General features: G+C 34.4%; 1 protein-coding gene across 1 annotated transcript; it reads left to right on the forward strand.

Annotated features, from left to right (window-relative positions):
- The first annotated feature begins 20,632 nt into the window (after nt 1-20,632).
- On the forward strand, nt 20,633-32,198 carry LOC139851663 (protein REDUCED CHLOROPLAST COVERAGE 1). The gene is made up of 25 exons (XM_071840760.1): nt 20,633-20,783; nt 21,643-21,739; nt 21,866-21,927; nt 22,838-22,930; nt 23,111-23,183; nt 23,291-23,599; nt 23,867-23,934; nt 24,336-24,467; nt 24,661-24,702; nt 24,956-25,480; nt 25,563-25,720; nt 25,806-26,319; nt 26,406-26,468; nt 26,552-26,653; nt 26,740-27,042; nt 27,128-27,220; nt 27,312-27,413; nt 27,500-27,604; nt 27,720-27,853; nt 27,996-28,179; nt 28,279-28,410; nt 28,638-28,750; nt 29,101-29,191; nt 29,288-31,263; nt 31,941-32,198. Exons 2-24 carry the CDS (start codon nt 21,679-21,681, stop codon nt 31,133-31,135), a joined length of 5,307 nt encoding a protein of 1,768 aa, XP_071696861.1. The 5' UTR covers nt 20,633-20,783; nt 21,643-21,678; the 3' UTR covers nt 31,136-31,263; nt 31,941-32,198.
- Nucleotides 32,199-72,089: the final 39,891 nt, after the last annotated feature.

Below are 72,089 nucleotides of genomic sequence, written 5' to 3' on the forward strand. Positions count from 1 at the left end.
GTTTTAACGTTCGTGAATCGCCGGTCAACTTGGGTGGTCAATTGTCTATATGAAACATATTTCAATTAATCAAGTCTTAACAAGTTTAATTTCTTAACATGTTGGAAACATTTAATCATGTAAATATCAATCTCAATTAATATATATAAACATGGAAAAGTTCGGGTCACTACAGTACTTACCCGTTAAATAAATTTCGTCCCGAAATTTTAAGCTGTTGAAGGTGTTGACGAATCTTCTGGAAATAGATGCGGGTATTTCTTCTTCATCTAATCTTAACGCTCCCAGGTGAACTCGGGTCCTCTACGAGCATTCCATCGAACCTTAACAATTGGTATCTTGTTTTGCTTAAGTCTTTTAACCTCACGATCCATTATTTCGACGGGTTCTTCGATGAATTGGAGTTTTTCGTTGATTTGGATTTCATCTAACGGAATAGTGAGATCTTCTTTAGCAAAACATTTCTTCAAATTCGAGATATGGAAAGTGTTATGTACAGCCGCGAGTTGTTGAGGTAACTCAAGTCGGTAAGCTACTGGTCCGACACGATCAATAATCTTGAATGGTCCAATATACCTTAGATTTAATTTCCCTCGTTTACCAAATCGAACAACGCCTTTCCAAGGTGCAACTTTAAGCATGACCATCTCTCCAATTTCAAATTCTATATCTTTTCTTTTAATGTCAGCGTAGCTCTTTTGTCGACTTTGGGCGGTTTTCAACCGTTGTTGAATTTGGATGATCTTTTCGGTAGTTTCTTGTATAATCTCCGGACCCGTAATCTGTCTATCCCCCACTTCACTCCAACAAATCAGAGACCTGCACTTTCTACCATAAAGTGCTTCAAACGGCACCATCTCAATGCTTGAATGGTAGCTGTTGTTGTAGGAAAATTCTGCTAATGGTAGATGTCGATCCCAACTGTTTCCGAAATCAATAACACATGCTCGTAGCATGTCTTCAAGCGTTTGTATCGTCCTTTCGCTCCGCCCATCAGTTTGTGGATGATAGGCAGTACTCATGTCTAGACGAGTTCCTAATGCTTGCTGTAATGTCTGCCAGAATCTTGAAATAAATCTGCCATCCCTATCAGAGATAATAGAGATTGGTATTCCATGTCTGGAGATGACTTCCTTCAAATACAGTCGTGCTAACTTCTCCATCTTGTCATCTTCTCTTATTGACAGGAAATGTGCTGATTTGGTGAGACGATCAACTATTACCCAAATAATATCAAAACCACTTGCAGTCCTTGGCAATTTAGTGATGAAATCCATGGTAATGTTTTCCCATTTCCATTCCGGGGTTTCGAGTTGTTGAAGTAGACCTGATGGTTTCTGATGCTCAGCTTTGACCTTAGAACACGTCAAACATTATCCTACGTATTTAGCAACATCGGCTTTCATACCCGGCCACCAAAAATATTTCCTGAGATCCTTGTACATCTTCCCCGTTCCAGGATGTATTGAGTATCTGGTTTTATGAGCTTCTCTAAGTACCATTTCTCTCATATCTCCAAATTCTGGTACCCAAATCCTTTCAGCCCTATACCGGGTTCCGTCTTCTCGAATATTAAGATGTTTCTCCGATCCTTTGGGTATTTCATCCTTTAAATTTCCCTCTTTTAAAACTCCTTGTTGCGCCTCCTTTATTTGAGTAGTAAGGTTATTATGAATCATTATATTCATAGATTTTACTCGAATGGGTTCTCTGTCCTTCCTGCTCAAGGCATCGGCTACCACATTTGCCTTCCCCGGGTGGTAACGAATCTCAAAGTCGTAATCATTCAATAATTCAATCCACCTACGCTGCTTCATATTCAGTTGTTTCTGATTAAATATGTGTTGAAGACTTTTGTGGTCGGTATATATAATACTTTTGACCCCATATAAGTAGTGCCTCCAAGTCTTTAATGCAAAAACAACCGCGCCTAATTCCAAATCATGCGTCGTATAATTTTGTTCGTGAATCTTCAATTGTCTAGACGCATAAGCAATCACCTTCGTTCGTTGCATTAATACACAACCGAGACCTTGCTTTGATGCGTCACAATAAATCACAAAATCATCATTCCCTTCAGGCAATGACAATATAGGTGCCGTAGTTAGCTTTTTCTTCAATAACTGAAACGCTTTCTCTTGTTCATCATTCCATTCAAATTTCTTCCCTTTATGCGTTAATGCAGTCAAGGGTTTTGCTATTCTGGAAAAGTCTTGGATGAACCTTCTGTAGTAACCAGCTAGTCCTAAAAACTGGCGTATGTGTTTCGGAGTTTTCGGGGTTTCCCACTTTTCAACAGTTTCTATCTTTGTCGGATCCACCTTAATACCTTCTTTGTTCACTATGTGACCGAGGAATTGAACTTCTTCCAACCAAAATGCACACTTTGAAAACTTAGCGTACAATTCTTCCTTCCTCAATACTTCTAACACCTTTCTCAAATGTTCACCGTGTTCTTGGTCATTCTTTGAGTAAATAAGTATGTCATCAATGAAAACAATGACAAACTTGTCAAGGTATGGTCCACACACTCGGTTCATAAGGTCCATGAACACAGCTGGTGCATTAGTTAAACCAAACGGCATGACCATAAACTCGTAATGACCGTAACGTGTTCTGAAAGTAGTCTTTGGAATATCATCTTCTTTCAACCGCATTTGATGATACCCGGAACGTAAGTCAATCTTTGAATAAACAGACGAGCCTTGTAGTTGATCAAATAAGTCATCGATTCTCGGTAGTGGGTAGCGGTTCTTGATGGTAAGTTTGTTCAACTCTCGGTAGTCGATACACAATCTGAATGTACCATCTTTCTTCTTGACAAACAAAACAGGAGCTCCCCACGGTGATGTGCTTGGTCAAATGAAACCACGCTCTAAAAGTTCTTGTAATTGGCTTTGCAGTTCTTTCATCTCGCTGGGTGCGAGTTTGTAAGGAGCACGAGCTATTGGTACAGCTCCTGGTACAAGATCTATTTGAAATTCAACGGATCGCTGTGGGGGTAATCCCGGTAATTCTTTCGGAAATACATCGGGAAATTCTTTTGCAATGGGAACATCATTGATGCTCTTTTCTTCAGTTTGTACTTTCTCGACGTGTGCTAGAACAGCATAGCAACTTTTTCTTATTAGTTTTTGTGCCTTCAAATTACTAATAATATGTAGCTTCGTGTTGCCCTTTTCTCCGTACACCATTAAGGGTTTTCCTTTTTCTCGTATAATGCGAATTGCATTTTTGTAACAAACGATCTCTGCTTTCACTTCTTTCAACCAGTCCATACCGATTATCACATCAAAACTCCCTAACTCTACTGGTATCAAATCAATCTTAAATGTTTCGCTAACCAGTTTAATTTCTCGATTCCGACATATATTATCTGCTGAAATTAATTTACCATTTGCTAATTCGAGTAAAAATTTACTATCCAAAGGCGTCAATGGACAACTTAATTTAGCACAAAAATCTCTACTCATATAGCTTCTATCCGCACCCGAATCAAATAAAACGTAAGCAGATTTATTGTCAATAAGAAACGTACCCGTAACAAGCTCCGGGTCTTCCTGTGCCTCTGCCGCATTAATATTGAAAACTCTTCCGCAGCCTTTTCCATTCGTGTTCTCCTGGTTCGGGCAATTTCTAATAATGTAGCCCGGTTTTCCACATTTATAACAAACTACATTGGCATAACTTGCTCCGACACTACTTGCTCCGCCATTACTCGTTCTGACACCATTTGTTCCTTTCGTTCTATTAACCCCTGGTCCGTAGACCTCACACTTCGCCGCGCTATGACCATTTCTTTTACACTTGTTGCAAAATTTGGTGCAGAACCCCGAGTGATACTTTTCACACCTTTGGCATAGCTGCTTCTGATTGTTGTTGTTATTGCGATTATTATTGTTGTTGGGATGATTGTTGTAGTTGCTGTTGTTGTTGTTGTTATTGTTGTTGGGCCGTTTGTTGTAGTTGCGATTGATGTTGCGATTGTTGGGATAATTGTTGCGATTATTGTTGTAATTGCTGTTGTTGTTGTATTGGTGATTCTTATCACCGTTTTTCTCCCACTTTCTTTTGACTTGCTTCACATTGGCCTCTTCAGCAGTCTGTTCTTTAATTCTTTCTTCAATCTGGTTCACTAGTTTGTGAGCCATTCTACATGCCTGTTGTATGGAGGCAGGCTCGTGTGAACTTATATCTTCTTGGATTCTTTCCGGTAATCCTTTCACAAACGCGTCGATCTTCTCTTCCTCATCTTCGAATGCTCCCGGACACAATAGGCACAATTCTGTGAATCGTCTTTTGTACGTGGTAATATCAAATCCTTGGGTTCGTAAGCCTCTAAGTTCTGTCTTGAGCTTATTGACCTCGGTTCTGGGACGGTACTTCTCGTTCATCAAGTGCTTGAATGCTGACCACGGTAGTGCGTACGCATCATCTTGTCCCACTTGCTCTAGATAGGTATTCCACCATGTTAACGCAGAACCTGTGAAGGTATGCGTAGCGTACTTCACTTTGTCCTCTTCAGTACACTTACTTATGGCAAACACCGATTTGACCTTCTCGGTCCACCGTTTCAATCCGATCGGTCCTTCGGTTCCATCAAATTCCAAAGGTTTGCAGGCAGTGAATTCTTTGTAGGTGCATCCTACACGATTTCCTGTACTGCCAGATCCAAGGTTATTGTTGGTATGTAGCGCAGCCTGTACTGCAGCTATGTTTGAAGCTAGAAAAGTACGGAATTCATCTTCATTCATATTCACGGTGTGTCGAGTAGTCGGTGCCATTTCCTTCAAAATAGTCAAATGGAACAAGTTAATCATACAGAATATTAAGAGTAGTTAATAGTATTTCGTAGCATAATATGAACTCATTTATAAAAGTTTTTTCTTCATATTAGCGTTTTATAAGTTTAAATTCGAGTAGTACCTACCCGTTAAGTTCATACTTAGTAGCTAATATACAATTCAACTACTACAATTCTATATGAAAAACTGATTGTAATAATATTTCGCGTTCAAACTTTTATACAATATTTTAAAAACTTACAATACCGCTTATTTTACATAAAGCATGAAATATAGCACACAATAACTTTGATACAAGATAGTTGTGAAGATAATTCTAGCTAGTACACAAGTCGTTCAGCAAAGGCAATAAAGACACGTAATTCATACGTCCAGAAACAAGTCATGCATTCTGGTTTTACTAGGACTACTTCCCATCCTTGGTCTTGTGGAACATAACCGTTATGGTCGTTGATAAGACATCGTGTTGTAACGTCGTCAAAGGGACGAGGGTTACGTAATGACCAACAGTCTCGTAATAACCTAAAAACCTCATTTCTTACCCCAATTACCGACTCCGTCACTTGTGGGAACATTTTGTTTAATAGTTGTAGCCCGATGTTCTTGTTCTCACTTTGGTGAGAAGCGAACATTACTAACCCGTAAGCATAACATGCTTCTTTATGTTGCATGTTAGCCGCTTTTTCTAAATCACGAAGTCCTATATTCGGATATACTGAGTCAAAATAATTTCTTAACCCGTTGCGTAAAATAGCATTTGGGTTCCCCGCAATATATGCGTCAAAGTAAACACATCGTAACTTATGGATTTCCCAATGTGATATCCCCCATCTTTCGAACGAAAGCCTTTTATAAACCAAGGCATTCTTGGAACGTTCTTCGAATGTCTTACAAACTGATCTCTCCTTAAATAGTTGTGCCGAGGAATTCTGACCGACTCTAGACAAGATTTCATCAATCATGTCTCCGGGTAGGTCTCTTAAAATATTGGGTTGTCTATCCATTTTGTGTTTTTATACTGTAAAATAGACAAGAGTTAGATTCATAAAAAAAATACTTATTAATACAAGCAATTTTTACATATATCATAAAGCATAAGCACACTACATTACATATATTACACCACACGAATATAACTATCTTATTCCGACTCGCTCGTTTCTTCTTGTTCGGTTTTGGTTCGTTTTGCCAAGTTTCTAGGGATATATGATGTTCCCCTAATACGAGCCGTCGTTGTCCACATTGGTTTAGAAAAACCTGGTGGTTTAGAGGTTCCCGGGTCATTGTTACAACTTAAGGACTTCGGGGGTTGACGATACATATAAAGTTCATCGGGGTTGGAATTAGATTTCTCTATTTTTATGCCCTTTCCCTTATTATTTTCTTTTGCCTTTTTAAATTCAGTTGGGGTAATTTCTATAACATCATCGGAATTCTCGTCGGAATCCGATTCATCGGAGAATTGGTAATCCTCCCAATATTTTACTTCCTTGGCGGAAACACCATTGACCATAATTAACCTTGGTCGGTTGGTTGAGGATTCTCTTTTACTTAACCGTTTTATTATTTCCCCCACCGGTTCTATTTCTTCTTCCGGTTCCGATTCTTCTTCCGGTTCCGATTCTTCTTTCGGTTCCGACTCTTCTTCCGGTTCCTCTTCGGGAACTTGTGAATCAGTCCACGAATCATTCCAATTTACATTTGACTCTTCATTATTATTAGGTGAGTCAATGGGACTTGTTCTAGAGGTAGACATCTATCACATAATATCAAACACGCTACGCATACCTTCACAGGTTCTGCGTTAACATGGTGGAATACCTATCTAGAGCAAGTGGGACAAGATGATGCGTATGCACTACCGTGGTCAGCATTCAAGCACTTGATGAACGAGAAGTACCGTCCCAGAACCGAGGTCAATAAGCTCAAGACAGAACTTAGAGGGTTACGAACCCAAGGATTTGATATTACCACGTATAAAAGATGATTCACAGAATTGTGCCTATTGTGTCCGGGAGCGTTCGAAGATGAGGAAGAGAAGATCGACGCGTTTGTGAAAGGATTACCGGAAAGAATCCAAGAAGATATAAGTTCACACGAGCCCGCCTCCATACAACAGGCATGTAGAATGGCTCACAAACTAGTGAACCAGATTGAGGAAAGAATTAAAGAACAGACGGCTGAAGATGAAATGTCCGGTTCTTATTGATTAAAAACGTTCCATATTAATTGATTTCGTTGCGAGGTTTTGACCTCTATATGAGACGTTTTTCAAAGACTGCATTCATTTTTAAAACAAACCATAACCTTTATTTCATAAATAAAGGTTTAAAAAGCTTTATGTAGATTATCAAATAATGATAATCTAAAATATCATGTTTACACACGACCATTACATAATGGTTTACAATACAAATATGTTACATCGAAATCAGTTTCTTGAATGCAGTTTTTACACAATATCATACAAACATGGACTCCAAATCTTGTCCTTATTTTAGTATGCAACAGCGGAAGCTCTTAGTATTCACCTGAGAATAAACATGCTTTAAACGTCAACAAAAATGTTGGTGAGTTATAGGTTTAACCTATATATATCAAATCGTAACAATAGACCACAAGATTTTATATTTCAATACACATCCCATACATAGAGATAAAAATCATTCATATGGTGAACACCTGGTAACCGACATTAACAAGATGCATATATATAAGAATATCCCCATCATTTCGGGACACCCTTCGGATATGATATAAATTTCGAAGTACTAAAGCATCCAGTACTTTGGATGGAGTTTGTTAGGCCCAATAGATCTATCTTTAGGATTCGCGTCAATTAGGGTGTCTGTTCCCTAATTCTTAGATTACCAGACTTAATAAAAAGGGGCATATTAGATTTCGATAATTCAACCATAGAATGTAGTTTCACGTACTTGTGTCTATTTTGTAAATCATTTATAAAACCTGCATGTATTCTCATCCCAAAAATATTAGATTTTAAAAGTGGGACTATAACTCACTTTCACAGATTTTTACTTCGTCGGGAAGTAAGACTTGGCCACTGGTTGATTCACGAACCTATAACAATATATACATATATATCAAAGTATGTTTAAAATATATTTACAACACTTTTAATATATTTTGATGTTTTAAGTTTATTAAGTCAGCTGTCCTCGTTAGTAATCTACAACTAGTTGTCCACAGTTAGATGTATAGAAATAAATAGATAAATATTATCTTGAATCAATCCACGACCCAGTGTATACGTATCTCAGTATTGATCACAACTCAAACTATATATATTTTGGAATCAACCTCAACCCTGTATAGCTAACTCCAACATTCACATATAGAGTGTCTACGGTTGTTCCGAAATATATATAGATGTGTCGACATGATAGGTCGAAACATTGTATACGTGTCTATGGTATCTCAAGATTACATAATATACAATACAAGTTGATTAAGTTATGGTTGGAATAGATTTGTTACCAATTTTCACGTAGCTAAAATGAGAAAAATTATCCAATCTTGTTTTACCCATAACTTCTTCATTTTAAATCCATTTTGAGTGAATCAAATTGCTATAGTTTCATATTGAACTCTATTTTATGAATCTAAACAGAAAAAGTATAGGTTTATAGTCAGAAAAATAAGTTACAAGTCGTTTTTGTAAAGGTAGTCATTTCAGTCGAAAGAACGACGTCTAGATGACCATTTTAGAAAACATACTTCCACTTTGAGTTTAACCATAATTTTTGGATATAGTTTCATGTTCATAATAAAAATCATTTTTTCAGAATAACAACTTTTAAATCAAAGTTTATCATAGTTTTTAATTAACTAACCCAAAACAGCCCGCGGTGTTACTACGACGGCGTAAATCCGGTTTTACGGTGTTTTTCGTGTTTTCAGGTTTTAAATCGTTAAGTTAGCATATCATATAGATATAGAACATGTGTGTAGTTAATTTTAAAAGTCAAGTTAGAAGGATTAACTTTTGTTTGCGAACAAGTTTAGAATTAACTAAACTATGTTCTAGTGATTACGAGTTTAAACCTTCGAATAAGATAGTTTTATATATATGAATCGAATGATGTTATGAACATCATTACTACCTCAAGTTTAGTAGGTAAACCTACTGGAAGTGACAAGAAATGATCTAGCTTCAAAGGATCTTGGATGGCTTGAAAGTTCTTGAAGTAGGATCATGACACAAAAACAAGTTCAAGTAAGATTTTTACTCGAATTAAGATAGTTTATAGTTATAGAAATTGAATCAAAGTTTGAATATGAATATTACCTTGAATAAGAAAGATAACCTACTGTATATAACAAAGGTTTCTTGATCTTAGATGATTACTTGGAATGGATTAGAAAGCTTGGAAGTAAATTAGTAAACTTGAAGGGATTTTTGAAGTGTTCTTGAAGTGTTCTTCCTATGATGATTATAGCTTGATTCTTGAAGTGATTTTTGATGAAGATGATGATTAACTATTGAAAAAATACGTTCATAATAGTGTGTGTGTGTTGAGAGAGAATTAGAAAGAGAATTGGAAGTGAAATGGAGTGAATGATGAGTGGTAATTGGTGAGTGGTGAGTGGGGTTAAAAGGAGTTCTAGTTAGTTGACTAGCTCATGGTAGAAGTTAAAATTGATTAGTAATACATGACATAATCAAGAGTGGAATCCCATGCTAGTTCCTATTGGTATATACTCATAGTAAGTACGTTTTGAAGCTGTGTATAATACGGGTAAGAATACGACTAGAATTCTTGATGAAAGAAAAGAATGGAAAAGTAACTGTAACCATTTTCGTTAAGTATGAGTGTTTTGATATATGTCTTAAAGTCTTCCAAAAGTATTTTAATACATCTAAATACACTACATGTATATACATTTTAACTGAGTCGTTAAGTCATCGTTAGTCGTTACATGTAAGTGTTGTTTTGAAACCTTTAAGTTAACGATCTCAAATAATGTTGTTAACCCATTGTTTATTATATCTAATGAGATGTTAAATTATTATATTATCATGATATTATGATATATTAATATATCTTAATATGATATATATACATTTAAATGTCGTTACAACGATAATCGTTACATATATGTCTCGTTTCGAAATCCTTAAGTTAGTAGTCTTGTTTATATGTATATAACTCATTGTTAATATACTTATGGAGATACTTACTTATCATAATCTCATGTTAACCATATGTATATCCATATATATATCGTCATGTCGTTTATACAAGTTTTAACGTTCGTGAATCGCCGGTCAACTTGGGTGGTCAATTGTCTATATGAAACATATTTCAATTAATCAAGTCTTAACAAGTTTGATTGCTTAACATGTTGGAAACATTTAATCATGTAAATATCAATCTCAATTAATATATATATAAACATGGAAAAGTTCGGGTCACTACACTAACAATCTCCCATTTAGTGTTAAATGTGAAGAATACAATGTAATCCTATTGTGTAATCTTGAGAGGTCCAAATGTAGCTTTCCATCTCGTACCTACTGGATCAGAAAATTCAACTTGATTATCTGAAATCTTCTTTGAAGGTTTCCAGGTACCCCATGCCTTTCTTGGATCTCCCTCATGTAATAGATATTCATCCATTTCTTTGACCACGAAGAATCTCAAATTGTCTTGTATGAACTCGGAGCTTTAGACGATCTCTGATATGTTTAATGAATTCCCCGAGACCCATTTTCTTATCAATATCATCAAACTTGCTTTGACGGAACTTGAGATACTTCAGTGCAGCCTTGAGTGTTCCATCTGAATATTTGTTAAGCTCATTTGTTCTGATGAACACCTTTTCCTTTTGAGAATTAACAAACACAAACCCTTCGGGTTCGATCAATGTTTGAAACATCCATATATTCTCCAGTCCCTCTAGAGATTGATTCAGACAAGTTATCCGAATCTTTTTCCTATTAGCTTCGAGACCGATTTGAAAGTCTTCACGTCTTATCAGTTCTATTGTCTCCATCATGTATCTCTTCACAGCTTCCAAAGCTTGAGATTTTGCATAAGGTCGATTTGTGAGAATACTGAGGTAGTTGTAGATGTGAATGATGTCAAGCATGTCCAAATTTTGAAAATCAGCTTCTGTAAACTTGTACTCCTTCTCATCTTATCTTAGAACGTGGAACTGACTGATAACGTCTTTCTTTACACTGATCTCTACTCCCACTCGAGTAATATCCAACACTTCTGACAAGCGATACTTTCATTATAACCACAAATTATCTTCATTTCTGTTGATATGTGTAACAACCCAAACCAACCCGCGAACAAATCACGTGAAAATACAAAATAAAATAAAAAATTGCTGCACAGTGAACTGGCGCGGCGCGCCAGGATGGCCGCGCGGCGCGCCATTCGGGTCTGTCCGGAAAGTCTCAAAATGCGAAAAAGATTGACTAGTTCCCGACACTTTTAGACGAAACGCTTTTTACCATAACTCCAAATATGTAAAACTAACCTGTTTCAAATATAAAATCAATGTTTTACAAGCGGGGCCCACATCGGCCGTTTTACGAGTTTAATACAATTTACGAGGTTCGACCACCAAAAAGTTTAAGTTCCAAACTACACAATGAGCATGGCGTTTGGGATTAAACTACCCAACTATCGGTCAAACTCCAAGAGCTACTAAAGCCAAAAGCGTCCCCTAGCATCAAGCGGGATCTCTAGTCCAAAACGATACCCTTACCCTTGTCCAAAACCGAACCTATAAAAATAGTAAACAACGAGAGGGTAAGCAAAGCTTAGTGAATGCAATAATTATACGAATACATATATAATTATACCTACTTGCATATACTTACACACCAAACCGCAAACACGCTAGCATACACATTTAGCTTATCGTCACAATAACAAGCTATAAATCTCCAATACCACAAGCTAGCATAACAACCACATATGAATATAACTCGAATAATATAATACGCTTACAACACAAATAACCATGGTTAACCAATAGTACAAGGGAACGGCGCTCGCGAAAACGCCATCGGTGTTCATAACATCCGTTAGGGCACTTAACACCTCGCACCACTAACCCCTAGGGTGGCACCTTAACACCTCGGCACATCACCCTGAGTGGCATCTTAACACCTCGATGCATCACTCATTATTTTTACGGAGTGGTGTCTTAACACCTCGACACTACACTCCTAGGTGGCATCTTAACACCTCGATGCTACACCCGAGTGGCATCTTAACACCTCGATGCTACACTCTTCACGTGAAACGTGGTGTCTTAACACCTCGACACTACACATTTCACGCTACAACAAATAGATACATTATATACCTACACATATAATTATTCCACTCACCTTGTCGCCTTGAAGAATGCTACCGAATAATCTGCAACTCGTCAATGGAAAGTACCTATTCCATTATCACAAATTCAACAAAACTCTTAGATTGGATTTACAAACCAACCCAATTTGACACTTAGTGCAAATTTGACCCAAATGCACTTCCAAGTACAAACCGCGCCCAAAATTAACCAATAATCACTAACACAAGTGAGAATGGTCTTAATACGCCAATTAAACCCAATCATAGGTGTTAAACACCTATCTTTCCCATAAAGACACTTAAACCCTAATTTGACCCATAAGAAGTCAATAACACGCCATTAGCAAATTTTGACACCAAAACATATTTAACTCGGTTTTATACTTCAACTTAATCCATTTTAAGTTTATAAACCTTACTAAATCGACAATTGGGTCATAACCGTCACCAAACCCTAATTTTGACCCATAGTCAAAATTAGTCAACCAAATAACCCTAAATGGGTTCCAATACTTTCATAATCACTAAACCTAGTGATTAAACCCAAATTCAAGTTCTAAACATAACCAATTTGTTCACCAACCCAAAATCCACCAACACTAACAATAAACCCGATTACTAGCATCACTAAACCCACTTCATGAGTCTAAATGGGTTTATCAACAAATCAAGTTCAAACCCTAACTTTGAATAGCAAAATCAACAATGAAATTCGGAGTTAGAACTTACCAATACCGCCAAAATGATGCCGTTGACGAGTAGAACAACTTTAATGCTTGAGGTTTGACCCGAAACAACCTCCTTCTTCTCCAAATGGAGTTCTCTCTCACTAGAACTCAATCTCTCTCTAGGGTTTGAGGATGGGAGTGTTTGTGTGGGTGAGAAATGAGCTCCAATGGAGTTCTAGGTCAGTCTTGATGACCCCAAACCGACCCTAATTGAAAAGACCAAAGTACCCCTCATTTAAACCTTTTAAAAAGGCTGAAAATTGCCTCTGCAGCAATCGGCGGGCCGCGCCAGAAGGTGGAGCGCCGCTCCAAATAACTGGAAATTGTGGTCGAGCCCAAAACAGGTTTCAGCAACTTGTTTTGGCCATAACTTTTCGACCGTAACTCCGTTTTCGATGAATCAAATATCATTGGAAACGTAATAAGATATTCTATCCAATGGTAAGGCTTTGAAACATCAACTCAAACTTTATTTGGGGTTGAAAAGATACGTACACACCTTGTCACTTCGGGCAACGTCCAGTTTCCTTCGACGTTCGAGCAAGCAACACGTACACTTCATACACGCATCGTACACCATAAATACATTATGTACAATAAATATTTGGGACTCTCCCCCACTTAAACTCGATCACGTCCTCGTGATCTTCTCCACTTAACCAATTCGGAACTACTCAACGGTCCTCAATTATAAGTCCCAATCCGACTTTTCTAAGCAATTCTTCCCAATGAATCGCCTTTAACAACTAAAATCGTCACCCGCGATTTTATCGAAACTAAAATCCGAGCACTAAAACCTGCTCAATCCCCCATACATCAGGAAAACTCAACCGATCTCGTACCGAGATATCAACCCTATAGTGTACCCTTTCCAAGTACAATGCTAAAAACAACCAAATATCGACCTAAGGTCAACAACCCAAACGATGTAGACCAAGTAAAGACGAATGCTTACGGATAACACTTACCATCTAACACCCTTAGTAGTGCGCAAACATAGCTAATACGCAACTACCCAATTACGTGAGCAAAATACGGCTATTACATCACTAATCACACAACATGGTCCTTACGACCGAACCATCAGAGCTTAAAACAACCAGTGGTTCTCAAGTCCAACAACGCGAAGGTTAGTTCACACGAAACCCATGGTGTACAAAAACGGCTATCGTGATATATCCGTAGTGTGCAAAAACGGCTATTGCAACACTACCAACCATATGTGAGCGAAACACGGCTATCGCATCACTATTTATCAACGTGTGAGTAAAAATCGGCTATCACTCACAACCACGAGTGGTTAACAAAGAGCTAATCCTTCCGGATATCCCTCGTCACCTATCTTAAGTCAAACGCGGTCAACATAGAGATAACCCCAAATAAACACCACATAATCACCTTGTAGTTCACAAAATGGCTATTGTGTAACTACCACCCAAAGTATATGATAATGAGGCATCGTAACCTTTCTCAAAGTCCCATTACTCTATTCCCAAAGGTAACCACACGGCTATCACAATCGAGCCAAGAACCACCCACATTACTCATAGACACAACAATAATTCCCTAGAAGAGAATCCGGCATACACACCCCTTTACCGAGGGATCTTACCTTGCTCGTCGAACACGTAAATTATCTCCCAATGAGATTTACCACCTTACCACCGCGGTGATAATTTAAATCCAAAAACCGTAAGTATAATTTATTCCAAATCGTAATTTTACCACAATCGACCAATGTAGGTCTCCACACTAGCTTCGAATCCCTACGAGCATCGTCCAAATATCACTGCAATAGAACACCTTCGTGCAAGAGTACAAACTCCCCCACTTAGGACTCCGCTTCGTAACCACATCATCGAATAATAGCATCCCGTGGAATGACCACTAACCTAACAACTAATGCGCCAAATCGCATTACCGTAACTCCTATGAGAGAGACGAGGTTCACCCGTCTTGCATCTCTTAATACGCACGTTACCATAATCTTGCTCCAACCTTGAGCATACGAAGGAATTTAACCTATCCTTAAACTCTTTGAACGAAGAGTCTACCACAATTTACACAAACCTTACACTTGCAATAATCCAATTGCTATAGTTTGTCAAATTTCCACCTAGTCACTCATGTACCTAAGGGTTTCTATCCGGTACCCTAAGTACAATGTAGCCGCAACACCATCGGAGTCGAATACCACGCTAGTAGGTATGAAAGAGGCACCTAACGTTGCGTCCCGTAGACTCCATTTCTAACATACATCGAGACCCAAAACACTCGATCTCAAGGGTTCTATCCACCCGTCGAACCTCATGGTTCAACAACTTCAACACGAAAGCAAAACGCTCTAATAATCGAACACCAATGCACATACCTATGGCTTGGTAGAAACATTTCCTAACACTAAAGAGTGCTTGGTTGCACCAAGTCTTACGCCCTTCGCCCGACAACCAAACGTCATCATAGGGTGTTTCCATTAGGAATGCCACCCATACTAATACTACGTATTACCGCCATGCATTCGTCCCCAGGGCGCATTTCCACGAGTCAACGACTCAAAAGCTACCCCGGTGCACTATCATCAAAATCGCTAACAAACCGAATCTTCACCGAGTTCACTAATCCCGCACCCTTATGGGTACCTTTGAAACATACACTCACTTGAGACTAATTATACCACGAAACAAAGTTTAAGTCTCTAATACATACATGAATCCATCGGCACACAATAAACAATAATAAGGCATATTTGTACCAAAGACGAAAATACCTGAAACATCATCGTTGGACTTCTGTGCTTCACTATCCATCGAATACTCGCGCTCTAACCTCTTAACTCGATCGGCGAACGATTCGGAACACTCCGACCTTTTGTGTCCCTCCTTCCGGCAATTAAAGCACATGATCGTACTTGAAGGCATATTTGCACAATCGCGTGTCATATAACCTCGTTGTAGATGATCATAACCCGTAGGCGCGAAATCCCCCAACTTACAATCTCTTTTAGCAATCAATTTAGGACACTTTGGCTTTTGGTGCCCTTCCTTCCAACAGTAAAAACATAACTTCTTGCCCGACGGGCACTCGCGAGCCTTATGTCCCCTTTGCCCACATTTGTAACACTTCAACCCACAGGGGCCCGACGCTCCCTTCTTCATGCTACTAGCCGCCTCAATTACACCTCTACTTTGATTATTAAACAACTCGGGACACTCCGACTTCCGTTGTCCCTTTCTTCGATACTTGAAGCATATGTCGTCTTTAGGAGGCGCAAGCGTGCAATCACGCGACAGGTGACCCTTTTCAGCACAATTATAACACGTAGGTACATGACCTCCCTTACTCCTCTTCTTCACGTTTCCGACGCCTTCAGGCGCACTTCTTGTCCTCTTACCAGTAGCACTTGGCTCCAATCTTGCAAGTACATCCTCATTACTACTACCTCGAGGTTTAGAAAACCTCTTCTCAAACTCTTCCCTTACAACCTTAGTCACTTGGTCTCGGACCATTTCGGTTACTCGTCCTTCGATTGACTCTTTGACTACTTGACCAACTCCGTTGGCGAAACCCAAGACGCATTGCTCAATCGCGGCGTCAACCATTACCGCTAACTCGCCCTTCCTTTCATGAGTAGGCCCTTCCGTTCCGTATTCATCTTCCGTCTTCATTCTTAAGAAATGAAATAGATTAACCAATGGAACGAAAAGATATAACACGTATGTGTATATATATATATATATATATATATATATATACATATACCACACTACCCCATCTTGCTCAACAATCGTTGTACATTGCTTGTTTGACATGATTTGCACCCGTAACAACGGTAGCTAGTCGTTGTTACGCGAGCACGTCGCGTTAACTCGCTAGTACAACGTCTATCTCGCTTGATGATTGCTAAACACAACACAAACAATTAGTACATGATTAGTTCACATAAACCTATGCACTAACCAATCCCGTTCCAACTCAAAGTCCTACAAGTCCCGCATAACGCGCACACAAAAAGTCTAAGTCTAGGCGCCTATCTCAAGTCACCTAAATCCCTTAGACCATGCTCTGATACCACTTGTAACAACCCAAACCAACCCGCGAACAAACCACGTGAAAATACAAAATAAAAAAAAAAATTGCTGCACAGTGAACTGGCGCGGCGCGCCAGGATGGCCGCGCGGCGCGCCATTCGGATCTGTCCGGAAAGTCTCAAAATGCGAAAAAGATTGACTAGTTCCCGACACTTTTAGACGAAACGCTTTTTACCATACCTCCAAATATGTAAAACTAACCTGTTTCAAATATAAAATCAATGTTTTACAAGCGGGGCCCACATCGGCCGTTTTACGAGTTTAATACAATTTACGAGTTTCGACCACCAAAAAGTTTAAGTTCCAAACTACACAATGAGCATGGCGTTTGGGATTAAACTACCCAACTATCGGTCAAACTCCAAGAGCTACTAAAGCCAAAAGCGTCCCCTAGCATCAAGCGGGATCTCTAGTCCAAAACGATGCCCTTACCCTTGTCCAAAACCGAACCTATAAAAATAGTAAACAACGAGAGGGTAAGCAAAGCTTAGTGAATGCAATAATTATACGAATACATATATAATTATACCTACTTGCATACACTTACACACCAAACCGCAAACACGTTAGCATACACATTTAGCTTATCGTCACAATAACAAGCTATAAATCTCCAATACCACAAGCTAGCATAACAACCGCATATGAATATAACTCAAATAATATAATACGCTTACAACACAAATAACCATGGTTAACCAATAGTACAAGGGAACGGCGCTCGCGAAAACGCCATCGGTGTTCATAACATCCGTTAGGGCACTTAACACCTCGCACCACTAACCCCTAGGGTGGCACCTTAACACCTCGGCACATCACCCTGAGTGGCATCTTAACACCTCGATGCATCACTCATTATTTTTACGGAGTGGTGTCTTAACACCTCGACACTACACTCCTAGGTGGCATCTTAACACCTCGATGCTACACCCGAGTGGCATATAAACACCTCGATGCTACACTCTTCACGTGAAACGTGGTGTCTTAACACCTCGACACTACACATTTCACGCTACAACAAATAGATACATTATATACCTACACATATAATTATTTCACTCACCTTGTCGCCTTGAAGAATGCTACCGAATAATCTGCAACTCGTCAATGGAAAGTACCTATTCCATTATCACAAATTCAACAACACACTTAGATTGGATTTACAAACCAACCCAATTTGACACTTAGTGCAAATTTGACCCAAATACACTTTCAAGTACAAACCGCGCCCAAAATTAACCAATAATCACTAACACAAGTGAGAATGGCCTTAATACGCCAATTAAACCCAATCATAGGTGTTAAACACCTATCTTTCCTATAAAGACACTTAAACCCTAATTTGACCCATAAGAAGTCAATAACACGCCATTAGCAAATTTTGACACCAAAACATATTTAACTCGGTTTTATACTTCAACTTAATCCATTTTAAGTTTATAAACCTTACTAAATCGACAATTGGGTCATAACCGTCACCAAACCCTAATTTTGACCCATAGTCAAAATTAGTCAACCAAAAAACCCTAAATGGGTTCCAATACTTCCATAATCACTAAACCTAGTGATTAAACCCAAATTCAAGTTCTAAACATAACCAATTTGTTCACCAACCCAAAATCCACCAACACTAACAATAAACCCGATTACTAGCATCACTAAACCCACTTCATGAGTCTAAATGGGTTTATCAACAAATCAAGTTCAAACCCTAACTTTGAATAGCAAAATCAACAATAAAATTCGGAGTTAGAACTTACCAATACCGCCAAAATGATGCCGTTGACGAGTAGAACAACTTTAATGCTTGAGGTTTGACCCGAAACAACCTCCTTCTTCTCCAAATGGAGTTCTCTCTCACTAGAACTCAATCTCTCTCTAGGGTTTGAGGATGGGAGTGTTTGTGTGGGTGAGAAATGAGCTCCAATGGAGTTCTAGGTCAGTCTTGATGACCCCAAACCGACCCTAATTGAAAAGACCAAAGTACCCCTCATTTAAACCTTTTAAAAAGGCTGAAAATTGCCTCTGCAGCAATCGGCGTGCCGCGCCATAAGGTGGAGCGCCGCTCCAAATAACTGGAAATTGTGGTCGAGCCCAAAACAGGTTTCAGCAACTTGTTTTGGCCATAACTTTTCGACCGTAACTCCGTTTTCGATGAATCAAATATCGTTGGAAACGTAATAAGATATTCTATCCAATGGTAAGGCTTTGAAACATCAACTCAAACTTTATTTGGGGTTGAAAAGATACGTACACACCTTGTCACTTCGGACAACGTCCAGTTTCCTTCGACGTTCGAGCAAGCAACACGTACACTTCATACACGCATCGTACACCATAAATACATTATGTACAATAAATATTTGGGTCTTACAATATGTTTCCTCCACATAAAACGATACCAGTTTCTTTCATCAGCTGGAAGCAATTGTGAACCAATATAGGTAAACCTTTCACTTCTTGGAGTCTCCTTAATGCGGAAGATCTTATAAGCATTTTTCTTGATGAATGTATTTCTTAAAGTCATAAAGTTGAAATGCCCCGTTCATATCGATTATAAATGTTACATAAGAATTGATTTCATTGCGAGGTATTTGACCTCTAAATGATACATTTTACAAACATTGCATTCGTTTTTAAAAGACAAACTTTCATTTCATCGAAAGTTGACAGGCATGCATACCATTTCATAATATATCCAAACTATAGCTGACTTAATCTGTCATCTACTTAATAATAATCTTGATGAACTCAACGACTCGAATGCAACGTCTTTTGAAATATGCCATGAATGACTCCAAGTAATATCTTTTAAATGAGCAAATGCACAACGGAAGATTTCTTTCAATCCTGAGAATAAACATGCTTTCAAGTGTCAACCAAAAGGTTGATGAGTTCATTAGTTTATCATAATCGATCATTTCCATAATTTTAATAGACCACAAGATTTCATTTTTCATAAATAACATTACACTCGCAAGTGTATAAAAATCATTCATATGGTGAACACCTGGTAATTGACATTAACATAATGCATATAGAATATCCCCCGCATACTCGCAAGTATGCTATAAATAGGCAATCACAATCACCATATAAATCGAAGTACTAAAGCAGTTCAAATTCTCTGACTGGGGCTGGTCAGTGCCCGTAGATCTACCTTTAGGATTCGCGTCAATTAGGGTGTCTATTCCCCAATTCTTAGGCTACCAAGCTAAAAGGGGCGATATTCGATTTCAATAATCCAACCATAGAATGTAAATTTTTTGAGTACTTGTGTCTATTTCGTCAAACATTTATAAAAGCAGCGCACGTATTCTCAATCTAAAAAAATATATATTGCAAAAGCATTTAAAAGAGAGCAAATGAAACTCAAACATTTATTAATACATTATCCAATTAAAAACTATAGATTTTATAATAATACAGTAATAAACAAATAAATAAATAAAAATTGACACTAATATGTCCAAAGTAAGAATGATAGTTGCTGTATCAAAAGCAGATAAATCCATTCTATATATCTGGCCATTTAATCTCAGCCCTTCCTTCCTTATCACTCATTCCCTCATCTCAATTCTCTATAACTATTATATCTTCATAAATCTTATTTCAGTTTTTTCAATATCTTTTATGCTTCTCCATTGCTTGTTATCTTTACCCACTTACACACATTTATTACACACATAAAACCCTAAAAAACACACACAAAAAACCCTACAATTATATCATTGGTTCTGTTTTTTACTCTTACCTTCTGAGTGACTGGATATTTATTGAACTTCAGAGACTTTATTGCTCTCTACTATCTTTTTTCTGGTAATTGTGTTCAATATGGACCTTTTTGTCATTTCACAAATAACATTTTTAGATAAAACCCATTAATTATACGTTGTAAATTGTCCAAAAGTAGAAAGTTTTGCTCGTGTTTAGTCAATTTGCTCTGTTTTTCGTTGTAAATTTGTTAAATTTTAGTTTCAAAATTTTCTTTTTAGTTCATTATTAGGCCCGTTTTCATGAAATATGCATCAAATGATTTTCATGTATTGAATTCGTATTGAGTTCATAAGGCATACTGATTTTATTTCACAATTCAATTCAATTACATGTTTATACAAAAAATCGTCAGTTATTTTTCACAACCTTATCTTATTAGTGTTTTCCTTTTTTTGGTATTGTATTCACTGCATATCGAAGTTCATAATCTTTAATCGCGATATCTTGGTTCAATGGTTACTTTTGTTATTTCACAATTCTGTGACATTTTCCGGATATTAATTGATTCATTATACTTGACAATGAAAATGAAATTAATAATTTTCTTTGATTGAATTCATTTAATGTTAATTTGTATTTGTATTGGCTTATTGCTATAGAAAATTCCGACCACCTTGGTCATTTTTGTCATCTAAAGATTTCATCACATTTACTAAAAATAGACAATCAAACGTATACATACATGGGTTAATTAAAATAGTAAATAGTAAATTAATAGTGTTTTTTCTTGGTAATAAACCGAGTATAATATAATATAATATAATATAATATAATATAATATAATATAATATAATATAATATAATATAATATAATTTAAATTCTATATAGACATACATTATTTAATTCATTTTATTTTTAATCTTATTACTCGTATTATTTATTATTTTAATTTTAATTCAGAGTTTGAAAACTACCGGAAGCTTAAGCATTTGAATAATGGCGCCTAAGAATGGACGTGGTAAGACAAAGGGAGATAAGAAGAAGAAGGAAGAGAAAGGTAAAAAGTTCTACTATTAATTATATTAATGACTTTTAAGAAAAAAAATTAAACTAGTAATTAAGTATTATTTAATTAATTAATTTTCAAAATCATTAAATCATTTGAAGAATATGTGACTTGCAGTTCTCCCAGTTGTTGTGGATATAACAGTTAATCTTCCTGATGATACCCATGTCATATTAAAGGTTTGTACTTCCCCTTTATCCTTTTCTTTTTACCTTTTTACCCTTTTACCTTTTTATTGGAACAATATTTTATTCTTTACTATTTATATTTATAAAAACTGCAAGTCAAACAAAAGTTTAGCTGCTAAAGTACAACATAATTCTGCAGGTCTTATGTGGAAGTAAATCAATTTAATAATTTTGAGTTGTATATTTAAGATGTTTTCATCTTTGTGAAACAAACAATCAGTTGTGAAACATTCATGTTATATCGTAAATATGAAAGTGTGGTTTGGATGTACATAATTATTGGCTAATTTATACTTGATATTCATACAAATGTGAATAAGATACAAATATACCAGTTAGCATGTTAGATAAGAATTTGAAGGTTTTGAAGATAATGTCAAAAGCATCATTACCAAAACATTAGAAATTGTTCGACGTAACAAGTCTACCTCAACACAGACGTGTTATCTATACAGTATGACTAACGTTAAGATGTTTACAAAAGATTTCAGACACATACAATTTACCAACGCTACCTTACAAACAACAGGTATACAATGTTACACGTAAACACGGTCACACAAGTCACATACGACATTTTAAAAATCGATTTTATTTATTTAAAAAAAGTTACATACAATTTTATTCTATATTTAAATTGTTAAAAAATGTATATGATTCAACCATCTAGCAAAAAGTTAACCATACTAGAACAAATGCATATACTAGGTTAAGTACCTTGCAATTCTATGGTAAGTTTGTAAGTGCTTGATAATATCTCAAACTATTTAATTTAATTTTAATTTAATTTAATATAATTATTAAGACAAGTAAAAGATTTTCAATTAAGTTTATGTAATTATTTATCTTTCTAATTATATTGATATATTGGTATTGATATATTGAATATTGATTGAAGCAGGGGATATCAACAGATCGGATTATCGACATACGTCGACTATTATCTGTGAACACAATAACGTGTAACATCACAAACTTTTCAGTATCCCACGAGGTTTGAATCTTGTTAGAATATATTTACTAAAAATATCCATTATTTACTTCACTTCAATTTTATAAAAAAAAAATATATAATTAATTATTCTATTATTTGGGCCACCTTATCTACTAAATTGGATCGATTGGCCCATTAACAAACTACACATTCTCCAATTTACCCTTATTATTCTAACAGGTACGAGGCCCACGATTAAAAGATACGGTGGACGTTGCCGCACTGAAGCCCTGCACGCTCAATCTCATAGAAGGTAATCCACCTATAAATCCTGCCACGTGGAAACAAGCCAAGTTGTCTCATCTAAATTCTAAATTACAATTTTATCCTCTCACTTCTATCTTTCATTCATTGCAACAGAGGACTATGACGCTGAAACCGCAACGTCACACGTGCGACGGTTGTTAGACATCGTCGCTTGCACGACGTCGTTTGGACCGTCGCCGGTAATCAAAGAGGATTCCTGTAAAAGTTCGTCGGAGACTAAAGCCGTAAAGAAGACGAACAAATCAAAGCGATCGTCGACGCCGCGAACCTCGCCACCGCCGGAACAACCGCCGTCCAAAGATAATTCCGTCGACGGAGAAGGAGAATTGAGCAATTCGTGCCCTAAGCTCGGTAGCTTCTACGAGTTCTTCTCACTTTCTCACCTCACTCCACCTATACAATGTAAGTTGATACGTACGTGTGGATAAATTCAATTCACATATCTGTACATACACATTTTGAATTACTGTCATCATCCGCTTACGTTGATATGCGTTCTAAGTACTTCTAACACGTGTTTAGTATAGCACTATTTTGTAATGAGTTATAGCTTTTAAATTATAATAAATAAATAAATAAATTAAAATAATTAAATTAAAAAAACTATAAATTAAATGTAATGTTGAATATAAATGTACACATACTCACATCCAGGCACAATGTTTACAGATGTAAGGAGGGCAACAAGGCAAGCAGAAGATGACATTATAGTCGATAATCATCTGTTTTCACTTGAAGTAAGGAAGTTTAACGTTTACGGTGATAGTTATTACTGTTAATATGCTAGCTGTATTATTTGTTAACGGATATTAGACGTAGACAATATCTTATCTTATGTAATATCTAGCATTAAATGTAGGCATATCTATCCATATCTCATAAGGAATATGAGATCAGATCATGTACTATATATTTGGCATATCAGATCATGATTCTTATTGATCAAAGAGGCCAAATATATAGTACATGATCTGATCTCATATCCCTTGATTTTAGGGATCCTACATTTAATATGAGATATGGATAGATATGCCTACATTTAATGCTAGATATTACATAAGATATTGTCTACGTCTAATATCCGTTAACATTATTTACATTAGTAATAGTAAATTAAATTCAAATTATATGGTAAAAGGTGAAGCTGTGCCAAGGAAAGCCAGTCCATATTGAAGTTTGTAGAAATGGATTCTGGAGTATCGGGAAGCAGCGGATTTTATGTCACAACCTTGTCGATTTGCTTCGGAGACTTAGTCGAGCATTCGATAATGTAAGTTTATGAAAATGTATTTTAGGCTCACGTAATTTATATCGAGTTTGTGTCCGTACACATGATGTGGTTCCCTAGCTTTGTTTACTCTATGTTTAAACAATTATACGTATAGAATTCATCTGTTGTGAGTACCAAACATACTTTTTCTTTGCTTTGCTGTCCATCTGAACAAATGATACATACTTTTCAGGCTTACGAAGATCTCATTAAAGCATTCAGTGAAAGAAACAAGGTATGGTTCTGAAGGTCTATTAGTTTAGGTCTTTCTTTTGATAATCTGTACACATCATTGAATGTTTGTTAACAGTTACTTAACTCTGCAGAATGTTTGTTAACTGTTACTTAACTCTGCAGAAGTTTAAGTCTTTCTTTTTTGATAATCTGTACACATCATTAATATTAATACTTCAATTCTTTTTAATGTCTGCAAAAGTTAGCGTTTTCACATAATGAATGTGTGTTAATATTTACTTTACTATCTACAGTTTGGGAATCTCCCTTTCGGTTTCAGAGCCAACACATGGCTCATACCTCCTGTTGCAGCACAATTTCCTTCAGTTTTCCCGCATCTTCCTGCAGAGGACGAGAGCTGGGGTGGAAATGGTGGCGGTTTAGGAAGAGATGGCAAAAGTGATTTGCATCCTTGGGCTAGTGAATTTTCACATGTTGCGTCTATGTCTTGTAAGACAGCTGAAGAGAGGCAGATTCGAGACAGAAAAGCTTTTCTACTTCATAGCTTATTTGTCGATGTTGCCATTTTCAAAGCGATTTCAGCTATTCAGCACATAATGGAAACCCCAAATGTGAATTGTTTAGATTTAAGCGGTGAAACTATACATACAGAGTGTATAGGGGACTTGAGAGTCACTGTATCTAAAGATTCCCCTGATGCTAGCTGTAAAATAGATACAAAGATTGATGGGTCCCATGCAACTGGGGTGCAAAAAGAGAACTTGATGGAGAGAAATCTTCTTAAAGGGATCACTGCTGATGAGAACACCGCCGCTCATGTAAGAACTTTTAAGTATGTCATTATGTTTATAATTAGTTAAACTAATACTAATGTTTCAACTTTCAACGTTTGAAAACCAGGATATTGCTACTTTAGGTGTTGTTAACGTAAGGTATTGTGGTTATACTGCTGTTGTGAAAGTTGAGGAGAGAGATGATGACAAGAAAGTTTCTCCATTGCCATACATTGAGCTTCTTGATCAGCCGGATGGAGGGGCATGTGCCCTCAATATCAGCAGGTTAAATCTTTACCTGCTAACATATGTTTTTACATTTTGTGCATTTGTCAGTTTGTGTTCACACTCTAAGCCTATTTTCTTGCAGTTTGAGGATGTTGTTACATAAGAAAACTACTTCACAACAGACTAATGTTATTCCTCAATTAAAAAGATCTGAAAGTGAAGAGCTTATAACGTCCCAACTTTTTGTTGAGAAGCTTATAAAGGAAAGTCTAAGTAAGATTCAAGAAGAATGTGTCACAAGTGATGACTTTACAAGATGGGAACTTGGAGCTTGTTGGATACAACATTTACAAGACCAAAAGAAAACAGAAAAAGACAAAAAAGCTACTAGTGAAAAGGGGAAGAATGAGATGAAGGTTGAGGGGCTCGGGACGCCTCTCCGGTCCCTCAAAAACAAGAAAAAAGATTCAGAGAGTAACAAAACGGAATCAAAAGCTGTTGATGCTGTCAATGGGGAAATGGAAAATTCTATATTAGACTCTGCAGAATCTCAAATTGCGATCAATGTAAATGATAATGAGGTTGCTTTAAAGAATTTGTTATCTGATGCTGCTTTTACTCGGCTTAAAGAGTCAGACACTGGACTTCATTGCAAGGTTCTACTAGTGTTTTATGCTTGAAACAATTAAATTGTCACATAGAGTGTGTTGTATATTATAATAACTTGTTTTGCTATGTGTAGTCTTTGGTGGAGCTGATTGACCAATCTCATAAGTATTACAATGAAGTTGCTCTTCCAAAACTGGTAACACAATGCCATAAATATCATCCGTTTTTTCTTGACTTACACTACATAGATGTCATATTTGACACCTTTATTATAAGCAGGTTGCAGATTTTGGCTCATTAGAACTATCACCAGTTGATGGGCGAACTTTAACTGATTTTATGCACACACGAGGTCTCCGCATGCGTTCTCTAGGACAAGTGGTTAGTGTCTTGATACACCTTTTATCAATCTTCGTCTATAAAGGAGCTATCTTTTTTACTTTAATGTTACTATTTTTAATTTTTAGGTTAAGCTTTCAGAAAAATTATCGCATGTGCAATCTCTGTGCGTACATGAAATGATTGTGCGGGCTTTTAAGCACATTTTACAAGCAGTGATTGCTGGTGTTTCTAAACCTGAGGAAATGGCGGCTGCAATTGCTGCTGCATTGAATCTGATGCTAGGGGTCCCTGAAAGAGAGCAAGCTGTTAGTCCTCTAATAAAAACATGGCTAGAAATTTTCTTGAAAAAGCGATATGATTGGGATCTTGCCACCTTTAACTACACAGAACTCAGGAAAATTGCTATCCTACGTGGATTATGTCATAAGGTAATCCAGATCTTAATGTACCCTCTTTAAGCATCATTAACATTGTTGACCATGATTTTAAACTACTGAGAAATTGGTTTTTCAGGTTGGTGTTGAGCTGGTTCCAAGAGATTTTGATATGAATTCTCCTCACCCATTCAAAAAACAGGATATCATCAGCTTAGTATCAGTTCATAAGGTGATAAATCACACCATTAGATGATTGTAGCGGATAATATCTGATTGGCCATTGGCTACATTGTCTGATATGGATTTTATGTTTGTTGCAGCAAGCAGCATGTTCATCTGCTGATGGACGCCAACTACTAGAATCATCAAAAACTGCTCTGGACAAGGGAAAGCTCGAAGATGCTGTTAGCTATGGGACAAAGGTACTTCACTTCGACATATCCTGAAAATGAACCAACCACAATTATTGGAGTGTGTCCTTCATGTTATTATTTATCTTTTGTTTCAGGCTCTCGCAAAGCTTGTGGCAGTGTGTGGTCCATATCACCGAATAACAGCTGGAGCTTACAGCCTCCTTGCTGTTGTTTTGTATCACACTGGAGACTTCAATCAGGTCTTGATTCATTATAAATGTGAAAATTAAATTTTAATTCATTATAAATGTGAAATTTAAATTATAAATAGTTTTCCATGTTTGTATGTCCCTTACCTGCCTAAATTATTTACAGGCCACAATCTACCAACAAAAAGCTTTGGACATCAATGAGAGAGAACTTGGATTAGATCACCCAGATACCATGAAAAGTTATGGGGATCTTGCTGTCTTCTATTATCGCCTTCAACATACAGAGTTGGCCCTCAAGTACGTTTCCTTTTTCGTATTTCAAAGGATTATAATCTATTTCATTTTATCTGTCACACTAAACTCCCATCATGCTTATTGGGATAGAGGATATAATTGTTTTTCTCTCTTTGCTTACTATGCATACCTTCTATAACATCAGGTATGTAAAACGGGCATTGTATTTGCTACATCTTACGTGTGGGCCATCACATCCAAATACGGCTGCAACATACATCAATGTCGCTATGATGGAGGAAGGTCTTGGAAATGTTCACGTAGCCCTCAGATATCTCCATAAAGCTCTCAAGTGTAACCAAAAGCTACTTGGACCAGACCATATTCAGGTTAGTTACATCCTCTACATACGAAACACGAGTTCTTATTGTTTATGTCTAAAAAAAACAAGACTAACCCGACACTTTATGCTTATTGCGTTTTTGCAGACTGCTGCAAGTTACCATGCGATAGCTATTGCACTCTCTTTAATGGAAGCTTACCCTCTGAGTGTTCAACATGAACAAACAACTTTGCAGATTCTACGTGCGAAACTGGGCCCTGAGGATTTACGCACACAGGTACTTCCACCCTCTGAATGTCAACTTGAATGTATTCTTCTTCAATACTTGGCTTAATACATTTTTTATTTTGGTCAGAATTGTAGAAGCATCTTACTAGAGTTTCACTGATTATTATATTTATATGTATAATTATCATTTGTAAAACTTTTTGTGGTAACTATGTTTTCATATAAAAATCCTAGATTTTCTAAATAAATTTGTAACCTAAAAATTAATAACTGCAGGATGCTGCTGCATGGCTGGAGTATTTTGAATCCAAGGCGCTTGAACAGCAAGAAGCTGCAAGAAATGGAACTCGTAAACCCGATGCATCCATAGCTAGCAAAGGTCATCTTAGGTATGTTATTAGTCTCTTTGGCCCCGTTTGTTTACAATTTAATGGACTTAATAGTATAAAATCTAATAACAGCAGTAGCGTTTGTTTTTGACTATCGAAAATAATGTGTCTTAATAACTTAAGTCATGAAGTTGTGAAATTCCGGTGAATTTAGTAATTTTAATCATTTAGACGGTTATTCAGCACATAAAACAAACAGCAGTTATTTTATCCATCACTTATTCCCCATAGACATCATATATTCATTCAGACAACCAGACTTAATAAAAATAGAAAACAAACAGGGCCTTTAACAACATCTAAATGTTTGATTTGTTTATATGACACTACCACTTTATTTCTGTGGGCAGTGTATCAGATCTGCTTGACTATATTAATCCAAGCCAAAATGGCCAAGGGACAGATGGTGCCGGATTAAAAAGGAAAAGCTATATCCAGAAGGTACTTTGTCTAAACATAATACACTGTATATCAAACAAATATTTGAACTGTATAATCTTCTTAGTATGTATCATATGTTCTATGTTCTGTTTCCAGTTGAAGGTGAAACCTTACCAAACCTCGGAGATGGATAATTCGGATGACATCTCATCTAAAGATCTTGTAAAAGAAGTTTCAAATGAAGTGAAAGAAGAGCCCAAGGCCCCGCCACCCAAGCCTGAACACGAAGAAGTGATAAATGAAGAATTTGATGCTCCACCTCTTGACTCGGGCCCACTTACCAAGGAAGAACCGACTGAAGAAAAGCTGATTCCACCACCGGAGGAATCTGTTGAACAAAAACCCGTGTTTGCCAATGATGATGTCATTCCTGAAGTAGAAGAAGGTTGGCAGCCGGTTCAAAGACCAAGATCATCCGGCTCATATGGACGACGATTGCGCCAGAGGAAAGCAGCTATGAACAAAGTTTATAGTTATCAAAAGAAAGATTTACTTCATGATTCTGAAGATAAACTGAAGAATAACAACTTGCAACATGGCAAGTATCACTTCATAAAGAAACGAGCAGGGTATGTTGATTACCACACCGCAAAGGCCCCCTCTCAAAATCATAAATTTGGACGGAGAATTGTTAAGGCTTTGACTTACAGAGTTAAATCATCTCCTTTAACTGCTACAGAAGAAACCTGTACAAACAGTAAAGAAGAAGCTAATTCTTTATCTGAAGTGGCCCCCACGAAAACAGTAAAAGAAGTAGGACATGTACAACAAAGAAGTTCGTTAGTTAGTATTGGTAAATCTCCTTCTTACAAAGAAGTAGCCCTGGCCCCGCCAGGTACCATTTCTATGTTGCAGTTTGAGTCACAGAGTGATACACCTGATGATAAGGAAATTGATAATGGTATCAAACCAACAGAAATTTCTGAATCTGCAATTGAGGAAGAAAAGGTTGAGGCATTTGAGAATTTGAAAGACGAAACCGAAGATCTTGCGAAGACAGAAGACACTGCTCTGATACGAGACGAACAAACGGAGAACGTACCTGCAGATATAAACGTGAAGGAACATAATGAATCCACCTTTGTGGAGGTTGATAAGATAATAGACAAAAGTGTCATCGACATTCCAATTGTTTCCTCGGAAGATTCTAGTACCGATGTTAAACCTGCTGTTACTTCTCCAAACAAGAGGTTGTCTGCAGCCGCTACTCCATTTAACCCATCACCACCTGTTCGAGTTGCACCGATTCCCATCAACATCGGTCCTAACCCATGGCAAATGAACATGGCTCTTCATCCTAGACCTCCGATGGTTTCGTCTCCTCACCCAGTTAGCCCAAATATGATGCACCCCCACCCGATGCCTCTTATGTTCTCTCCACCATATACACAAGCTCCATCTTTACCTATAACCACCAGCCCGTTCCACCCCAATCATTTTGCATGGCAGTGCAACATGGGCTCTAATGGGCTACAGTATGTTACTGGGCCCGTTTGGTCCAATTGTCATCCAATGGAGTACTCCGTCTCACCGCCAGCTGTACGTCCCAGTTCTGATCCAAACGTGGACATGAAACCAGAACAACTAAATGGAAGTCTTACTGTTAATAATGGGGAGGAAACTAAACAAGAAGAAATTAATCTTGAAGCAACAAAAGTTCTTAGTGAAATTGTTGGGGTTAATTCAATTTCAAGTACTGGTGGTGATAATCATGTGCAAAGACCACCTCAAAAAGTTGAGAATGAGAAGACGTTTAATATTTTGATCAAGGGGAGAAGAAACCGCAAGCAGAAGCTGAGAATGCCGATTAGTTTGTTGAACAGACCGTATAATTCTCAGTCTTTTAAGGTCGTATATAGCAGAGTACTCAGACGAGGTGAAGGTTCACATTCTACTAGTTTTTCTTCTGAAGGAAATGAGACAGCTGCTGTTACTGCTACGTAAGCTTGTGTTTTGTGCACGTAGTTCCGTAATTTTTTCACGTAGACACTGGTTATGGTGCCTTGGGCTGTGCAGTTTTTTAAGTATGAAGTTACATGGATCACCAATCATCACTTCAGGAGAGTTTACAGGTTTGTTAATACCTGCATGCAATCTTCTTTCATGATTATTAATAATTAATATCTTTTACACTTCAATCATGGTCTTAAAAGTATCTGTTAGGAATGTTAAAAATATCTAGTATAAAATTATGTCATATTGAGAGCATCTTTAGTGGGACAACTTAGAGACCAACTTCTCTAGAGCAGATAACTTTCATGACCTGAATATATCATGGCACTTTGTTATCAATTATCTATGTATGAAATTACTTTCGGGCACTTAATACATTGGACTTCAGTAGTATGATTTTTGCTAGGAGTTTCATCTTGTTTGAAGAACAGAACATGAAAATTGCAACCACGATAAGATTTTGATAGATCCACTAATATTATGCAATATTTACTTGTATTATATGCATAAATAGTTGTACATGATGAGTGGATTTATCAATAATCATTATGGAAATATCATTAGCCATAATATTTCCTTATTCTGTCATTGTTAAAGGGTACGTTAGACATTTGACTTGTCAAAAATGTTTGTAAACCACGCTATCAAGCAAACATGACAAGTGTCTCAGTTTCAATAATGTAGATTTGTGGTTACACTTGTAGATGAGGCGTTAAAAAATCCTGCTTATAGTACGCTAATTGTCAAATCTTGATCCGATTCATCTCACTCACGAGTTGCTTTACACAATTTTCAGGTTCAAAAGCAGAGCGCTTACAGGGTTTTAGAGATTTGAAGAATGGAAAGAACACAGGTTTTAAGAAATTTTGAATTCTTGGTTCATGAAGACTAAATTGGGTTATAGTTTTTTCATTTGATGATTACATTGGATTTATTGTATATGATACCAATTTTGTTGAAACTTAGACTTGATTTAGACATAACTGCATACAAATTATCCTGGTGAACCATGCAAGATTGCTGCTGATACTAATAATAGAAGCAATTTCTAATCTATGCCATGGTTGTTTTGTTTATCTTTGTTCCAATTTATTTTTATTAGAAGGATTATATGCTAATGCTAGACATGAAAATCATTAATGCTTAACTATGCATATGCATTTTTCTCACTTGCATTTTTTGTTGCATATGCAATAAAATTGTGACTGGTGAAGTATTATGGAGTATATACCAATTATTGATTATTATTGTTGGTATATTCCTTTAGTGAATAAAAAAAACTTGTTGCCTTGTCATATGAAATATTAAATATTGAAACCTGCTACTATGTGCCTAAATTATTATTTTTAGGCACTAGAAGCAGTCTAGCAGGAGTATTATTATTTTGATGAAAAGAACTAAACGAATAATTATAAGTAACAAAATCTTAGTAATTTAACATGATGCAAAATCTTATTCTCAAGTAGCACATAATCCGTTCATTGTAAAGAAAGAAGTTATATTCCTTCAAACAGAGTTTATCACCTGCTAGACTAATTCCTATGCATGGCAAAAACTAAATACCATGTAGCAATTTACATAAGTTTGATTAATCACCATCCATTTCCTTTCCCATGCACTACACCTTTATTAGCATGCAGGTCAATATCACAACAGATCGAGGTTGTGTGATCCCTCAACAACTATAAAGCCATTTAGAAATGCCTATCTTCAGTGCCAGTTGTCCCAACCGCAAGTCGAATACCATAAAATCCTCCAACCCCAAAATGTGTCATGTAAATATGCGTCGTTGCATTCACAGGTTCCAGTTTTATCCAATAAGTTTTTGTTGAACTCATATGTTTCGTGGTTACTGTCATACCACCGACCAATCACACGTAGTGAGAAACTCTAAAACAAACGACATAAAAATATCTAGGCACTATGGCCCCAAACCATTTCCGTTTGTTGTCCATAATCACAAGCCTTTGAAATTCTTTAGCCGCATAGGCCATAGCTTCTTATCAGCATCCATATCTTCAAAGCCCTGAAGTTGTCATGTTAACTGTATATTAACGTTTTAATCATTTGCTTTATTTCTCAAGTACTCTGAATTGTCGTGAAAACATTTATGTCTTTCACCTAAAGACAACAAGAAATTTTGTCAACAAGCATTTGTGTGCTATAAAGCCAAGGGAAGTTGCACCCTCCACGTCATCAAGAAAGTCCCACAACTCCGGCAGATGCATCCACTTTCAGCGTATGCATCACTACGTGGACCCACATATGAGACGTCAGACAACGATCCCAACTGATCCACTTGCTTCTTAGAAAAAACAATAGATCCACTGATGATATATTATCGAGTAACCTTCATCTCAAATCCTTGCTACGACCTTGTTCATAAGTTAGTAATTTAGCTACCACGTTTGATTGTCGAGATTCAATTTGGTCCACCACCTTAGGGAATTAGAAAAGAAATTATATGTTATGAAGTGCATAGCAATGAAATTATTGAATTGATAAACTGAATCGTACATCATGCCTCATATAAATACTAATACATGTAAAACCCTAGTAGTGACATGGGCTAAGCCCAATACATAAACAGATGGGCTAAATATAGTCTAACATCCCCCCGCAGTTGGAGCGGGAGTAGAGCGGACGCTTAAACTGGATCTGAACTCGTCAAACAATGCATACGGAAGTTCTTTGGTGAAGATGTCAGCAAACTGATATCTGGATGGCACGTGAAGAACCCGAACCTGCCCCTGAGCAACAAGATCGCGCACAAAGTGAATGTCGATCTCAATGTGTTTGGTCCGCTGATGCTGAACCGGATTAGTAGAAAGGTAGACCGAGCTGACATTATCACAATATACCAGAGTAGCGGAGGTTAGAGGACAATGAAGCTTACAGAGGAGATTACGAATCCAACAGGTCTCTGCAACAGCATTGGCAACCCCACGATACTCTGCTTCGGCACTGGAGCGAGAAGGCGTGAGTTGCCGTTTTGATGACCATGATAAAAGGAAGTTGCAGTAGATCGTCTGGTAGTTGGATAACCGGCCCAATCAGCGTCAGAGTAGGCAACCAAACTAGTGGGAGATGATGAATATAGCTGTAAGCTGAAATCAGTAGTGCCCTGTATGTAATGAATGATCCGTTTGAGGGCGTGCATGTGCTGTTCCCGAGGATCGTGCATGAAAAGACAAATCTGCTGAACTGCGTATGAGATGTCTGGACGAGTGAAGGTGAGATACTGAAGAGTGCCTGCAAGGCTCCGATAGAGAGTCGGATCCTTGACATGATGTCCATGACTAGTAAGCTTAGCACCCGGTTCAACCGGGGTCCTGCAAGGATGGCAATTGGGCATGTCGGCTCGCTCGATAATCTCGACGGCATATTGTTTCTGAGAGAGAAACATGCCAGCTGTAGTGCGGGTGGCCTGAATTCTAAGAAAGTAGTTCAAGGGACCCAAATCAGTCATAGCAAATTCCTTATGTAAGGAAGAAATAATCCGCAGAAGTAGACTAGTAGAAGAGCAGTCAACACAATATCATCGACATACAGAAGCAAATAGGCTGTATCGGATCCCCGGTGATAGATAAAGAGAGACGTATCACATCAGCTATGGTGAAAACCAATCTGCTGGGCATATCCTGCAAAACGCTGAAACCATGCTCGTGGAGCCTGTTTAAGGCCATATAGATATTTCTGCAATAAGCAGACATGATCCGGGTATCTGTGATCTCGAAACCCTGGTGGCTGATGCATATAAACTGTGTCGGAAAGCTGCCCGTGAAGGAAAGCGTTCTTGACATCCAGCTGTTGAACTGGCCAGTGTCGAGAAACCGCCAAACTAAGGACAGTGCGTATCGATGCCGGTTTGACAACCGGACTAAAGTCTCATCACAATCAATGTCAACCTGCTGATTGTGACCGTTAGCAACGAGTTGGGCCTTGTACCTGCTCAAAGTACCATCTGCATTATACTTGTGCTTAAATAGCCACATGGAGCGAACTATGTTCGTGTCCGATGGGCGGGGCACAAGTGTCCAAGTACTGTTGTTAATTAAAGCATTATATTCATCAATCATAGCTTGTTTCCAGTTAGGGTCAGTAAGGGCTTCAGGGTAAGTGCGAGGGACAGGTGACACGATAGTGGTGTGAAGGTTGAGATGTTGAACGGGTTTAGTGGTACCAAGACGCGTGCGAGTGATCATGGGATGAGTGGAGGTACAGGAAGATGTAGCCTCAGTATTAGGAGGCTGTGGCTCCGTAGTATGATGCGGGGAATGTGCGGTAGCGGTAACCTCAATAGGAGGAGGTTGAGTCTCTGTAGTATGGTGTGAAGAGGGTGCGGTAGCTGTAGCCTCAATAGGAGGAGGCTGAGTCTCCGTAGAGGGATGAAGAGTGTGTGAGGTATCTGTAGCCTCAGTAGGAGGAGGCTGTGTCTCCGAAGGTGTATCATGGAGAGGATATGTGAAATGTCCCGTTCTTATTGATTAAAAACGTTCCATATTAATTGATTTCGTTGCGAGGTTTTGACCTCTATATGAGACGTTTTTCAAAGACTGCATTCATTTTTAAACAAACCATAACCTTTATTTCATCAATAAAGGTTTAAAAAGCTTTACGTAGATTATCAAATAATGATAATCTAAAATATCCTGTTTACACACGACCATTACATAATGGTTTACAATACAAATATGTTACAACAAACTAAGTTTCTTGAATGCAGTTTTTACACAATATCATACAAGCATGGACTCCAAATCTTGTCCTTATTTAAGTATGCGACAGCGGAAGCTCTTAATAATCACCTGAGAATAAACATGCTTAAAACGTCAACAAAAATGTTGGTGAGTTATAGGTTTAACCTATATATATCAAATCGTAACAATAGACCACAAGATTTCATATTTCAATACACATCCCATACATAGAGATAAAAATCATTCATATGGTGAACACCTGGTAACCGACAATAACAAGATGCATATATAAGAATATCCCCATCATTCCGGGACACCCTTCGGATATGATATAAATTTCGAAGTACTAAAGCATCCGGTACTTTGGATGGGGTTTGTTAGGCCCAATAGATCTATCTTTAGGATTCGCGTCAATTAGGGTGTCTGTTCCCTAATTCTTAGATTACCAGACTTAATAAAAAGGGGCATATTCGATTTCGATAATTCAACCATAGAATGTAGTTTCACGTACTTGTGTCTATTTTGTAAATCATTTATAAAACCTGCATGTATTCTCATCCCAAAAATATTAGATTTTAAAAGTGGGACTATAACTCACTTTCACAGATTTTTACTTCGTCGGGAAGTAAAACTTGGCCACTGGTTGATTCACGAACCTATAACAATATATACATATATATCAAAGTATGTTCAAAATATATTTACAACACTTTTAATATATTTTGATGTTTTAAGTTTATTAAGTCAGCTGTCCTCATTAGTAACCTACAACTAGTTGTCCACAGTTAGATGTACAGAAATAAATCGATAAATATTATCTTGAATCAATCCACGACCCAGTGTATACGTATCTCAGTATTGATCACAACTCAAACTATATATATTTTGGAATCAACCTCAACCCTGTATAGCTAACTCCAACATTCACATATAGAGTGTCTATGGTTGTTCCGAAATATATATAGATGTGTCGACATGATAGGTCGAAACATTGTATACGTGTCTATGGTATCTCAAGATTACATAATATATAATACAAGTTGATTAAGTTATGGTTGGAATAGATTTGTTACCAATTTTCACGTAGCTAAAATGAGAAAAATTATCCAATCTTGTTTTACCCATAACTTCTTCATTTTAAATCCGTTTTGAGTGAATCAAATTGCTATGGTTTCATATTGAACTCTATTTTATGAATCTAAACAAAAAAAGTATAGGTTTCTAGTCGTAAAAATAAGTTACAAGTCGTTTTTGTAAAGGTAGTCATTTCAGTCGAAAGAACGACGTCTAGATGACCATTTTAGAAAACATACTTCCACTTTGAGTTTAACCATAATTTTTGGATATAGTTTCATGTTCATAATAAAAATCATTTTCTCAGAATAACAACTTTTAAATCAAAGTTTATCATAGTTTTTAATTAACTAACCCAAAACAGCCCGCGGTGTTACTACGACGGCGTAAATCCGGTTTTACGGTGTTTTTCGTGTTTCCAGGTTTTAAATCATTAAGTTAGCATATCATATAGATATAGAACATGTGCTTAGTTGATTTTAAAAGTCAAGTTAGAAGGATTAACTTTTGTTTGCGAACAAGTTTAGAATTAACTAAACTATGTTCTAGTGATTACAAGTTTAAACCTTCGAATAAGATAGCTTTATATGTATGAATCGAATGATGTTATGAACATCATTACTACCTTAAGTTCCTTGGATGAACCTACTGGAAAAGAGAAAAATGGATCTAGCTTCAATGGATCCTTGGATGGCTCAAAGTTCTTGAAGCAAAATCATGACACGAAAACAAGTTCAAGTAAGATCATCACTTGAAATAAGATTGTTATAGTTATAGAAATTGAACCAAAGTTTGAATATGATTATTACCTTGTATTAGAATGATAACCTACTGTAAGAAACAAAGATTTCTTGAGGTTGGATGATCACCTTACAAGATTGGAAGTGAGCTAGCAAACTTGAAAGTATTCTTGATTTTATGAAACTAGAACTTTTGGAATTTATGAAGAACACTTAGAACTTGAAGATAGAACTTGAGAGAGTTCAATTAGATGAAGAAAATTGAAGAATGAAAGTGTTTGTAGGTGTTTTTGGTCGTTGGTGTATGGATTAGATATAAAGGATATGTAATTTTGTTTTCATGTAAATAAGTCATGAATGATTACTCATATTTTTGTAATCTTATGAGATATTTCATGCTAGTTGCCAAATGATGGTTCCCACATGTGTTAGGTGACTCACATGGGCTGCTAAGAGCTGATCATTGGAGTGTATATACCAATAGTACATACATCTAAAAGCTGTGTATTGTACGAGTACGAATACGGGTGCATACGAGTAGAATTGTTGATGAAACTGAACGAGAATGTAATTGTAAGCATTTTTGTTAAGTATAAGTATTTTGATAAGTGTATTGAAGTCTTTCAAAAGTGTATAAATACATATTAAAACACTACATGTATATACATTTTAACTGAGTCGTTAAGTCATCGTTAGTCGTTACATGTAAGTGTTGTTTTGAAACCTTTAGGTTAACGATCTTGTTAAATGTTGTTAACCCAATGTTTATAATAACAAAAGAGATTTTAAATTATTATATTATCATGATATTATGATGTACGAATATCTCTTAATATGATATATATACATTAAATGTCGTTACAACGATAAACGTTACATATATGTCTCGTTTCAAAATCATTAAGTTAGTAGTCTTGTTTTTACATATGTAGTTCATTGTTAATATAATTAATGATATGTTTACTTATCATAATATCATGTTAACTATATATATAACCATATATATGTCATCATATAGTTTTTTTACAAGTTTTAACGTTCGTGAATCACCGGTCAACTTGGGTGGTCAATTGTCTATATGAAACATATTTCAATTAATCAAGTCTTAACAAGTTTGATTGCTTAACATGTTGGAAACATTTAATCATGTAAACATTAATCTCAATTAATATATATAAACATGGAAAAGTTCGGGTCACTACAGTACCTACCCGTTAAATAAATTTCGTCCCGAAATTTTAAGCTGTTGAAGGTGTTGACGAATCTTCTGGAAATAGATGCGGGTATTTCTTCTTCATCTGATCTTCACGCTCCCAGGTGAACTCGGGTCCTCTACGAGCATTCCATCGAACCTTAACAATTGGTATCTTGTTTTGCTTAAGTCTTTTAACCTCACGATCCATTATTTCGACGGGTTCTTCGATGAATTGGAGTTTTTCGTTGATTTGGATTTCATCTAACGGAATAGTGAGATCTTCTTTAGCAAAACATTTCTTCAAATTCGAGACGTGGAAAGTGTTATGTACAGCCGCGAGTTGTTGAGGTAACTCAAGTCGGTAAGCTACTGGTCCGACACGATCAATAATCTTGAATGGTCCAATATACCTTGGATTTAATTTCCCTCGTTTACCAAATCGAACAACGCCTTTCCAAGGTGAAACTTTAAGCATGACCATCTCTCCAATTTCAAATTCTATATCTTTTCTTTTAATGTCAGCGTAGCTCTTTTGTCGACTTTGGGCGGTTTTCAACCGTTGTTGAATTTGGATGATCTTCTCGGTAGTTTCTTGTATAATCTCCGGACCCGTAATCTGTCTATCCCCCACCTCACTCCAACAAATCGGAGACCTGCACTTTCTACCATAAAGTGCTTCAAACGGCGCCATCTCAATGCTTGAATGGTAGCTGTTGTTGTAGGAAAATTCTGCTAACGGTAGATGTCGATCCCAACTGTTTCCGAAATCAATAACACATGCTCGTAGCATGTCTTCAAGCGTTTGTATCGTCCTTTCGCTCTGCCCATTAGTTTGTGGATGATAGGCAGTACTCATGTCTAGACGAGTTCCTAATGCTTGCTGTAATGTCTGCCAGAATCTTGAAATAAATCTGCCATCCCTATCAGAGATAATAGAGATTGGTATTCCATGTCTGGAGACGACTTCCTTCAAATACAGTCGTGCTAACTTCTCCATCTTGTCATCTTCTCTTATTGGTAGGAAGTGTGCTGATTTGGTGAGACGATCAACTATTACCCAAATAGTATCAAAACCACTTGCAGTCCTTGGCAATTTAGTGATGAAATCCATGGTAATGTTTTCCCATTTCCATTCCGGGATTTCGGGTTGTTGAAGTAGACCTGATGGTTTCTGATGCTCAGCTTTGACCTTAGAACACGTCAAACATTCTCCTACGTATTTAGCAACATCGGCTTTCATACCCGGCCACCAAAAATGTTTCTTGAGATCCTTGTACATCTTCCCCGTTCCAGGATGTATTGAGTATCTGGTTTTATGAGCTTCTCTAAGTACCATTTCTCTCATATCTCCAAATTTTGGTACCCAAATCCTTTCAGCCCTATACCGGGTTCCGTCTTCCCGAATATTAAGATGCTTCTCCGATCCTTTGGGTATTTCATCCTTTAAATTTCCCTCTTTTAAAACTCCTTGTTGCGCCTCCTTTATTTGAGTAGTAAGGTTATTATGAATCATTATATTCATAGATTTTACTCGAATGGGTTCTCTGTCCTTCCTGCTCAAGGCATCGGCTACCACATTTGCCTTCCCCGGGTGGTAACGAATCTCAAAGTCGTAATCATTCAATAATTCAATCCACCTACGCTGCCTCATATTCAGTTGTTTCTGATTAAATATGTGTTGAAGACTTTTGTGGTCGGTATATATAATACTTTTGACCCCATATAAGTAGTGCCTCCAAGTCTTTAATGCAAAAACAACCGCGCCTAATTCCAAATCATGCGTCGTATAATTTTGTTCGTGAATCTTCAATTGTCTAGACGCATAAGCAATCACCTTCGTTCGTTGCATTAATACACAACCGAGACCTTGCTTTGATGCGTCACAATAAATCACAAAATCATCATTCCCTTCAGGCAATGACAATATAGGTGCCGTAGTTAGCTTTTTCTTCAATAACTGAAACGCTTTCTCTTGTTCATCATTCCATTCAAATTTCTTCCCTTTATGCGTTAATGCAGTCAAGGGTTTTGCTATTCTGGAAAAGTCTTGGATGAACCTTCTGTAGTAACCAGCTAGTCCTAAAAACTGGCGTATGTGTTTCGGAGTTTTCGGGGTTTCCCACTTTTCAACAGTTTCTATCTTTGCCGGATCCACCTTAATACCTTCTTTGTTCACTATGTGACCGAGGAATTGAACTTCTTCCAACCAAAATGCACACTTTGAAAACTTAGCGTACAATTCTTCCTTCCTCAATACTTCTAACACCTTTCTCAAATGTTCACCGTGTTCTTGGTCATTCTTTGAGTAAATAAGTATGTCATCAATGAAAACAATGACAAACTTGTCAAGGTATGGTCCACACACTCGGTTCATAAGGTCCATGAACACAGCTGGTGCATTAGTTAAACCAAACGGCATGACCATAAACTCGTAATGACCGTAACGTGTTCTGAAAGCAGTCTTTGGAATATCATCTTCTTTCACCCGCATTTGATGATACCCGGAACGTAAGTCAATCTTTGAATAAACAGACGAGCCTTGTAGTTGATCAAATAAGTCGTCGATTCTCGGTAGTGGGTAGCGGTTCTTGATGGTAAGTTTGTTCAACTCTCGGTAGTCGATACACAACCTGAATGTACCATCTTTCTTCTTGACAAACAAAACAGGAGCTCCCCACGGTGATGTGCTTGGTCGAATGAAACCACGCTCTAAAAGTTCTTGTAATTGGCTTTGCAGTTCTTTCATCTCGCTGGGTGCGAGTCTGTAAGGAGCACGAGCTATTGGTGCAGCTCCTGGTACAAGATCTATTTGAAATTCAACGGATCGATGTGGGGGTAATCCCGGTAATTCTTTCGGAAATACATCGGGAAATTCTTTTACAATGGGAACATCATTGATGCTCTTTTCTTCAGTTTGTACTTTCTCGACGTGTGCTAGAACAGCATAGCAACCTTTTCTTATTAGTTTTTGTGCCTTCAAATTACTAATAAGATGTAGCTTCGTGTTGCCCTTTTCACCGTACACCATTAAGGGTTTTCCTTTTTCTCGTATAATGCGAATTGCATTTTTGTAACAAACGATCTCCGCTTTCACTTCTTTCAACCAGTCCATACCGATTATCACATCAAAACTCCCTAACTCTACTGGTATCAAATCAATCTTAAATGTTTCGCTAACCAGTTTAATTTCTCGATTCCGACATATATTATCTGCTGAAATTAATTTACCATTTGCTAATTCGAGTAAAAATTTACTATCCAAAGGCGTCAATGGACAACTTAATTTAGCACAAAAATCTCTACTCATATAGCTTCTATCCGCACCCGAATCAAATAAAACGTAAGCAGATTTATTGTCAATAAGAAACGTACCCGTAACAAGCTCCGGGTCTTCCTGTGCCTCTACCGCATTAATATTGAAAACTCTTCCACGGCCTTGTCCATTCGTGTTCTCCTGGTTTGGGCAATTTCTAATAATGTGGCCTGGTTTTCCACATTTATAACAAACTACATTGGCATAACTTGCTCCGACACTACTTGCTCCGCCATTACTCGTTCCGACACCATTTGTTCCTTTCGTTCTATTAACCCCTGGTCCGTAGACCTCACACTTCGCCGCGCTATGACCATTTCTTTTACACTTGTTGCAAAATTTGGTGCAGAACCCCGAGTGATTCTTTTCACACCTTTGGCATAGTTGCTTCTGATTGTTGTTGTTGTTGCGGTTATTATTGTTGTTGGGATGATTGTTGTAGTTGCTGTTGTTGTTGTTGTTGTTGTTGGGCCGTTTGTTGTAGTTGCGATTGATGTTGCGATTGTTGGGATAATTGTTGCGATTATTGTTGTAATTGCTGTTGTTGTTGTATTGGTGATTCTTATCACCGTTTTCCTCCCACTTTCTTTTGACTTGCTTCACATTGGCCTCTTCAGCAGTCTGTTCTTTAATTCTTTCTTCAATCTGGTTCACTAGTTTGTGAGCCATTCTACATGCCTGTTGTATGGAGGCGGGTTCGTGTGAACTTATATCTTCTTGGATTCTTTCCGGTAATCCTTTCACAAACGCGTCGATCTTCTTTTCCTCATCTTCGAATGCTCCCGGACACAATAGGCACAATTCTGTGAATCGTCTTTCGTACGTGGTAATATCAAATCCTTGGGTTCGTAACCCTCTAAGTTCTGTCTTGAGCTTATTGACCTCGGTTCTGGGACGGTACTTCTCATTCATCAAGTGCTTGAATGCTGACCACGGTAGTGCGTACGCATCGTCTTGTCCCACTTGCTCTAGATAGGTATTCCACCATGTTAACGCAGAACCTGTGAAGGTATGCGTAGCGTACTTTACTTTGTCCTCTTCAGTACACTTACTTATGGCAAACACCGATTCGACCTTCTCGGTCCACCGTTTCAATCCGATCGGTCCTTCGGTTCCATCAAATTCCAAAGGTTTGCAGGCAGTGAATTCTTTGTAGGTGCATCCTACACGATTTCCTGTACTGCTAGATCCAAGGTTATTGTTGGTATGTAGCGCAGCCTGTACTGCGGCTATGTTTGAAGCTAGAAAAGTACGGAATTCCTCTTCATTCATATTCACGGTGTGTCGAGTAGTCGGTGCCATTTCCTTCAAAATAGTTAAATGGAACAAGTTAATCATACAGAATATTAAGAGTAGTTAATAGTATTTCGTAGCATAATATGAACTCATTTATAAAAGCTTTTTCTTCATATTAGCGTTTTATAAGTTTAAATTCGGGTAGTACCTACCCGTTAAGTTCATACTTAGTAGCTAATATACAATTCAACTACTACAATTCTATATGAAAAACTGATTATAATAATATTTCGCGTTCAAACTTTTATACAATATTTTACAAACTTACAATACCGCTTATTTTACATAAAGCATGAAATATAGCACACAATAACTTTGATACAAGATAGTTGTGAAGACAATTCTAGCTAGTACACAAGTCGTTCAGCAAAGGCAATAAAGACACGTAATTCATACGTCCAGAAACAAGTCATGCATTCTGGTTTTACTAGGACTACTTCCCATCCTTGGTCTTGTGCAACATAACCGTTATGGCCGTTGATAAGACAGCGTGTTGTAACGTCATGAAAGGGACGAGGGTTACGTAATGTCCAACAGTCCCGTAATAATCTAAAAACCTCATTTCTTACCCCAATTACCGACTCCGTCACTTGTGGAAACGTTTTGTTTAATAGTTGTAGCCCGATGTTCTTGTTCTCACTTTGGTGAGAAGCGAACATTACTAATCCGTAAGCATAACATGCTTCTTTATGTTGCATGTTAGCCGCTTTTTCTAAATCACGAAGTCCAATATTCGGATATATTGAGTCAAAATAATTTCTTAACCCGTTGCGTAAAAGAGCATTTGGGTTCCCCGCAATATATGCGTCAAAGTAAACACATCGTAACTTATGGGTTTCCCAATGTGATATCCCCCATCTTTCAAACGAAAGTCTCTTATAAACCAAGACATTCTTGGAACGTTCTTCGAATGTCTTACAAACTGATCTCGCCTTAAATAGTTGTGCCGAAGAATTCTGGCCGACTCTAGACAAGATTTCATCAATCATGTCTCCGGGTAGGTCTCTTAAAATATTGGGTTGTCTATCCATTTTGTGTTTTTAAACTGTAAAATAGACAAGAGTTAGATTCATAAAAAAAAATACTTATTAATACAAGCAATTTTTTACATATATCATAAAGCATAAGAACACTATATTCCATATATTACACCACACGAATACAACTATCTTATTCCGACTCGCTCGTTTCTTCTTCTTCGGTTTTGGTTCGTTTTGCCAAGTTTCTAGGGATATATGATGTTCCCCTAATACGAGCCGTCGTTGTCCACATTGGTTTAGAAAAACCTGGTGGTTTAGAGGTTCCCGGGTCATTGTTACAACTTAAGGACTTCGGGGGTTGACGATACATATAAAGTTCATCGGGGTTGGAATTAGATTTCTCTATTTTTATGCCCTTTCCCTTATTATTTTCTTTTGCCTTTTTAAATTCAGTTGGGGTAATTTCTATAACATCATCGGAATTCTCGTCGGAATCCGATTCATCGGAGAATTGGTAATCCTCCCAATATTTTGCTTCCTTGGCGGAAACACCATTGACCATAATTAACTTTGGTCGGTTGGTTGAGGATTTTCTTTTACTTAACCGTTTTATTATTTCCCCCACCGGTTCTATTTCTTCATCCGGTTCCGATTCTTCTTCAGGTTCCGATTCTTCTTCCGGTTCCGACTCTTCTTCCGGTTCCTCTTCGGGAACTTGTGAATCAGTCCACAAATCATTCCAATTTACATTTGACTCTTCATTATTATTAGGTGAGTCAATGGAACTTGTTCTAGAGGTAGACATCTATCACATAATATCAAACACGTTAAGAGATTAATATATCACATAATATTCATATGTTAAAAATATATAGTTTCCAACAAAAATGTTAAGCAATCATTTTTAAAGAAAACACGGTCGAAGTCCAGACTCACTAATGCATCCTAACAAACTCGATAAGACACACTAATGCAAATTTTCTGGTTCTCTAAGACCAACGCTCTGATACCAACTGAAATGTCCCGTTCTTATTGATTAAAAACGTTCCATATTAATTGATTTCGTTGCGAGGTTTTGACCTCTATATGAGACGTTTTTCAAAGACTGCATTCATTTTTAAACAAACCATAACCTTTATTTCATCAATAAAGGTTTAAAAAGCTTTACGTAGATTATCAAATAATGATAATCTAAAATATCCTGTTTACACACGACCATTACATAATGGTTTACAATACAAATATGTTACAACAAACTAAGTTTCTTGAATGCAGTTTTTACACAATATCATACAAGCATGGACTCCAAATCTTGTCCTTATTTAAGTATGCGACAGCGGAAGCTCTTAATAATCACCTGAGAATAAACATGCTTAAAACGTCAACAAAAATGTTGGTGAGTTATAGGTTTAACCTATATATATCAAATCGTAACAATAGACCACAAGATTTCATATTTCAATACACATCCCATACATAGAGATAAAAATCATTCATATGGTGAACACCTGGTAACCGACAATAACAAGATGCATATATAAGAATATCCCCATCATTCCGGGACACCCTTCGGATATGATATAAATTTCGAAGTACTAAAGCATCCGGTACTTTGGATGGGGTTTGTTAGGCCCAATAGATCTATCTTTAGGATTCGCGTCAATTAGGGTGTCTGTTCCCTAATTCTTAGATTACCAGACTTAATAAAAAGGGGCATATTCGATTTCGATAATTCAACCATAGAATGTAGTTTCACGTACTTGTGTCTATTTTGTAAATCATTTATAAAACCTGCATGTATTCTCATCCCAAAAATATTAGATTTTAAAAGTGGGACTATAACTCACTTTCACAGATTTTTACTTCGTCGGGAAGTAAAACTTGGCCACTGGTTGATTCACGAACCTATAACAATATATACATATATATCAAAGTATGTTCAAAATATATTTACAACACTTTTAATATATTTTGATGTTTTAAGTTTATTAAGTCAGCTGTCCTCATTAGTAACCTACAACTAGTTGTCCACAGTTAGATGTACAGAAATAAATCGATAAATATTATCTTGAATCAATCCACGACCCAGTGTATACGTATCTCAGTATTGATCACAACTCAAACTATATATATTTTGGAATCAACCTCAACCCTGTATAGCTAACTCCAACATTCACATATAGAGTGTCTATGGTTGTTCCGAAATATATATAGATGTGTCGACATGATAGGTCGAAACATTGTATACGTGTCTATGGTATCTCAAGATTACATAATATATAATACAAGTTGATTAAGTTATGGTTGGAATAGATTTGTTACCAATTTTCACGTAGCTAAAATGAGAAAAATTATCCAATCTTGTTTTACCCATAACTTCTTCATTTTAAATCCGTTTTGAGTGAATCAAATTGCTATGGTTTCATATTGAACTCTATTTTATGAATCTAAACAAAAAAAGTATAGGTTTCTAGTCGTAAAAATAAGTTACAAGTCGTTTTTGTAAAGGTAGTCATTTCAGTCGAAAGAACGACGTCTAGATGACCATTTTAGAAAACATACTTCCACTTTGAGTTTAACCATAATTTTTGGATATAGTTTCATGTTCATAATAAAAATCATTTTCTCAGAATAACAACTTTTAAATCAAAGTTTATCATAGTTTTTAATTAACTAACCCAAAACAGCCCGCGGTGTTACTACGACGGCGTAAATCCGGTTTTACGGTGTTTTTCGTGTTTCCAGGTTTTAAATCATTAAGTTAGCATATCATATAGATATAGAACATGTGCTTAGTTGATTTTAAAAGTCAAGTTAGAAGGATTAACTTTTGTTTGCGAACAAGTTTAGAATTAACTAAACTATGTTCTAGTGATTACAAGTTTAAACCTTCGAATAAGATAGCTTTATATGTATGAATCGAATGATGTTATGAACATCATTACTACCTTAAGTTCCTTGGATGAACCTACTGGAAAAGAGAAAAATGGATCTAGCTTCAATGGATCCTTGGATGGCTCAAAGTTCTTGAAGCAAAATCATGACACGAAAACAAGTTCAAGTAAGATCATCACTTGAAATAAGATTGTTATAGTTATAGAAATTGAACCAAAGTTTGAATATGATTATTACCTTGTATTAGAATGATAACCTACTGTAAGAAACAAAGATTTCTTGAGGTTGGATGATCACCTTACAAGATTGGAAGTGAGCTAGCAAACTTGAAAGTATTCTTGATTTTATGAAACTAGAACTTTTGGAATTTATGAAGAACACTTAGAACTTGAAGATAGAACTTGAGAGAGTTCAATTAGATGAAGAAAATTGAAGAATGAAAGTGTTTGTAGGTGTTTTTGGTCGTTGGTGTATGGATTAGATATAAAGGATATGTAATTTTGTTTTCATGTAAATAAGTCATGAATGATTACTCATATTTTTGTAATCTTATGAGATATTTCATGCTAGTTGCCAAATGATGGTTCCCACATGTGTTAGGTGACTCACATGGGCTGCTAAGAGCTGATCATTGGAGTGTATATACCAATAGTACATACATCTAAAAGCTGTGTATTGTACGAGTACGAATACGGGTGCATACGAGTAGAATTGTTGATGAAACTGAACGAGAATGTAATTGTAAGCATTTTTGTTAAGTAGAAGTATTTTGATAAGTGTATTGAAGTCTTTCAAAAGTGTATAAATACATATTAAAACACTACATGTATATACATTTTAACTGAGTCGTTAAGTCATCGTTAGTCGTTACATGTAAGTGTTGTTTTGAAACCTTTAGGTTAACGATCTTGTTAAATGTTGTTAACCCAATGTTTATAATAACAAAAGAGATTTTAAATTATTATATTATCATGATATTATGATGTACGAATATCTCTTAATATGATATATATACATTAAATGTCGTTACAACGATAAACGTTACATATATGTCTCGTTTCAAAATCATTAAGTTAGTAGTCTTGTTTTTACATATGTAGTTCATTGTTAATATAATTAATGATATGTTTACTTATCATAATATCATGTTAACTATATATATAACCATATATATGTCATCATATAGTTTTTTTACAAGTTTTAACGTTCGTGAATCACCGGTCAACTTGGGTGGTCAATTGTCTATATGAAACATATTTCAATTAATCAAGTCTTAACAAGTTTGATTGCTTAACATGTTGGAAACATTTAATCATGTAAACATCAATCTCAATTAATATATATAAACATGGAAAAGTTCGGGTCACTACAATATGATCGTGAGAAGAGGGTCGATGGAGGATCAAGGAATTCATAAGACCGTGGTTGAGAGGTTGTCATAGATCCAAAAGGGGAGGAGGTTTCGTCGAAGGTGAGATAGCGAGAGAGGATAATCTTGTTAGTGGTGAGATCAAGGCAACGGTAACCCCGATGATTGGAGGGATACCCTAAGAAAATACAAGGAGTTGAGCGTGGGGCGAGTTTGTGAGTGGTTGGGAGATGGGGATAGCAGAGGCATCCGAAGACGCGAAGTGTGGTGTAGTTGTGTTTTTGTTTGTATAGGCGTGTGATGTTGTAGGGGGGTGTATACGAAATAGATTATATTTTACTACAAAATACTATTAAATACGATACAATTTACACAAGTTATTTATTTATTTATAGAATGGATATACCTAAACCTTGCTACAACACTTATAGGCAGTGTACCTAATCGTAGAGTAGTGTAGTTTTTAGTAAGTCCGGTTCGTTCCACAGGGATCTAGCTGAGTTTAAAGCTATATTTTTCCCAACTATATTTGTATGTATATATATATATATATATATATATATATATATATATATATATATATATATATATATATATATATATATATATATATAAGTAGTATTATTATTATTATAAAAAGGGGGTTTTACCGTTTAGTGACCGGTTTGTCGATTTTAAGAATTAAATCACAATCAAAACCTAATGTAAAATATTAAATATAAATATAACTTAATTTAAAGCGTAAAGTAAATGACGATAAATAAAAGTGCGATAAATAAAAGTGCAATAATTTAAAGTACGATAAATAAAATGATGATAAATAAAAGTACGAATAATAAAATGACAATATTTAAAAGTACGATGAGAAATACAATAAAATAATTATGCTTATTTAAACTTCCGTAATCATGATGTTTGACATTTTGATTTTAATTTATTACCATGGGTTAATTTTCCTTTGTCCTGGATTATTTGATAAGTCCATCTGGTTTTGTCCATAATAGTCCATCGGTTATAATTATAAAGTATGAAAGTCTTCGCCAAATTAACCTTATACCCGAAGTCAAATATTCCAACTAATTGGGGATTCAAACTGTAACAAGGTCTTAATACTTTGTTTAATGAATACACCAGGTTATCGTCTGCGTGTAATCCAAGGTTTTAATACTTTGTTAACAATTACACCAATTACCCTTGAATGTAATTCACCCCTATTTTAATGAGTCCATTGACTATTAATCCATCCCCGTGTCCGGTCAAATAAATAATTATTAGTATTTATAAATATCCCGCCCACTGTACCTAGTCAAGCGTATGTGGCTATATATAAATACGTCAAATTATAAATCTTTATATTAAATTAACGAGATATCATTTAGTTAATATAAAGCCCATTAATAGCCCATAGTCTAATTTCCACAAGTGTCGGTCTTTTGTCCAAACCCCAATTATGGTCCAAAGCCCATTAATTTAAAAAGGTTGAACATAACTTACAATGAGTATTAATCGCGTAGTGTTACACGGACAGAGTTTCGACTTACAAACCTTAAAACATTCACTATAATAATCTTATTATTATTAACTTAATATTAAAATTATAATTATAAAATATAAATATATATTGAGGGAGAGATCAGAGTAATTGATTGATGAAGGTGTAATTAAAACGTCGAATTCGCTGGCTATTTATAGATGTGGCCATATATTTCACTCCATGCGATCGCATGGAGTTTGTTCCTCCTGGCCATGCGATCGCATGGCCGCCATTCACTGGTTACATATGATTCTAAAATGTGGGCTGCTCGTATATAATTATATATATATATTATATTTTATTCTTGTGCATCGTTGACTTGTAATTTTAGCTCCGTTGAGTCGTACGTTTCTTCTCAGTTTATGTCTCAGTTCCAGATTTTAGAACGTCCTTTCGTACGCTTAGATATCTTGTACTTTGCGTTTCGCGGCTTGTACTCTTGTAATTTTTAGACGTTTCTTATCAATAATTTGAAACACTTGGATTGTACTTTGTACTTTTTAGCGTTTTGGTCATTTGCGTCTTCAAATCGTCGAATCTGTCTTTTGTCTTCACCTTTTATTATTTAAACGAATATCACTTGTAAATAGAACAATTGCAACTAAAAGCTTGTCTTTCTTGAAGGATAATGCTATGAAATATATATTCGTTTTTAGCATTATCAAATATTCCCACACTTGAGCGTTGCTTCTCCTCAAGCAATATAGAACTTGAATATAACTTTACTAGAATCACTTCTTTATTCTTCACACTTTGTACATCAGTGATTTTGATACGGCGGTATAAATAATGATAGTAACATTGTGGTTTACAGTCCCACATGACTATAAAAATTTAGATCCTTTATAAAATTAGATCTTTATAAAAACATTTGATCTTGTGAAAATTCAATCTAGCTTTTACCCTAGATAAGTTTTCCGGAATAACCCTTCACCGGTGTTTGCAAAATATTTTTGTGGGTTTTTTGGGTTTCAGATTTTAAAATTTTAGCTCAAAACTTGCGGTTTTGTGTCACCCACTTGCTAACCTTGTATTAGGAAAGCAACACGTCCAGTATACTTGCTCCGTATATTACCTTTCGGTAAACTACCGTCCGGTTGTAAAGGAAAGCGTTGAACAAGTAACTGTTAAGGCAATGTCTAATGACATGCTTTTGATTATGGTCCACAACGTGTCGGATGCAATTACTAACCTTTGTAGGAGCAATAGCAAAGATCACCCTATAATTTTTTTTCGGTCTGGCACAAGGTCCTGTCTTCGACCATGCTATGCAACCACCGTTCTTACGGTTGACGCCCGATTTTGTTCAGGTGACCTAATGAATTCCAGGTGAATTTCTAGGATTTTACGTTCAATGGTAATGAACGCATTGAAAATCGGTTTTCAGAAAACAAATCGGTTTGTAATTTTGATCAAATATTTTCTCGTTCAAGCTCGAGTTTAGATATCATTGAATTCCATGAGTTTGTGATTCTCAATCTTTAAGGTTAATCTCAAGGATTGAGTAATATCAGGCTTAAAAGCTGATTTTTAATCTTTTAAGGAGATTATCCTTTCTGGAGATCTGATTCATTAGTCTTATAAGCTAATTTTCACGGTTCCCCCATTGTACGAGACAGATCCACTCATGGTTAGGATAAGTCTGACTACATGGCGACCTTGTTTGATGCTGAGGTCCGTGGATTTCCAGCTGATTTTTGAGAAAACTTTTCAAGGTTTTTCGTAGACTCTACAACTGGTCTGGACGACAACTTCCTGACCTAAATCAAGAAGCGCGTGTCTTTTTATCGGAAGACTTTACTTCCTTTTAAATTCCATTTATATTACAATAAACTGGGTAAAACTGATTAATTTAGTCCAAAACAAAAGTACCTGCAATAAGCTTGTACAAAAATATGTGATATATGTTTTAAAGAACTTGATAAATTCTTCCACACTTAGCTTTTATTTTTCTTTCTTTGCCTTTTTATTCTCTTCTATTCCATTTTAAATGAATTCAAGCGTTTTAGGTTGTTTCTCAATTTATGTCCTTTTCGAGGTAACAATAATTTCGGTGTTAACACATAGTTTTATCGTTCATAAATATGTATAAACATGATTTTGAGTTCATTTATTTGAAAATTTTTTAAAAATTTTACTAGAAGTGGGTAGTTAGTATATAAGACTAGGGCTGTTCTTTATTATCAGAGAGCACTAGATTCTAATACAACTACTGCGTTACTAGTAAAATTTAATGGTGGCTATTAAACCAAGTGTATAAGTCAAATGTTTTAAACCAGAAAGAATTTAATCCCTTCCCACACTTAAGATCTTGCAATGCCCTCATTTGCAAGAAATCAGTAACAATTTAAATTATTGAGGGTGATTAGCGTAGAAATATGATTAAAATTTTACCAAAGTTTCCAACATATTGTTGTTTGTTTGAATGATAAATGGTGCACTTCATTTGTTCATTCCTGCAGTTGTTATATCACATTTATTTTGCATCTTGTCGTCAAAATAGTTGCTTTTATTGAATGATAGTGCTCCAAATGAACATATATTTAGGCACAATATCCTTCCAATATGTAAAGCTTTTAGTTGTAATTGTCCTATTTTTATGTAATATTCGTTTAAATAAATAAGTGCGAAGACAAAAGAAGAAAACGACGATTTGAAGACGCAAATGACCAAAAAGCTCAAATGTACAAGATATAATTCAAGTGGTTAAATTTAATGATAAGAAACGTCCAAAAATGATAAGAGTACAAGCCGCAAAACGCAAAGTACAAGATATTAAATAGTACGCAAGGACGTTCGAAAATTTGGAACCGGGACATGAACCAACTATCAACCCGCGACGCAACGGATATAAAATTATAAATCAACTATGCACATGAATATAATATAATATATATATAATTATATAAACTTATATATATATTATATATATTAAATAAATATGTCGACAAGCTAGGAGCCAAAAAGTATGTGACCAGGAAATGACGGCCATGCGATCGCATGGCCAGAAGGCACAAAACTCATACGACCGCATGAGTTACTGTAGCAGGCCACATTCTATAAAACTCACATTTTCTGGCCGAAATAAAACACACATCTTTTTCTCTTCTCTTCATCTGTAACACACATATATATATATATATATATATATATATATATATATATATATATATATATATATATATATATATATATATATATATATATATATATATATATATATATAATTTTAATTTTAATTTAAGTTTAATAATAATTGGGTTATTGTAAGAAATGTTTTACGGGTTTTAAGTCGGAACTCTGTCCGGGTAACGCTACGCGATAAATAATCACTGTAAGCTATGTTCTTCCTTTTTAAATTAATGTCTCGTAACTAAGTTATTATTATGCTTATTTAAGCCAAAGTAATCGTGATGTTGGACTAAAAATTAAGATTGGGTTATTAGATTTTGTACCATAATTAAGGTTTGGACAAAAGACCGACACTTGTGAACATTGGACTATTGACTATTAATAGGTAGGGGGTATTGTCTAATTGAACGACAACTCATTGGAACCTGTCGAACCTATCTTCAAATTAGTTAATCTAATAATTATTAAAATGATTATGTATGTTCTATTTAGTGACGTTTATACGACATCTTTTACGATCATTTAATAAATTATTCGGATTGGGGAATTGATTATTCATTCTGATCAAGTGGGTAAATTAATATTCATATATCATTAAAACATGGGTGGATTACATACAAGGATAATTGGTGTAATTGTTAACAAAATATTAAAACCTTGAATTACGCACAGTCGATAACCTGGTGTAATTATTAAACAAAGTATTAAAACCTTGTTATAGTTCGAATCCCTAATTAGTTGGAATATTTGACTTCGGGAATAAGGTTAATTTGACGAGCATTTTATAATTATGACCGATGGACTATTATGGACAAAAATCGGATAGGTATCAAATAAATCCAGGACAAAGGACAATTAACCCAGATAAATAAGTTAAGATTAAAACGTCAAACATCATGGTTACGGAAGTTTAAATAAGCATAATTGTTTTATTTCATATTTCATCGTACTTTTATTTACTGTCATTTTATTTACTGCAATTTGCTTTATCGCAATTTATTTATTTTTACGCTTTATTTGTTATTTATTTTACGCATTTTAATTATCGTCATTTATCTTTACGCTTTATTTAAAATCGACAAACCGGTCATTAAACGGTAAAAACCCCCTTTTATAATAATATTACTATATATTACTATATATATTTTATACAAATATAGTTTTTAAAATATAGCGTTAAACTTAGCCAGCTCCCTGTGGAACGAACCGGACTTACTAAAAACTACACTACTCTACGATTAGGTACACTGCCTATAAGTGTTGTAGCAAGGTTTACGTATATCCATTCTATAAATAAATAAATAACTTGTGTAAAATTGTATCGTATTTGTATCGTATTTCGTAGTAAAAATATAGTATATTTCGTATACACCTCGCATAACATCAAGTATTTTTGGCGCCGCTGCCGGGGAGCTTCAACAACGCCGAAGCGAAACGCTATTAAAAAAAAGATTTTTATTAAGCTTTAATTCATTTTCATAAAAATACGTTTTATATAATATAATCAAAAATATAAAAGAAAAAGAAAAATATATATCTATATTTTTAAATTTAGTTAAATTTAAAAAGTTTATATTTCTTTTTATTGTGAAAAGTTATAAAAACTAATAAGTAAATTTTTCTTATTTATAAGTTTTATATAAATATTTTACAAAAATTAAAAACAAAAAAAAAACAAAAAAGTAAAACGTAAAAAATTTAAAACTGAAATGGGCCGATCACTGTTGCAGCCCAAAACCTTCGGCCTGGTATTCGAGTCCATGCAGTCGCATGGTCAGACCAAAGAAACCTCATGCGGTCGCATGAGGTGAAAAGACAGCTCTGAATACCTTAGCCGTACGGATTAGGGTTAGGTTTTATTAATTATTATTAATAATTAATTATTAATTAGGGTTTTACTTATTTAATTAATTTTTAATTCTAGTTTTAATATTTAATTTGTAATATTTAGTTTAAATTAGTGTTATTAATTATAAATTGATACTTTTATAAAATAAATAATATAAAAATAATATTTTTATAATATTGTATTTTTATAACTTTAAACTTATTTTATATTTTGTATTTTTTTATTAGTTAAAGCGTAATTGTATATTTTTTGTTCGTAATTTAGTTTTTGCCGTAGTATTTTATATTTCTAGATTTTTAGGCTTTGCCGTAAAATCCCTTAAGTGATTTTTCTTTAGATTAAGATTTAGGTGCTTTAGAATTTTACGACGTCACTTATCGCTTTAATAGATTTTAGTGACTTTTAAGTTATTGCCGTTTTGAATATAGAATTCCTTTTAAGCTTTAATACCTGTAGACGTAAGTTTTAATTTTTAGTATTTAGTACCTTTTAAGTTTCGACGCGCTACTTTCTTATTATTATTTTTTCGACCTTTTATTTTTCGACGTTTTTCGACGCGCTTTTTCTTTTTCATTTCTACGCTCTAGTTTTTAGGACATAGATTTTTATTTCAAAATTTTGACGAAAAATTATTTTAAGCGGTTAAATTGATAGACATCCAAAATTTTCTGATTCGTAGTAATAGTTGGATTTGTTATTGGCGAGTTGTGGGCTTCCGATTTAATGGGTCCTGGCTACCTGCTGCATCTATTGGCTATTCGAAACGTGGGCAAAATCAAAAAAGTCTATTAATTTGATAAATATTATAATTTTTATCTTTATAACTAATAGGATATTCAGAGAATGCACCGAGCAAAACGTTCACCACCTGTAACTCGATCAAGACATCTAGCCAACATTATCGCCATTGATTTTTCTTTAGAATCGTCATCCATTCGACCAAGTACTCCAATTCAAATTTTCGATAATCCATTTTTTGAACCCAACCTCACAATTGAGAATCCGGAGGATATTCAAGAACAATTCAGAGATCCTGTGTAGTGACCCGAACTTTTCCATGTTTATATATATATTAAATGAAATTGTTATTTACATGATTAAGTGTTTCCAACATGTTAAGCAATCAAACTTGTTAAGACTTGATTAATTGAAATAGGTTTCATATAGACAATTGACCACCCAAGTTGACCGGTGATTCACGAACGTTAAAACTTGTAAAAACTATACGATGACATATATATGGTTATATATATAGTTGACATGATTTTATTATAAGTATTTATCTCATTAGGTATTTTAACAATGAGTTATATACATAAAAATGAGACTATTAATTTAAGAAACTCGAAAACGATATATATAACGATTATCGTTATAACAACGTCTTACTAGGTACATATGAATCATATTAAGATATTGATACACTTGGTTAATTATGTTAAATGATAAGTAAATATATTATTAAGTGTATTAACAATAAAATACATATGTAAAAATAAGACTACTAACTTAATGATTTCGAAACGAGACATATATGTAACGATTATCGTTGTAACGACATTTAACTGTATATATATCATACTAAGATATATTATATATCATAATATCATGATAATATAACAATTTAACATCTCATTTGTTATAATAAACAATGGGTTAACAACATTCAACTAGATCGTTAACCTAAAGGTTTCAAAACAACATTTACATGTAACGACTAACGATGACTTAACGACACAGTTAAAATGTATATACATGTAGTGTTTTAATATGTATTCATACACTTTTGAAAGACTTCAATACACTTATAAAAATACTTCTACTTAACAAAAATGCTTACAATTACATCCTCATTCAGTTTCATCAACAATTCTACTCGTATGCACCCGTATTCGTACTCGTACAATACACAGCTTTTATATGTATGTACTATTGGTATATACACTCCAATGATTGGCTCTTAGCAGCCCATGTGAGTCACCTAACACATGTGGGAACCATCATTTGGCAACTAGCATAAAATATCTCATAAAATTACAAAAATATGAGTAATCATTCATGACTTATTTACATGAAAACAAAATTACATATCCTTTATATTTAATTCATACACCAACAACCAAAAACACCTACAAACACTTTCATTATTTAATTTTCTTCATCTAATTAATCTCTCTCAAGTTCTATCTTCAAGTTCTAAGTGTTCTTCATAAATTCCAAAAGTTCTAGTTTCATAAAATCAAGAATACTTCCAAGATTGCAAGTTTACTTCCAAGTTTTCTAAATTCATTCCAAGTAATCATCCAAGATCAAGAAACCTTTGTTACTTACAGTAGGTTATCTTTCTAATACAAGATAATAATCATATTCAAACTTTAAATCAATTTCTATAACTATAACAATCTTATTTCGAGTGGAAATCTTACTTGAAATTGTTTTCGTGTCATGATTCTGCTTCAAGAACTTTCAAGCCATCCAAGGATCCTTTGATGCTAGATCTATTTTTCTCATTTCCAGTAGGTTTATCCAAGGAACTTGAGGTGGTAATGATGTTCATAACATCATTCGATTCATACATATAAAGCTATCTTATTCGAAGGTTTAAACTTGTAATCACTAGAACATAGTTTAGTTAATTCTAAACTTGTTCGCAAATAAAAGTTAATCCTTCTAACTTGACTTTTAAAATCAACTAAACACATGTTCTATATCTATATGATATGCTAACTTAATGATTTAAAACCTGGAAACACGAAAAACACCGTAAAACCGGATTTACGCCGTCGTAGTAACACCGCGGGCTGTTTTGGGTTAGTTAATTAAAAACTATGATAAACTTTGATTTAAAAGTTTTTATTCTGGGAAAATGATTTTTATTATGAACATGAAACTATATCCAAAAATTATGGCTAAACTCAAAGTGGAAGTATGTTTTCTAAAATGGTCATCTAGACGTCGTTCTTTCGACTGAAATGACTACCTTTAAAAAAAACGACTTGTAACTTATTTTTCCGACTATACTTTTTCTGTTTAGATTCATAAAATAGAGTTCAATATGAAACCATAGCAATTTGATTCACTCAAAACGGATTTAAAATGAAGAAGTTATGGGTAAAACAAGATTGGATAATTTTTCTCATTTTAGCTACGTGAAAATTGGTAACAAATCTATTCCAACCATAACTTAATCAACTTGTATTGTATATTATGTCATCTTGAGATACCATAGACACGTATACAATGTTTCGACCTATCATGTCGACACATCTATATATATTTCGGAACAACCATAGACACTCTATATGTGAATGTTGGAGTTAGCTATACAGGGTTGAGGTTGATTCCAAAATATATATAGTTTGAGTTGTGATCAATACTGAGATACGTATACACTGGGTCGTGGATTGATTCAAGATAATATTTATCGATTTATTTCTGTACATCTAACTGTGGACAATGAAAGGATCCGTTCATATACATTATAAACGATTCACAATAGTTGATTACATCGCGAGGTATTTGACCTCTATATGATACGTTTTACAAACATTGCATTCGTTTTTAAAAGACAAACTTTCTTTACATCAAAAATTGATGGCATGCATACCATTTCATATTACATCCAACTATAATTGACTTAATATTAATCTTGATGAACTCAACGACTCGAATGCAACGTCTTTCAAAGTATGCCATGAATGACTCCAAGTAATATCCTTAAAATGAGCTAATGCACAGCGGAAGATTTCTTTAATACCTGAGAATAAACATGCTTTAAAGTGTCAACCAAAAGGTTGGTGAGTTCATAGGTTTATCATAACAATCATTTCAATATATTAATAGACCACAAGATTTCCGTTTATAAATATATGTACACTCGCAAGTGTATAAAAGTATTCTATAAGTTGTAGGCACCCGGTAACAAGCCTTAACATTCATGTTTTACCCTCTGAAGTACACCAGATCAGGTGTGTTTAAAATAACCTCGAAGTACTAAAGCATCCCATAGTCAGGATGGGGTTTGTCAGGCCCAATAGATCTATCTTTAGGATTCGCGCCTACCGTACATAGACAAGTAGTTTAATGTTACCAAGCTAAGGGTATATTTCTGGTTTAAACCCACGTAGAATTAGTTTTAGTACTTGTGCCTATTTCGTAAAACATTTATAAAAACAGCGCATGTATTCTCAGTCCCAAAAATATATATAAAAGGGAGCAAATGAAACTCACCATACTGTATTTCGTAGTAAAAATACATATAACGTCATTTAACAAGTGTAAGGTTGGCCTCGGATTCACGAACCTATATTAATTATATATATTTATATGTTGGTCAATATTTGTCTAACAATTTTTGGTCAAGTCATAGTGTACCACAATCCTAATGCTCGAGACTAATCTACAAAAGTTAATATAAATTTCATTTGTCTTAAAATGATTTCCAAAAATTTTGTACATAATTAAATATAGTTAAATATAGTCATTTTATATTTTTAAATATTTACAAAATTTATTAGAGTAAATAATATTATAATTTATTTGTTAACACATAAAACTTTATATATATATATTTACTAAATGATAATAAAAATGACATTTTTTATTATAACAATAATATTTTTATTTAAAATTATACTTTCAATAAATATATATTAATTTTAATGTTAATAATGATATTAAATTAATAGTTCAATCAAAATAATGATTTGATAATCTTTGATAAAAATATTATTTGTTTTAATTAATTTTTTTTATAATGATAATCATAATAATCATAATAATAATATTAATATTTTCATTAAAAATAATACTTTTATTAAAAATGATAATTTTTTTGTTAATGATAATAAAAATAATAAGTTGATAATTTTAACCATAATAATGATCAAAATGATAATTTAATAGTTTTTGATAAAAAAAATATTAATTATTTTTAAATAATAATAATCATAACAAATATAATAATATTTTGATAATAATTATAATAATAGTAATGATAATAATAATCAAATAATTTTAATGATGATTTTAATGACGTCGTAATAAAAATATTCATTTTTAATAATTAACACAAAAATTCAATTGATTATAACTTCAAATCCGTCCGTTGAATCCATTCGAAATCTAAATGAAAAGTTTATAGTTTTTCGCCACCTTTCCAAAAACATATATATCATATACCTTATCTTAACCGCAGAGGTAACTAATTCAGATTCTATCCTAGGATATATTTTGTGAAAAATAAATATAATAGCATGCATAATCCTAATTTCTCGAGCACTAGTCAGGGACACACTAAAAGTAAATAAAAGTCAAGTTTTGAGTGCTCACGTATCAATATTGAGATTCAATATTGCAGGATAGTATTTAGACGCAACGGAGATGATAAACATTAGTTTGACTCACGAGCAAAACCCCCAATCATTACCCATAACCTCCATAGCTATAACCCATAATCTTCTTAATTTTATTCCACTCATGACACCAATTTTGGAACACTTGGGCAGAACCCCGTCATAGAATTTTAATACTAATGGTACTCCTAATCTCAAGATTAATAATAATATTAATCTTAATATAGATAATAATAATAATAATTTTAATAATTATAATAATAATAATAATAATAATAATAATAATAATAATATATGAATATATAAGAAAGAGATTGAGAGACAGAAGATGAAATGAAATGAATTCGAGATATGTGTTTGTGTCGTGTGATATATATATACGTATATATTTAATATAATAATATAAATATAATATAATAATTAAAATAAAGTAATAATATAATAATATAATAATATAAAATTTTAAAACGTGTAAAATAAATAATATATAATAATTCAATTTTAAATCTTACGAATCTTTAGAATTTAAAAAGTGGTATTTCTCAAATACTTTAGGGGTATATTATGTAACTTATAATTAATAATTTCTATCATGTCACTTTCATGTGAATAGTAAATTAATTAATTTCATTTCATTTACTATTCATTTGAATAGTAAATGAATTAATTTAGATTCAACTATTTAAGCTACACGTTGTTGTACGTTGTGCTTTAAAAATTGTACATTTTTAATTTAACTTTGTTTCTAAAAAAAAAATTACAAAAATTATATCATAAAAAAATAAAAATAAAACGACTTAATATATAAAATTTTAATTTGAAATAGCATCGTTAAATAGTAAATTTTTATCATTTCAAATATAAATCATGACGGGTTCGAGTTTTAAATTATAGGTTGTTCGTGAATCGTAGGGTAAAGTCCAATGGTTAGTTGATTACATAAAGATTTCAAAACTTTCGAGACTCAACATTACAGATTTTGCTTATCTTGTCGGAAACACATAGAGATTAAGGTTTAAATTTGATCGGAAATTTCCGGGTCATTACAGTACCTACCCGTTAAAGAAATTTCGTCCCCGAAATTTGATAGAGGTTGTCATAGATAACAATAGGGATGTTTTCATGACGAATATGAGGTAATAATTGAGTTTTATCATTATTGAGATATATAGATAAAACGATTCGATCACGTGAAGCGTACGAGTGAAGTTATCACAAAAGAATGAAATGTGTAATATGGAATCGTTTTAACCGATGACGTGATTATGATTGATTTCCGGATTTTAAGGGATTTAAAGAAAATCTTACGTAATAAGATTTGATTTTTCGGCGATCGGGATCTTCTTTGATTTAATGCGACAATCTGTTTCGATTTCTTTGTCAGATATTTTACTATAAATCTACCCCTTCGTTTTTCTTATTCTCCACACCTTCTATTCTTTCCCTTTCTACTCATTCCTTAATATGCTCCATCCAATCCTGGTTCTTGATATACTCTTGTATTTATAGTGTTTCTAGTTCTCCCGTGTCCTTATATTGCTATATGCATTGATATACACAGTTTGTAATTTCTGAGTGGTTGTTGGGTTTTATATCTTCCCTTATGCTTCATTGTTCCTGCTTCTGTCTTCTATAATCATTGTCATTCACAGTTAATGCTATTTTCTATTTACTACGATTTTTTTTTTACTACTATTTTTATTTCGAAGCTTCATTCTTTTTCTTTTCCTCCTCTTCAACCAAGCATCTCTTGTAATGGTCCGTAATTCACACATATGGATTTTGGAGTGAAAATTGTTAATGCTCTAAGATAGAAATGGTAATGGAAAAATTTTGATTTGTCAAATTATCAGAATATCCTGGAAAAGACCGAATCATCAAGAAATATTTTCTTGATATTTTTAGAATTTTGAATAGAATGTAAGAGCCGTGTAACATGGTACATGATGATGGTACTGTGAATCATCACATTCCATTAGAAACTCAACATGACTTACTGTAATATAATGAAGTTGATCAAGTTTCATTATATTATACTAATTCATGCATCAGTTCCCAACACTGCTTCAGAACATTCCTATTTTAAACTTTAAGGTTTTAGAATTGTAGAAACTAACACAGTTTTTTTTATGTTGTAACACAGATATTACGGAGAGATATATGATCTTAGATAAGAATAGATGTGAAAATATCTTCAGAATTATTGAGGATATTTATAATGAAAGACACGATAATATCTAAGGTTTTCTATCATCGATGGATAACAAGGAACATTTGTCTATGAAGGTCTAGAATGAGGAATAAAGTATTTGCCGACAATTTTAGCGCACACTGAATCATTTGGATCCTTTGAAGTCATACTTATTCTTTATGATTTGTCCACGGCTTTCTTCATAGTTTCGCATAATCCGCTTTTCGGTACTAAATTTTCTGTCGAGCGTTCCTAACCCTCCTTTCTTCATCATCAACTTTTGGCCATTAAGACCATCTATTACATGCTGCTTCGTCAGCATTTTCAAAGTTAACGGATCTGGGTCATCGGTTATCAAACCGAGGTGGTTTCCGGAGAATTGTGTTTTTAGATGATTAAACGCTGATGGTAATTTGGTGGAATATAAAAGGTTCCCCAGTAACAATAAAGAGTACGCATATATATCAAGGTTGTTTCGGATGAAAAGTCGGAGTTGACTTGTTGAAGCTGTGACAAAATTTGGCTACTTTGAAAAAAATTCGTAAGGTTGTTTTTGCTAATAAATGCTAAAGAATTCGACGCGGGTACGTGTTAAGCTGTAACTTTGAGTTCGAGAGTTCTTCAGGTGCATAAATATTTTCTTCCGTAAATGAAGTGCGGTTAGTTCAACTTCTCGATTGAGGGATTTTCAAGAATCATGAAAGATTTAAACGCAGATTGTAACTGTCGAGATACAAATGAGATTTAAGATGAAATCAAGTGGCAAACTTGAAGAATTATTTAGTTTCATATGTTATAGTCAATATTTTAATTCATTTCAGTTGTCCAAAGTTAGCAGTCCAATAGTCCGATTGTCCAATGGTCCAACTAATTCATATATAAATTAATATATAATATTCGAATTAAATAATACGTATCGTGACCCGTGCACCGGTCTCAGTATTGATCACAACTCAACCCATATATATATTTTGGAATCCACCTCAACCCTGTATAGTCAACTATTGTAAAGACCCGTCCTAATCCTCCTGGACGAAGTCATCAACATTTGGTTCCATTGCAATGATCGATTCCAAGATATGTCCTTAACATGAGCAAATGCACCGCGGAAGACTTAATTCGTACCTGAGAATAACATGCTTTAAAACATCAACATAAAGTTGGTGAGATATATAGGTTTGATGCTATCAGCGTTATAACAATGGAACACAAGATTTTATATATAAACATTTTAATAAAAATATTCTAAGTGGTTGAGCACTTGGTAACCATACTTAACATTTAATCACGTCGCATATTCCCTTTATTATGAAATCTTACTACACCGTACCAAGGTGTAGTCACGAAACGAAGTACTGTGCAACCGTTGAATACTGGTCGTCCAGTCCGGTTGGGGTTGTCAGGCCCGATAGATCTATCAACAGGATTCGCGTTTACAATACCGCTGTAAATATTAGTTACCAAGCTACAGGGAAGTATGCCAGTGGTACAACTCAACGTAGAATATATTTTTCAGTTACTTGTGTCCATAGCGTAAAACATAAAATACATGTATTCTCATCCCGAAATATTTAGAGTTTAAAAGTGGGACTATATACTCACCATAATGTATTTTGTAGTAAAAATACATATAACATCATTGAATAAGTGTAAGGTTGGCCTTGGATTCACGAACCTATTTCAGTAATATATATATTAAAACATATAATGAGCACTTAATGATTCTCAATTCAGTTTATATATTAATTATAAATTTATATTACTTGTTAGTAATATTAATATATTTAATATTTCCAATACCATATATATTTATATATGTTATATTTATATTAAAATAGTGAATTATATATATTTATAATATATGTAATGATATATTTTTGTATAATTATATTTTGGGTGTCAAAATAATAATTATGATAATACTAAAGTAGTGGTAATAATACAATTAACTATATTTAATAATGATGTTAAGAATAATACTTTTGATATTAATAATTTTGGTAATAAAATAGTGATAATAATAATAATAATAATAATAATAATAATAATAATAAAAAAAAATGAGTAAAGAAGGTATACCCTAAAAAGAGAAGAAATGGACTCAACAGGACTCGAACCCGCGACCATTCGCTAACTGCTAACACCCATAACCACTCAACTGACTCATTTCATCTGACTAATCCCAGAACCTAATTTACTTAAACCTTCTATCCGGTTTTTCATATTTGTTCTCAAATTCAAACGGCCGATTAATAAAAACCGAATGGGATAACGGCCCAAACAAGATTGCAAGCCCAACAACCGTATTTGAACATTCGGCCCACTGTATTTTCTTAAGCCCGATTATTTTTTTTTTACAAGCCGAATCGAATGGGATAAATCAAGTGGGTCGGTTTTTGAGATAAACAACAACCAGAAACACGTTGCAATAATTTAGTAATAGCAGTGGGTCTACAATTAATTAACAATAACACCAATTCACCAAGTTGCATAAAGTGGTTAACAACTTTGGTACTTGTCGGCCATTTTCTCCTTTCTTTATCAAGTGACCGATCCCACATATAATACTTTTAAGCCTAGTGAGTCTTATTCAATTTGTAGCAGGAACATATACAGCTCACGTAGAGCGAGAAAGAAATTATAGCGGGTTTTCAATGGTGACGTTTGTCGAATAGAAACATCATAGTTTAACTGCAGCAGCAACCGTTCGATGTTACAGTGGTTAATGATGTTCGAGTGTTGGTTTAATGGAGGTTAAGCGGTGGTTGGAACAGAAATAAAAGGTGCAGCAGAATCGTGAATTGTAAGAGAGGGAGGAAGTGAGAGAGGTGTTGTGGTTTCACGACAAAGAAGGAGATGAGATAATTCTCGAATGATAAAGTTATTGAAAGATTGAAACTTCAATTATATATAGCGGTTGTTATTGCATTAAAGGTTCAAATAAGAACACAAATGGGTTTGGTTGTTGACGGTTTTCGAGTGGTGGTGAAAGATGGTGGTTTGTGGTGTGAGGAAGGTGTCTGTTATACGTTTTAATCTCCTCCTATTAATTCAAATTTTGCAATAGATAATTATAAGATGTGATTAAATGGTTGATGAAATAACAAGGATTATTGCTCCCGATGGTTCTTATAGTAGAAAGTGAAGTCAGACTACAATTTGTATAGGAGAAGACAACAACTAGAAGAATAAAAAGAATCACGGGTTTAACAGATCACAAGAAAAATATTGAATCAGACAAATAATAAATAGATACTCAATCTTTTATTAAAATTTTTAATAAATTGATAATCATAAAATGTTTTAATAATAATATTAATACAAATACAAATAATAATAATAATAATAATAATAATAATAATAATAATAATAATAATAAAACAATTTATATATGTTAAGTTTCATATTTATATCATTATATTAGTAATGCTAATATCTATTTATTTATTTTTATTTTTTAACAACAATAAAGGAAGTAGTAATACTATTATACAAACAATTGTTCGTGAATCGTCGGGCTTGGTCAAGGGTAACTGATAGATTTCAGACTTTCTAGACTCAACATTGAGGTTTTTGCTTATCGTGTCGGAAATATATAAAGCTTAAGGTTTAAATTTGGTCGGAAATTTCCGGGTCGTTACAACTATAGAGTGTTTATGGTCGTTCCGAAGTATGTATATAGATGGGTCGATATGATAAGTCGAAACCTTGCATACGTGTCCCGTTATTTATAATACGTAAAATAAATAAATATATATCATGACCCAGTATACAACGTGTTGTCTCAGAATTAATCCGACGTACTGTTATACATGTGTCCCGACGGTATGTAAAGTACAGAAATTAAATGACAATAAATAAAATTGCGAGAATGTAAATTGCGAGAATGTAAATTGCGATAAATTAAATGTTAATCAGTTAGCTGGGAACAGTTAGCTAGGAACAGTTAGCGTGGTATCTTAACAATATTTCAATTAATTTATTCGTTTGTTTCTAACAAATTTTATCATGTCCAATGTTTTCTTCATTATGCCACTTGTTAGATTTTGATAAGTCAAAATCCAAAGATAAAATTGAATGAAAATGGTTATTCTGTGGTGAATGGATACATATATTGGTGGTTGTAAGTAGAATAGTAAATGACCATTGAATCAGATTCGAAGGATGTACAGTGTAACTTATTAATGTGAAATCTAAATATTCCTCGGGTACTACCTACCCGTTAAAATATTTTCATCATTAACAGTCTGTACGAAAGAATTTTTAATTACAATCTTTATGAAAATATACTTGCATATATATTTTCTTCGGATGTAATTATGGATTTAATGAGTCAATAAAATATTAAACTCATTTGATTTATCGTTAATACTGGATTACATGATCTCTAAAACATTAGAGATTTCATAATCACCATGTCGAACGAAGATATATGGGGTAGAACGTTACATAAAGCGAAAGTAATCGATGTAAAACGATATATATAACGAGGATTATACGATGATATTGAGGCGTGTGATGTTGATATCCGAGGTACAGATAGTGATGTTGAGATTTACGACGTGATTATGGTTTAGGGATGATAAGGGTACTGTCGACGTCGATGATGGTGGTACTGATTATGCTGCTGGTGCTGCTGCTGTAACCTTCGCACCAGGTTATCCAAAGTCGTCACACGAGCACGTAGTTCGTTAACTTCTTCTAGTACTACGGGATGATTGACGGTTGAAGCGAGTGGATGAATAAGATTCGAAATATGGGACCGTGACGAGCTATTTTAGAAATAAAAGAGAAAATGGTGTTTCAAACAGGTTCGACGGTAAGTACTTCAGATTCATTGCTAAGAAGGCAATTTAGCGGATGAAAAAGGATCTTCGATGTGAAATGATTTTCGAATATAGGACGATATTCTAACTTCATAGAATATCAAAAGATTCCGTAGGCTACGGAGAAATTTACGACATGTGTCAGGCGATTCTACAGTAACAAATACGCTAAGATATGAATTTTGTCTATACACTATCAATGCAGTAAATGCAGTAAGACGTGTCTAGACTTATGAACGATAAGTAGGAAATTTCCTAAGGATGATAAGCAGGTGATTTCCGACTAGAAATGATAAGCAAAACTTTTGACATGCAGACACGGTCAAAGTCCAGACCCACTAATGCATCTAAATAACTAACAGTTAGACACACTAATGCAAGACCTGGTTCGCTAAGACCAACGCTCTGATACCAACTAAAAGGACCCGTTCATATACATTATAAACGATTCACAATAGTTGATTACATCGCGAGGTATTTGACCTCTATATGATACGTTTTACAAACATTGCATTCGTTTTTAAAAGACAAACTTTCTTTACATCAAAAATTGACGGCATGCATACCATTTCATATTACATCCAACTATAATTGACTTAATATTAATCTTGATGAACTCAACGACTCGAATGCAACGTCTTTCAAAGTATGCCATGAATGACTCCAAGTAATATCCTTAAAATGAGCTAATGCACAGCGGAAGATTTCTTTAATACCTGAGAATAAACATGCTTTAAAGTGTCAACCAAAAGGTTGGTGAGTTCATAGGTTTATCATAACAATCATTTCAATATATTAATAGACCACAAGATTTCCGTTTATAAATATATGTACACTCGCAAGTGTATAAAAGTATTCTATAAGTTGTAGGCACCCGGTAACAAGCCTTAACATTCATGTTTTACCCTCTGAAGTACACCAGATCAGGTGTGTTTAAAATAACCTCGAAGTACTAAAGCATCCCATAGTCAGGATGGGGTTTGTCAGGCCCAATAGATCTATCTTTAGGATTCGCGCCTACCGTACATAGACAAGTAGTTTAATGTTACCAAGCTAAGGGTATATTTCTGGTTTAAACCCACGTAGAATTAGTTTTAGTACTTGTGCCTATTTCGTAAAACATTTATAAAAACAGCGCATGTATTCTCAGTCCCAAAAATATATATAAAAGGGAGCAAATGAAACTCACCATACTGTATTTCGTAGTAAAAATACATATAACGTCATTTAACAAGTGCAAGGTTGGCCTCGGATTCACGAACCTATATTAATTATATATATTTATATGTTGGTCAATATTTGTCTAACAATTTTTGGTCAAGTCATAGTGTACCACAATCCTAATGCTCGAGACTAATCTACAAAAGTTAATATAAATTTCATTTGTCTTAAAATGATTTCCAAAAATTTTGTACATAATTAAATATAGTTAAATATCGTCATTTTATATTTTTAAATATTTACAAAATTTATTAGAGTAAATAATATTATAATTTATTTGTTAACACATAAAACTTTATATATATATATTTACTAAATGATAATAAAAATGACATTTTTTATTATAACAATAATATTTTTATTTAAAATTATACTTTCAATAAATATATATTAATTTTAATGTTAATAATGATATTAAATTAATAGTTCAATCAAAATAATGATTTGATAATCTTTGATAAAAATATTATTTGTTTTAATTAATTTTTTTTATAATGATAATCATAATAATAATATTAATATTTTCATTAAAAATAATACTTTTATTAAAAATGATAATTTTTGTGTTAATGATAATAAAAATAATAAGTTGATAATTTTAACCATAATAATGATCAAAATGATAATTTAATAGTTTTTGATAAAAAAATATTAATTATTTTTAAATAATAATAATCATAACAAATATAATAATATTTTGATAATAATTATAATAATAGTAATGATAATAATAATCAAATAATTTTAATGATGATTTTAATGACGTCGTAATAAAAATATTCATTTTTAATAATTAACACAAAAATTCAATTGATTATAACTTCAAATCCGTCCGTTGAATCCATTCGAAATCTAAATGAAAAGTTTATAGTTTTTCGCCACCTTTCCAAAAACATATATATCATATACCTTATCTTAACCGCAGAGGTAACTAATTCAGATTCTATCCTAGGATATATTTTGTGAAAAATAAATATAATAGCATGCATAATCCTAATTTCTCGAGCACTAGTCAGGGACACACTAAAAGTAAATAAAAGTCAAGTTTTGAGTGCTCACGTATCAATATTGAGATTCAATATTGCAGGATAGTATTTAGACGCAACGGAGATGATAAACATTAGTTTGACTCACGAGCAAAACCCCCAATCATTACCCATAACCTCCATAGCTATAACCCATAATCTTCTTAATTTTATTCCACTCATGACACCAATTTTGGAACACTTGGGCAGAACCCCGTCATAGAATTTTAATACTAATGGTACTCCTAATCTCAAGATTAATAATAATATTAATCTTAATATAGATAATAATAATAATAATAATTTTAATAATTATAATAATAATAATAATAATAATAATATATGAATATATAAGAAAGAGATTGAGAGACAGAAGATGAAATGAAATGAATTCGAGATATGTGTTTGTGTCGTGTGATATATATATACGTATATATTTAATATAATAATATAAATATAATATAATAATTAAAATAAAGTAATAATATAATAATATAATAATATAAAATTTTAAAACGTGTAAAATAAATAATATATAATAATTCAATTTTAAATCTTACGAATCTTTAGAATTTAAAAAGTGGTATTTCTCAAATACTTTAGGGGTATATTATGTAACTTATAATTAATAATTTCTATCATGTCATTTTCATGTGAATAGTAAATTAATTAATTTCATTTCATTTACTATTCATATGAATAGTAAATGAATTAATTTCGATTCAACTATTTAAGCTACACGTTGTTGTACGTTGTGCTTTAAAAATTGTACATTTTTAATTTAACTTTGTTTCTAAAAAAAAAAAATTACAAAAATTATATCATAAAAAAAATAAAAATAAAACGACTTAATATATAAAATTTTAATTTGAAATAGCATCGTTTAATAGTAAATTTTTATCATTTCAAATATAAATCATGACGGGTTCGAGTTTTAAATTATAGGTTGTTCGTGAATCGTAGGGTAAAGTCCAATGGTTAGTTGATTACATAAAGATTTCAAAACTTTCGAGACTCAACATTACAGATTTTGCTTATCTTATCGGAAACACATAGAGATTAAGGTTTAAATTTGATCAGAAATTTCCGGGTCATTACAGACAACTAGTTGTAGGTTACTAACGAGGACAGCTGACTTAATAAACTTAAAACATCAAAATATATTAAAAGTGTTGTAAATATATTTTGAACATACTTTGATATATATGTATATATTGTTATAGGTTCGTGAATCAACCAGTGGCCAAGTCTTACTTCCCGACGAAGTAAAAATCTGTGAAAGTGAGTTATAGTCCCACTTTTAAAATCTAATATTTTTGGGATGAGAATACATGCAGGTTTTATAAATGATTTAAAAAATAGACACAAGTACGTGAAACTACATTCTATGGTTGAATTATCGAAATCGAATATACCCCTTTTTATTAAGTCTGGTAATCTAAGAATTAGGGAACAGACACCCTAGTTGACGTGAATCCTAAAGATAGATCTATTGAGCCTAACAAACCCCATCCAAAGTACCGGATGCTTTAGTACTTCGAAATTTATATCATATCTGAAGGGTGGCCCGGAATGATGGGGATATTCTTATATATGCATCTTGTTAATGTCGGTTACCAGGTGTTCACCATATGAATGATTTTTATCTCTATGTATGGGATGTGTATTGAAATATGAAATCTTGTGGTCTATTATTATGATTTGATATATATAGGTTAAACCTATAACTCACCAACATTTTTGTTGACGTTTTAAGCATGTTTATTCTCAGGTAATTATTAAGAGCTTCCGCTGTCGCATACTTAAATAAGGACGAGATTTGGAGTCCATGCTTGTATGATATTGTGTAAAAACTGCATTCAAGAAACTTATTTTGTTGTAACATATTTGTATTGTAAACCATTATGTAATGGTCGTGTGTAAACATGATATTTTAGATTATCATTATTTGATAATCTACGTAAAGCTTTTTAAACCTTTATTGATGAAATAAAGGTTATGGTTTGTTTTAAAATGAATGCAGTCTTTGAAAAACGTCTCATATAGAGGTCAAAACCTCGCAACGAAATCAATTAATATGGAACGTTTTTAATCAATAAGAACTGGACATTTCAGTTGGTATCCGAGCGTTGGTCTTAGAGAACCAGAATTTTGCATTAGTGTGTCTTATCGAGTTTGTTAGGATGCATTAGTGAGTCTGGACTTCGACCGTGTTTACTTGAAAAATGATTGCTTAACAAATTTTGTTGGA

Source organism: Rutidosis leptorrhynchoides, chromosome 6 (genome assembly GCF_046630445.1).
Source record: "Rutidosis leptorrhynchoides isolate AG116_Rl617_1_P2 chromosome 6, CSIRO_AGI_Rlap_v1, whole genome shotgun sequence".
Lineage (NCBI taxonomy): Eukaryota > Viridiplantae > Streptophyta > Magnoliopsida > Asterales > Asteraceae > Rutidosis > Rutidosis leptorrhynchoides.

Bases quoted from the DNA above. Each gene is read 5' to 3' on its own strand.
- LOC139851663 (XM_071840760.1), top strand. From the start codon at position 21,679: ATGGCGCCTAAGAATGGACGTGGTAAGACAAAGGGAGATAAGAAGAAG. The intron at 25,721-25,805 runs GTTAAATCTTTA...ATTTTCTTGCAG, and splicing joins TGTGCCCTCAATATCAGCAG to TTTGAGGATGTTGTTACATA. The intron at 27,221-27,311 runs GTGATAAATCAC...TGTTTGTTGCAG, and splicing joins GCTTAGTATCAGTTCATAAG to CAAGCAGCATGTTCATCTGC.